We start from the raw sequence: 72,089 nt of genomic DNA, 5'->3' as shown, positions 1-72,089 counted from the left end.
TCACAATTTGCGATCAAAATGTATTAATAAAATCTAATTTTCTAAGCTCGGAATCCACCCGAAAACCTGATTTGAATTTGATTCAAATTAGAAAGACTTGAATGTCAGGAAGGCTGCAAATATCACCAAATTGATCCCTGGACCTCTCCCATTGACATACAGTAATTCGTCAGGTTTTTGGTTGTGAATAGTCAAATTCAAGTTCTTAAAGGGCCAGAGTAGGATAAATCTTGGAATTCTAATTTGAATTAAAACTGGAATTGAGTTTGGATAATTCACAATTCGAATTTGAGAGTTTTGACAAAAAAAAAAATTCATAGACACTCATAGATCAAATGACCTTTATATTTTCACGGGGACATGCAATAGCCAGCCAGATAAGGCTCAAGATAATGTGGATCAAAATGGCTGAATATAAATTAGGGCTAAAGTAATGGAGTGTTTCTGACTTTATGGCTAACATAATTAGCCATAAACCAAGGCCCAGGTTCAGTCCCTTCAGAGAGTTGAAAGTTTTCATTAATTTGTATGCCAATACTTTCCTTTCATTTTCTGTTTCAAAATTCCCCTTAAGAACCAAGATTCTTAAAAATTTCTGGAGTGGTGAGGGCTGTTGAAATTGCTTCATATTAGTGTGTACAGTTTTGTATAGGTTATGGTGAAGCTGCACTGTGTATTTCTGTTTCTCAGACTTTGGCCAGTTTCCCCTATATACAGTCCTCATGTTTGGCATCTGGTGCATTGTAAGTACACCACATTGGAAGAACAGTTTTGCTGGCCATGGATGCTGTATTCTTCTAATGTGCCTGGAATCTGTATTCTGTCTGAGATCATGTTTTACATTGTTTTTTGCCACATGGGTATGTTTCCTTTTTGGTGGGTTGTGATAGGGCACTTCTTGTTAATAGTTTCTTTAGGTTTGGAGGCTGTCTAAATGCTAGAAGTGGTGGATCTTGGAATGTGATTTTGAGCCTCTAATCCTTATGAAGTGTACCCTGTAGATCCCTGGCTATTTTTCTAAGGATCTTTAGTTGTGGCTTGTATGTGTTTACTAGAGGCATCCATTTATTTCAGTTTTTTCTTTTTATTGTAGAAGTTGACTCCTGGGAAACCTGGTGGCTCTAAGAATTGATCCAAAATCCTTAGGTTGTAGCCCCTGTCAATAAAGTCTGCTTTGATTGTTTTGAGGTGGTGATTCCTTTCAGTGGTGTCAGAGTCTATACTATTAGATCATAAAGCCTGGCTGTAGATGATTTAGAGTGTTTCCTGGGGTCAGGGTGAGCTGTCATACATTAGATATGATGGTTCATTTGTAGGCTTTCAATATATGGCTTTTTGTATAGTATTTACCCAGATATCAATGGGTGTGTTCAGAAAGTGAATATGAGTGGGGGAGAAACTTAGTTTCAAATTTATAGTTGAATGAAAGTCATGAAATTGTTGGTGGAACTGATTTAGTTCTTGTTCCATACCTGTCCAGATTATGAATGTCATCTATATAGCAGAGGTCTCCAAATGTCTATTATACTATAAAAGTAGCTATGTATTTACAGTTGGACAAAGAGTTAGAGATGTACCAGGATTCAGGAAAATCAAATCTTGAAGTCTGAAATACTGAATTCTCTGCAGAATATTCAGCTAATACAGAACCAATTCAGAGCACACAAATGAATATCCCTATTGAAAAATGATCATCACATCACATTAAAGCAGTTCCTGCAAGACCTTTTCAGTTTCAGAGTCCTGCTTGGAGTTCCAAATTTGGTCAGGACCCTTCAACAAGTTTATAGATATGGGAAACAATTGGTATATCAGTCATTGTAAGAGAAGTCAATAACATCTTGCACAGCAAATGCATTTGTTAAATATAAGTGACCTTCAAGCTGAGCATTTACTATAGGTGGGTCTAGAAGAACAAATAAATATTCGCCCCAGTTCTCACTGGCCTTCAGGCCTCACTGCATTAAAGGGATAGTATCAACAACATAAAAGCCATCATAATATAGTAGTACAATAAAGATGCAAAAAAAAATTCTTGTAGTTGAAGTTTTCTGTTTGCATGTGTCACACTACACATGGGCCTATGTCTGTATGTACTAAATTAGTAAGTAGAAAGAGAACCACTGGGTTTGCCTAATCTTCTGCCATACAAAAAGCTGAAATTGTAACTAGAAGAGGTAGAGTGAAATATATTCCGTTATATAACTAGAAAAATAATACTAATTATTTTCACGGCCTCCCTAATTAACAAAACATTTCAAATTGTTTTGAGGTATAAAAACATATTTTTCAGTGTTATTGCCAATTTAAGGGCTTGGATTTATTTCTACCAAGGATTTATCTTATTTGTCAGATTTTAATTCTGGCAAAAAAGTGCTGAAACTAGGTTGACTCCTAAAAGCCATTACTGTGATCACTGCATCCTTTTACAGAGCATAAATCAGAAAGGAGCAGTAATTTCTTTTCATTCTCAGCGACTTGTTTTCCCGTTGGGTTGATAGTAATAATGTAGTTTGTAATAAATAACTGTATAGCGGATCTTCCTGGAGCTATATAAATAAATGAACATGATGATGTGAAAAAGCTATTTAGCATTTATTGTATTTTTGAAATTTATTTTAGCGTATAAGACATTGTATTAGTTAACCACTAGATGTCAGTGTTATATTTGGCTCCACTTGTCATAACCACCTATTGGCCTGTAGAGGGCACACTTTTATATACATATGTTTTTCTCACATAAGAATCACTGATAGCATACCTTTAAATCAAATTATGAATCAATGATCTGCAGTGTATGTTAATCAGCTACACAATGTGCATTGATATAGGAAGCAAAAGACTTCCCTATACAGAAATCATGCTTTAAATGATTACCATTTTATTTCTATTGAAATCAAGCAAACCCTATCCTGAGAAGAACCTCCATGATGGCATTAAAGTTTTGCAGCTGGACATATTTATGAATATATGACCCTCTTATAAATGATGGCTACTATCTAACTGTGTCGCCTTATAGATTTGAGTGCATTCATCTCAGCTTGCTCTTCTCTTCAGAAATGTTATTCTTCACAAACAGTTTCTCTTCTTTCTGGATAAAATCTGCTCACATTCTCTGTTGCCAGTGTGGACTTTCATAATTTCCTGGTTATATTTGTCATTTTTCTACCTTTGCTCCATACTGTGCTTCATCACTTTGGCATCAGTCTGTTTCAGGCTTAGTTGATTGCTTTTTTTTCCTTAAGGCTTTTGCCCACTCTTTTAGTTATATCTTATGAAATGTGGTATGGGGTGGGATCATTATGGGTAGAAGCAGTGCTATTGTTGAAAGCAATACTTGTATTGTGGTACAGAGTGCCAACATAGCTCCCCTACTATATTCAAGCTCCACCCCAACTCTGCTGCCCCACCCTGGCTTAGGTGCCCCTCACCTAACCTGCCTCCTGCTATACTGAGCCACACTCCTCCCTCTCACAGTCCCCATCGCCTTCTCTAGGCCCTGTGGTGCCGTACAGATTGTAAAGCATGTCAAATATATGGATACTATTCATTTAATTCATATCATTTTAAGCTATTATATTATTATTATTATTAATAAAAAAACATTTACCAGCATATTCCGCTGCACTGTAGAACAGAAAGGTGCATACATGAAATATACAGATTATATAGAAAAAGTGGCAGTTAAAGGAGGTAAAGAGAAATCTGCTATAACAACCTAAAGGAGATGGGTTATGAGACAGAAAGTAAAGTGTTATTCAGTGTCTCCAGGTTTGGACTGGGCCTGCGGACACCAGGAAAAAACTTCCTCGGTCCTCATGGGGCACTGCCAGCCCAGACCTGCTCCCTGTGCAAAGACGCTGATACGGATTCCGACCACCCTCCTTGGCCCTCTGCAAGAGAGAAGGTAGGCACGGGAGGTGCCAGTCTGTCTAAGGCTAGGCAAGGGGGGCCGTCGGGCTTTGTGGCTGGGGGCCCTCGAGGCAGCAGCCTTGGTTGTCCAATGCTGAGTGTCTCTGAACAGATCTACAAATACAAATGTAAAACATAAAAACATGTAGAACATAAGAATATGTAGAACATAAGAACATGTAGGCTGTTTTCATTCTCAGGAGAATCAACCTATATAAGTAGGTTCAGCATCTACGAAAAGTGGCTTTTTTGTTATCATTTTTTGTTCTCGTAAAATATACTAATGTTTGCGTTAATTTAGTTTTTCAATTTTAGTAGCTGGTATATATGCAGCCAGCTGAATCCATCGAATGACTGTAAAGTGACCATGAATGCTGAGACTGTTTAAAAAGCAGTTAAAGAAAGGTTGTTAAGGATCTCAGTAAAGTTAATTTAGTAACCTAGTAACTTACCACTAATGGTACTTTCAAACCTTTTACTTGAAGGGTGCTATATTTTATATTTAAGCAAAATCAGTTCAAGGCATGTTGGTCTTATAAAAGTGTGTGCCTCATAAATACAAATGGAGAAAAATTATGCCTAAATTTGGTTACATTTTGCATCACAAAACTATTGCAAATGCATATAATAAGAAGTAAATTTTATACATTTAATGTCATAAAAGTGTGAGTGAGTGTCGTTAGCTCCACACTAACCCTACCTAAATGAGCCCCAGTTTTTAAGAAGGCCCTGTCACTTTTCGCTTTAAATTTGAACAAAATATACCTTGCTTGCTTGTATCTTTTGGCAGGTGGCAGAGATCCAATATTTTATACTGATGTTCATCCGCATAAAGCATCATATTTTACAGAAATTAAACATTATAAAAAAACTACCCTGTAGAATCCAAAAATTTGCCTTATCAGGGGAGCTTAATGTACAGATATATGAGCGCAGCGCTCTGCAGACCCACTCTTCAACTTTGGAATATGGGGATATCATTAAGAGGCAGCAGTGATCTGCATGAAATAAATAACAACCACACTGCTGTTTAAACAAACATTAGAACTTTCATAGAGTGAATTATTTCATTAAGTGATTCAAATTTATTGTCCCTTCAATAACCTTGGATGGGGGGTACTGTTGATTTAATGATTTAATAGTGCAGGGATCCTGGGAGAGTTAACCCATTCCAACAAAAATACATTTTGATCCCTGCAAAGAAATAATTTGTGTTACCATGTTTCTGCTCTTGAACATCTGGCGTTCTGCCAGGAGAGAGCCTGAACTGGGAAATACCTTTAACAAAACACGCCTGGCCTAAGAAAAAGGAAACCTGCTCTGTTAGCTCCACTCACTGCCAAAAGAGATCCCAGTGCAGATAAGGATATAAGCGAGGCATTCTACCTGTAGAGACATTCACTGAATCTTCCAAATAAACTCCTCACAACAAACATTCAACTGTATAAAAATATATCAGCATTCCTCGACTGTGTGCAGCTCTGCATTGCAAAGGAACTGTATATATCAGAATGACTACACAATGCACACAACATGTCTATAAAAGATATATACATATCTAGCGGCATAGTAACTGGAAAAACCCTAGAGGATAGGTATGTCTCCCCCAGAATGCTGTATAAGACAGAGCAGATGTGGAGAATAACGGGGGCTGTGTTCACTCAGGCTGACAGGCCAGTGAACTCTCTGTCTAAAAAGTAGAAATCAAAATGTGTTCCTGATCGTGCCAGGGCAGTATTGCTCTGGCATCATAAGAGTTAACATGGGAAATATTTGGTCTCAGGCACGCAAAGAGGCCCTTGTTTGGATATCCCACCAGGGGGCTGTGGAAAGGTGTTATCCATATCTGCCTTCTGAGACAATTTGGAGTCATACCATTTGGGCAAGGAAGCTGGGCCAGTCAGTTCTTTCATCAGTTGATCAAAGAACAGAGCTGTGGACCTAGAGCAGCAGGGGGGTTAGTTAGGGTTAGGGACTATTGGAAAGGATCCATATCTCCTGTGTCATAGGATTCACATCCTCATAACTTACATATTGGTTATGAGGAGGTCACATGCTTCCTAAAGGTACCAAACAGGGCCAGTCTCTACCCACCAGTTAGGAGGGATGGTTCCTGGGGGACTGGAACAAGAGAAATGCTTCATGTTTGGTACCATTCAACCGCCCACATTTGGATCACAGCCTGCCTATGTTTTTTATTATAATATTGGGCACTGGCAAATACCCATATTATATTGGGGAATCTTGCCTGAAAACACAACCCCCTGCAGAGGGTCGTAAATGACAAGTTCCTGGGCACTCCAACCTAATGCATAAGGTAATGAGGGGAATATCCCAGCAGGCAATAAAAACGTGATACCCAATGACATGCAAGGAGGCTCCATATCTGTGGATTGTATGCCCAGTGTTTCCCAACTCTTGCCTCAGAGGACACAACAGGAAATTCTAAACTTGGCAAAGTACATAGGGGTTTCTTAGTGTTTTTACTCCCTTTTATTTTATTTACTGATTTTGCAATTCTTTTTTAATGTATGTCTTCTTTGCAATATACTTTTTATACACATGCACTGTTACTGCGGTAATATTAAAAATCACATTTATGCTCTAACAAACTCATTGCCAATATTAAAGCTTGTGCCTTGGGGGCACATTTATCAAGGGTCGAATTTCAAAGTTAAAAAACTTTGAAATTCGACCATCGAATTGGCCAAATTCGATAGTCGAACTTTTCTTTTTTACAATTTTTTGGTAATTTTCTGTCGAATTAAAATCATTCGATGATTCAAACGATTTAATCATTGAAAAACGATTTTCAAAAATAATACTTTGACTTTTTAGAACTTAGCCAAATTTTAACTATAGGTTCTAGGAGGTCCCCATAGGCTAACATAGCAATTCGGTGGTTTTAAGGTGGTGAAGTGTCAAGTCGAAGTTTTTTAAAGAGACAGTACTTCGATTTTCTAATGGTTGAATATTTGAACTATTCAATGGTCGAAGTACCCAAAAAATACTTTGAAATTCGAAGTTTTTTATTCTTAAAATTCACTTCGACCCTTAGTAAATGTGCCCCTAAGTGTATGAACTCTTTGTATGCGTAGAAAAGGGAAATTGCCTTTTTATGTTGAATAACTAGTACGGCTAGCAGGGAAGTGTGTTTGAATGTAAATTAACCGTTTGGCTGCAGGAGTGCTTGTTGAACTAGTAGGATCTTACCCTTACTATCTACCATAGGAGAGAGTGTTTGATGCATTGTTGTAGTGTGAGTTATTACCTGTTATAGAGCGCAGGGGAATAGTCACATTAGGCCTGTTAATGATAGATGGTGGCAGCAAATGAATTTTGTGGGTGTTGGTGTGTTTTGGGGTGTCTGATGTTAGTCTAACCTGTGTGTAAGGTGATTGACTTCTACATTTTGTCCACAGGTTTCAGCTGGAGTATTTTCGTATTCAGAATTGTTGCAGGTGTAGGGACCCTTTAGGATCTGTTAGGCTCCTATAGAGTTAAATCCCTACCCTTTCTTTACTCCTTTGTTATTGGGCATACGCCTTTGTAACAGTTCATTTAGTACACCATTAGTTATTGGTCAAAAGGTGTAATACCATTTCCTACCACAAAGGCTTCTTTGTTTGCCTTTAGTGCAGGGACTCAGTGGATAGGGTGTTGGGCTTTAGACTTTCTTCTTCCTAACTACTCCACTGGTGATCCCGATCCCCACAAAGGTATATCTGTCTTCTGGGAATTGATATACACTTGAATATTATGCCTTATGGGAGTGACAGTCTTCATTGTGTTGTATCATCCTCCCTCCTCTGTTATATGCTACACATGCATCATCTCCTGCGTGAGTAAACCTGTGGTCAGTTGCACCAAAGAACCTCCTGGCGTCCAATCAATCTATTTTCGTATACAGTAGCCTGTGTTTTGTAGTTATACTACATCTTAAAGGGATAGCTTCCACTTGGCGAAGGCCCTGATCCTGTTGTGTAAGTCGCATGTAACCAATGCTCTATCATACTAGTGGGTATTTCTCTAAATACAGCCAAAAAGGTGCTACATTTTGGCGCCCAACGTGGGGCTCACTTCCCTTAAAAATCGGCTGGTGCTACTGTGCCTTTAAATTTTGCTGACAGGCTGCCGGACCCGATAGGCAAAAGGCAGTCCTGCACGCAGTTTCTATTTTTTAGTGTGAGCGCATATAAGGCTGTGGGTTCGGGCTTGGAGGTTTTCCAGATTACCCTTTTTCACCTGTGCCACTGTCATCCTCGCCAGGTGAAACTTCGCTGGCGTTTTTGTTTTTCCGAACTGTTAACTTTCGCTGGCACCCATAGTACCCTTGTGAGATTTCGCAGGCGCCATTTTGTCTTTGCGCAAGAACTGTTTAGCGTGCTTAAGGGAAAAGGCGGTCCCTGATGTCACATCACCGCCACCATTTTATGCAGAGATTCTTAGGAGACAGACGCATCTTTCACAGCTCCTTCTTCTTGCCTGGGCAACACCCTTAGTGGCTGCTAAGGGACTCCAGCCTGTGTCCTCCACTCTTCAGCGGTACCCAGTACAAGCATACCGCCTCACACTGCAGACGTCGGCTTGCCTAAACACCAGTCCTGTTCTTCAGTGCCCGCAATCCTGCCGGTCCATGGCTGTGGCCAGACCCTGTGCGGCTTTCACTAAAGCTTGTCCACTCTACCCTGCAGGCAGCAGGTATAAGTTTTACTGTTTTTGGAGAAAAGAAGGGAACCCCTCTCAACACTCGCATGGCTGATAAAGGTTGGGACAGATGGCCGGATCCTGAAACGGGCCCTTCTGCTGACCAAACTTCATGCCAAGATCCTGTGCCAGCTCCTTGCCATAACAGGTACTTTTGGATGGGGACATTTGGGGAACAATATTTAACCCCTAACAAACGTGTCATGGTGCCATACTGTGGGAAGTGTGGGGCAGAACTTGAGGCGGCATTCAAGAGGCTTGTTAACTGCTGTCCTCTGCGCGGGCATTGTTCCTGGGTGGGGCCTTTCACCTCCATAAGGGAATCCCTAGGGCCCATTGTCTTGCCCTCAGCACCTCCAGCCAGTCTCTCATCTCCCCTTCCAGTACCTGATGTTGCGGCTGCGACTGTAACCATTTGCACACCCACTGCAGGCACATCATCAAAGCAGCCACCGGTTACCAGCTGCGCCTCAACCTCAAGGCAGGATGAGTCAAGAGGTGACTTCCATTCCAAAGAAGGGCGTGGCTGTAACCCCTTCTGTTCAGAAGTCACCTGCTGCACGTGGTAGGGGCCGCGGATGCGTCCATGCCACCATCTTTACATCCAACACACCTTCACACATTATGGGTGCTGTTGCCTCCGCGTCCTGCTCCTCTGAGGGCGGTAGTTTTGAGTCACTCCAGTTCCCTGATTGGGCAGAGATGGACTTTGGCCCTTTACCTACTCCAGCATTGTCCTCAATGGAGGAAAATAGGAACTTCTCAACATCACCACCTCCATCCATGGGCCCCTGTGCCGACACCTCATTCTGGGTATCCCCAAGCTGTGCAGATCCTAAAAAGCTGAGCACAGTGTCCTGAATCCATCGCATCATCAATATTAAAGTCTATGACCATGCCGTATGGGGCTACTTCATGCCGTATGCCGTACGCTCCAGAGTGGATCTATGATGAAATGGAGAAACATCTAGATGAATGGATTTACGGGAGCTGATCCGCAAGGAGGGCTGTGATGCTGCTAAGAGGGAGCGTGATCTATCGTTTCTCAGCAATGTTGTCCACGAGTGGTGGTACGGCCGTACCATCCTGAAACACTCGGTCAAGAGCTGTGGGAAATGTCAAGAGGAGAAACACTTCAGTCTAAGTGAGCTCATCTCCAATGGGGGCAGCGTGGAAAAGACACACCCCAACTACTATTTGTCCTATGGGTACACCAAATCTAAGTTATGCCTAGGGAGGGAAATACATCCAGTATCCTGAAAAGGTGATGCATCAACCGTTTTTCCCCCGTGTGTGTGTCAGGACTTCTTCAGTTTAACAAGGGATCCAAGGTTTTCAAAGGACTCCAGCCAGAGAGCCTGACTGCCTGCCTTGTCCTGATGCTTAAATGTAAATGTAAATGATGCTTAATTTGCATCCAGGCCCCTTGTTCTTCAATTTGATGCCCCATTGTTTGGGCCTTCTTCAAGTTTGTTTTCATCATTTTTTTCCCCATTTTCTGGACTTATGGACATTGTCAGGAGTTTTGTTCTGTAAATAGTTGGGTTCATGAGAAAAGCACTGCTAAGCCCCCACCACAACCCTTCTACCTCCAACTACTCACTGAGTAGCAACTTTATCATCTGCATTTCTACCCCCAAGTGACTGTCATATCTTTGGACATTTGGGTAGGGGGGGGGATGTGAGGCTGAATAAAGTTTTGGGTTTGGTGGGATATTCTGAACAAACTATGGGAAAATGTGTGATGTCTATTGTGCCTTCAAAAAGTGATAACATTTTTATTTTCAGAGAGAAGCCAATGCCTGGACCTCCTGATATACTAAGGATGGTTCAAGTATCATAATCTCAATAATTTCTCCAAAACATGCTATTCAATAAAAAAATATTTTATTCACATCAGTAGTTAAAAAACATGTATAGTAATCCCTCTAACGCCTGACGCGTTTCATGCTTACCCAGCACTTAGTCATAGGCAGAATCACAAGTCAGGTACCCGAGTGATCTACTACAGACACTCATGAAAATGTATTATAAGTTTATAAGTAACTGAAACCATTTTTTTGCACTTAGCTTATCCTTACAGTATTGCATTTTGCTCTAACTGTTTTCCCTTCCACAGTGTCCATTGTCACCCAGGTATTCCTTAGGAGAGGATACCCGAAGCTGATGTGATATGGTACTGTCTTTTGCACTAATTTTCAAAAATGTTTTTGATATTTTGCACCATTGTTGGGACAAAATGGGTTTTCCCCTGGGTGTATGTAGGGACCTATAGGATCTGTTAGGCTCCTATAGAGTTAAATCCCTACCCTTTCTTTACTCCTTTGTTATGGGGCATAAGCCTTTGTAACAGTTCATTTAGTACACCATTAGTTATTGGTTGTACGGATCTTTAATAAACTCTCTAGGACAGTGAGAGAGACAGCTTTATATAGCATGAGCAGCTGTGTGCTCCATCAAGGATAGTAGCAGGGTGTAGCTTCCCAAAGGCTTCTTTGTTTGCCTTTAGTACAGGGTGTTGGGCTTTAGACTTTGTCTCCCTAACTACTCCACTGGTGATCCCGATCCCCACAAAGGTATATCTGTCTTCTGGGAATTGATGTACACTTGACTACTATGCCTTATGGGAGGGACAGTCTTCATTATGCTATATCATCTTCTGCTATCCTCCCTCCTCTGTTATATGCTACACCTGCATCATCTCCTGCATGAGTAAACCTGTGGTCACTTGCATTTTTGTTACAATAAACCATCTACTTTATTTGCACCAAAGAACCTCCTGGCGTCCAATCAATCTATTTTTGTATACAGTAGCCTGTATTTTGTAGTTGTACTACAAAGGGATAGCTTCCACTTGGCGAAGGCCCTGACCCTGTTGTGTAAGTCGCATGTAGCCAATGCTCTATCATACTAGTGGGTATTTCTCTAAATACAGCCAAAAAGGTGCTACACAGGTTTGATCCCGAAAAAGTTGCACTTTTTAGCGTGAAGTTGCGACCCTTAGAATAAACCTGAACTACTTTTATTTTAAAGTTTCCATGGAACTATGAGGTTCTAGTAAGTAGTTATAATGATAGACTGGGTACATCTGTAAAAGCTTTAGTTGATGAATGTTGGTTCCATATCTCAACAGCACTTTGACGGTAATACAGAGTTTAAAACCAATAGGATCTATTGCATGAAACATTTAAAAATATTTAGACAGGCTAATTATGCGGGCTAAATTATTTCTTATATTGCATACATGTTCATAACATGTTATTCTTGTTTTTCTTTGTAGAGACATTCTGTATAATAAACTGTAAAAAACGCCACAGCTCATAAACAATCATTCTTCAACCTCTGCTTTAAGTGGTGTCTCTCAATATGTTCTCTCCCTATATAACTTTTCCTTAAAACAATTTTAAATACTGTCAGCCTGTACTAAAAATGCACTCTTCCGTTCCTTTTCTCTTGATCCTTAATAGTTGGCTCTACAGTGCATTCCATAACCAAAGGGGGGGTTAATGATAGTAATTTAAAAGGAACATAATTATTTTTGCCTACTGACTTCAAATGCCTGCATGTTGCTACCTATGGGCATTGGTATATAGGTCCAAAAAAAGCTATATAATTAGAAATAAAAGATAGAAATTAAATAGTTTGAGTTACAGTAATATTTTAGTCATTATAAAGTTAATTAAATTAAGGTTCTGTAGGGGGTGCAGAGATCTGCTAAAACATATCGTAGGTGGAACTGTAGGGGTTTTTGTGAACACACGCCTCTGGAGGCTGAGGGAGCATGGATCTGGGGGGGGGGGACAGGGTCCCAAGTGTACAACCTGCACCTACGCCCAGCCACCTCTTGTTACACTGCTGTATGTGATTTTACATGACTTTATGTGCTGTTAAAAAAAGCATGTGAACTATGTGCCCCTGTGTGTATATGCAGAAAACCTGCCATAAGAAAACCATCATCCATATGTGTATCAATAAATACACAGGCTTTTATGCATTTATTCTTAGATAGCCATGCAAGAAATGGCTATGCCATTTTCAGAAATAAAATAAATTAAAGACTATTTTCCACAAAAGCTACACTAAATAACATACTGTTTTGCTTCAAACTGTTTTATTTTGACTACAGTATCTATTTAATCAGCTTTTATTAGAGTTGTACAAATTACATGTTTTCAGGGAAAAAAAAGTCTCTTTTCATAAGGTGAAAAGCCAGCTTAAGAAAAATCCCCAGACCTTTACAGCCTTCTTATATAAATATAATAGTATCTGAAAAATATGATGTGGCAACAACAAGCCAAGTTCACACCCAATGGGCCAGACAAAATCCTGTTTTCACTTGCCTAAAAGCAAATGTGGAAAATTGACACCAAATCTGTTTTTTTTACCATTGGCTTTTAAAGAAACTTTTTTTGTGACTTACAAAAAATGTTGCAGTAAATTAATTGTTATATAGTTGTAAAAGGGATAAAGGGAAGGCCACAGAAAGCATGACGATATATATAGTGGGGAGCGTCCAAAAAGGTCTTGCTAGAAAGAAAGAGATGGATGAAAACCTGTGTAGAGAGCAGGCTCGTGCTGGCACTTATCCAGTTTTTGCAGACGTTATGTGTATCTGTCTCTTATTTGTTATTCTAAACAAACTTATTTGACACACAAAGGTATTTTTCCATTTTCAGTTCTTGACAGATTTTATAGGAAACAATGCTCATGTTAATTAGAGAGTACCAAGCTCCAGTTCTAATTTTCTACTACTTTGCTAAACCCAGTTACACAGACACAAGTAATATTTCCTCATTACCAAATATTTTAAGGAAACAATAGGTCGCAATTTTCAGGCAGTCAAGTGGATGTGATGATTAATCCCTTCCTTTTCCAGATCAATTTTCCAAAGATGGGACACTTCAGAAAAGATGAGGCGGAACAGGAACAATTGATAAGGTTTAGACGTTGCATTCTTTTTTCAAATGCCCATAGGGGTAGGATTATTGCCGTGATGAAAAGCATGTGGATAAACACAAAGAACAGATGTGTTGCATATCTAGCAAGCCTAAGATTATGATTGAGACAAGAATGCTTTAAACCTGGCTATAACCCCTAAAAAATTACCTGTGTGGGAGTGAAATTTTCACAGATTTTAACTTCAATTCCAATTTAGAGTTTAAATGTAATGTTTCTATCTTATTTATTTAACACTAGTTGTTACATAGCAATGACCTTGAGCTTATTTGTCCTGGACCACTCTGAAATCCCCCTGAGCCCATATCAGCAGTAAGTTGCAAATTATTCTTGGATCTCTATCAGCAGCAGAACAACTATTGGTGGAACAGGACACTGCCACCTTTCCATTCTAAAATTAGAAATATGAGCAAATATATTACATAACCTATTGGTAATGCCAGTGACAGGCAAGTGATAAATTGTGGCAATTTAAAACCGAAATACACTTTGTTCATGCAGTGAAAAAAGTACTTTCTAAATATTTGAACTATTCTTAAACACTTAAAAATTTTTCAGCCTGTTCAAATGATTTAGAAGGTTCTGTTGAGTGCTGTTTCTTGTCCCATTAAAAGGTGTTTCCCTAATATCTTATCAACCAGACTTGTACTCATTTCTGCTGTTAATAAAGTAATTAGCCAGATCTTGTTTCACTTCTGATTTATTATTTCCAATCTTAAGCAAACAGCGAAAAAGAAAGACTGGGGTTTATCAATCATCATTTTTAAACACAAGGAACATTTTTTTGCAATTAAAGACGAACTTCCAAGAATAGTATGTGTCATCAAGGTGCAGTTAGAATAATGAATTAACTGTCTGCCTTTGAAGAAGAGGAAAGAACAGAGAGTTAAATATGTCAGGTGATACTGCTCCAGCCATATAGTTTCCTTGTCCCCAAGGAAAGTCACACCATAATTGTTTTTCTAGGATGTGATATGACCTCTGCAAGGTACTTAGAATGTAGCCTGTGGAATAGGCATATGCTTCTTTATGAAAATGGAACATGTATGAGAAAGAAAACGTGATATGCTTTATATAACTGTGAAGGAAAGTATGGTATTATTGCCAGCAAGGTATAAAACATAATATAAATTCTGTTAAATGTTATCTATATGAGGCTTCCTAGTGCCTTCTTGGTCCAGCGTTAAGTGGGCAGGTTCTCTGCTGATGGTCCTATTCTGTATGTTAACACTTGTCCTTTTATTTTTCTCCATGCAACTTGAGCTTTTATAAAATAGCTATTTATATGTTCACAATTAAGTTATTTAGCATTATAGGAATATAATACTACAACAAGGAACCAAAGACTCCCAGAAGGACTGGCTCTGGAATTCCCCACCTTTTAATTAAAATCCTCCAGCTGCAAGTTGAGAAGAAACCAAAGCATCTATGTTATATGAGAATTTAAAATTATTTATCTGTCTGTCCATCAGAACCAAATTCCATGTTGGTCAGACCAGGAAAAAGCTCCAAAAATAGGGGAGAAGATCATCTAGGTGATTAGCTGTGCCCAACAAATGTCTGTTTCATTTGTGGGGAATTTCATATTTTTATTCTAATATTTCTTTATTTTTTATAATTATCCATGTCATGTATTAGATAGAACCTATAGCTATACAGTGATGTCATAGAGTGATAAAGGAACAATTAAGGATACATTTCTCTTGATGATGCAGTGTACCATCAAGATACACAGTCTTGCGACATAAAAAACAGTGATGACCATATCCTTTGCATACTGTATATGCTCCTATGAAACACTGAAACACATTTTTTATATGTAATCCTTCCACATTCCATATTTTAACTGTTCATTGGTATTGACAGCTTGCACTTCCATACACTTTGCACAGTCCAGCCAATGGCTTTCACATGTCATGCTCACCATCAGGTGACTCTGATTTGCCTTCTTTAATAAAAAATTATTATTTCGACTGCCGAATCGAAATCCTTCGACTTGGAATATCGAAGTCGAAGGATGTAGCGAAATTCCTTCGATCGAACGATCAAAGGAATAATCGTACGATCGAACGGTTCGAAGGATTTTAATCCATCGATCGAAGGATTATCCTTCGATCAGAAAAACCTTGGAAAGCCTATGGGGACCTTCCCCATAGGCTAACATTGGCCTTGGTAGGTTTTAGGTGGCGAGCAAGGGGGTCGAAGTTTTTTTTAAAGAGACAGTACTTTGATTATCGAATGGTCGAATATTGGAACGATTTTTAGTTCGAATCGTTCGATTCGAAGTCGAAGGTCAAAGTAGCCAATTCGATGGTCGAAGTAGCCAAAAAAAAACATTCGAAAATCGAAGTTATTTTCCTCTATTCCTTCACTCAAGCTTAGTGAATGGGCCCCCTAGATTAGGATGAGATGTGCTAAAAAGCTTACAATGTACATTAAATACAGTGAAAACCTTCTTAAAAACAAGGCATTCACAGCCTTATACTGCTTTGCTGTAAAGTAATAGATTTTAACCCACATTTAGGGGCAGATTTATTAAAGGTTGAGTTGTTTTTTCCATGAAGAATTTGAAATTCAAGTTTTCGGGGTTATTTTTGAGTCAAAAATCTTTTTTTTGCGGGTAAAAAAACCTTGAATTTATCTAGGTCACGTAGAAGTCAATGGCAGAGGTCCCTTGAACCATTTAAAAATGTTAATAGCCTTCACGATGTTCAAGGTTTTTCCAGTGGGTTTCACTCGAAAACTCAATTATTTCGATCGATTCAAGTTTGTTTCTGCCGAAAACCCAGAATCCACTGATTCCAGTTTTTTACGTTTAAGTTTTAAATTAGAAACCATTAGAGGTCATAAAAGCTCTAAAATTCGACCTTTGATAAATAACCCCCTTAATGAGCTAGGGGCAAACCAATTTCCCATTTATGTTCCTTCAACCAAATATGTGTCCAAAATAAAGCCTTAAATTCAGAGCCATATTAACATTTAAACAATTAAAACTTTCACCCAACTATTTCATCTTGATCTATAGCTTATCATTGCAAAACATGGAAACAAAAGAGAAAACACTGGGGAAATGCTATTCACTGTACATTAAAAAGCACAGAATATTTAATGAAAATCCAGAGAAGGTGTTAGTGCTAACCCTTTGCTTAGCGATTATATGCAATGTAATATTTGCTAGCAAATGATTTTACATTGAGGGCAGTACTAAATATTCACAAAGACACTATTTTATATAATGCTTCCGACTTTTAATTACACCCTCCCTTAATTGTTATGTTTTAATGCAGTGGTATGTGTGTAGTCTGAAGTATATAAATACCATCTGTTTTAAGAACTGTTTAATTTGGAAAAAAAATATTCAAAATTGAAATTTTTTATAAATATGCTTCCCCCTGTTGTTGTTAAGAAGTGTATTTTTGGAAAATGAATAGAAATGCTCCAAACTCAAGAATATTTGTAAGGCAATTTTATAATGACCTTACAGACCCATGATTGCAGAGTAGAGTTTAAGTCACATAATGCCTGCATCAAAATTAATAAATTGATTGATTTTTCTTTGCACAGGTACTTTCTAGTATGATGACATTTTTGTTATTAAGAAGAAAAAAAATAAAGTGTCCTTTCCTCTAGATTTGGTAGAATTTTCTCTTTTATTCTCGGTCTTTTGGTTGGTTTTATTCCTATGTGCAATGATATGAGCCTGCTACATTTTCTCAGATGTTTTTTATTTGCTCAGCTTAAAGTTGGATTAGAACCAATACTTGGAGGTGAAAGGGCGATGTGTAATGTACTGAGACACAAAGATCAACACATGAAATAAAATAATGTAATGTTTTGAATACTTAAGAAGAAAAAGGCAGCCATAAAACATTGTAGGAGGAGAAAAAAACATGAGTGCCTATATATTTTAATTTTAAATGCCTGCAGATGTTGAATTTTAATCACAAAAGCCATAATCGAAAGGAAACCCAGGCAACAATGAGGATCTTGGTTCAAATGTTGACTTTTTATATTCCTGTTTTCTGAAGCTTCTGAAAAGTTTTCATTGACCCACACAAAAAAGAATTACTGCTTCTGCTAATGCTTGTATCACATTTAATTACTGCTAATCTATTTCCCCAGACCTTCGAAGCAATGGTTTTTAGGCTTCTAGTAGGTATTTACATCCTTTGGTGCTACAGGCTTTTTTAAATTTGACTGATGAATTGGGTTATGTGATATGAAATCAGGAGCCTGACCTAAATAGCATGCTCATTTGCCACAAGAGGGCACAGCAGCTGCCTTCTTCATGAGGCTTTTGTCATCCAAGTTTATAAGTGCTTCCTGCTCTTGGTTCTCCAGCCGGACAGCACATATTTATATAACAGAGTATTAATAGAGATGTCATAGATTCTTTCTGAAACCCCTTTTTTTCAACCAGTACAGGGCCAATGGAAAATGGGTCATCGATTTGGAAAAAGCTTGAACTGCAGAGTTATGAAATAATTGGCAGGTGGGTGCTTGTCAGTAGATAAGCTGATATTACTGATTACATGATGCATTACAAAGTATGTTTTGTCGCAAATACTCAGCTGGACCCATGTGCAATCCTTGATAAAGTCAACAACACACAGAGGGAACTTTATATTTTTTCCACATGACAACGCCCCTGTACAGTACTTTCTAGCTGTGTATAAAAGCTACAGGAGAGTCTTGGTCCTGTCCTGTATTAGCACCCTTTTGGGGGATCATTTCATTTGTCATTTTATCCCATAGAATCAGAGTAAGGTGCCAGAATATAACATCACTCTCTTACTTTTAGCCATCAGTACAATTAGTTCTCCCACTTGTGTGGCAATATTGAATGCAATGTAATTGCTGATTCCATAGAAAGAGTGCAGTAGAATTTGCCTGTGCTACTAGTTGTGTTTAACTACAGTACCAACCCTAACTTTAGGAGGCATATCCCAGGACATCCTCTTCCCAAGGCAACTTTTGTTCATATTGTGCCAGACCAGACAAAGAGGATTTTCTTTCCCATACCTACCTTATAAGCGCATACATCACTAGCCTCATTTCCTGTCGTAAGAGACATACAGAGGAAAAGTATAGCTGGGATCATTTTACTACGGTGAATACTCTATGTAGCAAATTTATCACAATTCAACCTTGTGTTTTTTCTTGATTCAAGAAAAAAATGTGTGAAAATATTGAGACTTATCTTGATCTATCAATGAAAAAAGGCAAACAGTTGCATGAAACGTAGCAAGTGAAAGCTGGCAAGCTTCCATAAAAGGCAATTAAAAAATGTAGATGCATAAGCAATGCATGTGCTTTTTGACATTTTTTTAAATATGAGTTAAATTTACAAGTATAGAGTAAATAATTGAATCAGTCAGATGACGACCACTGAGGTTTAACTGTAATTTAATTAGTGCTTAGATTATTGTAATTATTGTAACTACAACTGTTGCTCAAAAATATAATTTCCATTTACTTAGATTTGGTAGAAATGAATGTACCAAACTGCAAATTAAATAAATATATAGCACATTGCCAGCACCCAGAGTTTATGTTACTGCCAACACTTCTGAACATTTGTCGGACTCCTGAATAAGCAGAATTAATAGAAGCTGGTAAAGATGTCTGGCAAACACACACACATTAGGAATATTATTTTTTTTGATGTCTGCATTAGGTTTAAGAACTGTATGTCCTGACAAATTGTGGCTTCAAAGGCATTGTGTTGTATTTATTTATGTAGCACCACATGTGTCCAAATTGCTTTACAAGGGATAAACACAAACAAGGATACAGTTAATATTAAACAACGAGAGTAATTAAATGCATAAGTGCTAGCATTTTCTATATACAGTTTAAATGAGGTCTTGCTTCAAAAAATTAAAGAGAGAATCCCAATTATTATCTCACCAGTAGTATGTGGGGTCTGGGTGCTCTTGCCCCAGACCTACAGCTCGAGGTGGAGGTATCCAAACAAAGGAGAAAAATGGCAGGCACTCACAGATCCCACAAACAGGCTTGTAAAAGAACTGAAAACTTTATTTAGGCCACAAAAAAGGACAATTACATAGCCTTACACGTTTCATGCAAATAGGCACTTAATCATAGGCTGTTGCTTCAAAAAGGTTCCTATTTTAAGGTGGACAGTGCACGGATATCATACAGCTTTTGACTGCAAAAGACCTTTTACTTACTTACTTACTTAGCACCAGGTTAAAGGCAGGGGTAATGTATACTATAGCTGCAGTTGAACATCCTATACTCTCCTACTGCCTCCCCTACATAAAGGTTATCATGCAAATTCTATTCCCATTGCTGAATTGATGCTACGGTTTGTGTTTCTTCTTCGAGCTACAGGATTTTTGGGGGTTGGTCCTTGGACATATGGTTCTGTTAAAACTAAAGAACCAAGGATTGGCTAGGTCCCATATAGAAATAGATAAACCACTTTTGAAGAATGTCACTGTCATTTAGAAAAAAAGACTTTCCAAAACAGAAAAAATATGCTTTCATACAAATAAAATTTCATATAAGTAATAATATATACATTTTTGTGGCTTTGACGATGCCTGTCAACTCTGCAAGGAACATGTATCATCAGATCTATTTTTTTTCCATTAAGTGCATTACACACACCCAAAATGCTTTACAATGTTCCTCCTACAGATCATCTGTACAAAATGCAGAGCTCCCCAAATTGCCTTCCCCAATATATCTGGGGAATACAAGATCAGTAAATCTTGGTCTCAAGTCCTGACTTTGCAAATGCTTCACTGAGCCTCCCACACACTCAGGACCATAAACTGTTTTGTATTTCTCAAGATAAAACACAATTAAAAGCTGTGGTTCAGTCCCAAGCTGAATTTTGTTCTTTATCTCCAATGGCTTAGCTAAGGAAGAGAAATGCTGTTTAGGGAATTCTCCCTGATACCTTCATGCTGCTCATGTTATAAAATCACATATATTTAAAAGTTTTGTTATAATTTCAAAGCAGAGTGTTAGCTTAAAAGAAGGTGTGGAAAAGTTTCCTCTGCTTGAAATAAACCTTGATTTGCCACTTCTTTGCCACCTGAATTGTCCCTATCTAATTTAACTGGTTAAGCCAGCGCTAGAATATTGTCAGATAATGGTGTAATTGTTAGGGGCACATTTACTTAGCTCGAGTGAAGCAATAGAATAAAAAATACTTCGAATTTTGAAGTATTTTTTTGGCTACTTCGACCATCAAATTGGCTACTTCAACCTTCGACTTCGAATCGAGCGATTTCGACCCTAAGTAAATGTGCCCCTTAGTGTTGTCTTGTAAAAATATAAATAAAGATCTTATAAATACTTGGGTTGGTATTTTTTCATGATTCCAACACATGGCATTAATTCACACGTAATAATAAATACATAATTTATTTTTCATCAACGTTACAAAGCTTTATTAATACACCTCAGGAAGAAGAATTGCAGCCCAGCCTCTGAGATCGGGGAATCAATGGCCATTTAAGATGTCAGAAATTCAGTAAATTCAATAGCTGAATTAGATTTATAAGTTTACTAGTGGAAAAGGAACCTGTTCAAACTCAAAAACTTAATTAAAGGGGACCTGTTACCCTAAGAAAAAAATCCAAATTATTTTCTATCATGTTAGTTGAGCAAAATAAGCTTTAATTACACTATATGTATATTAAATGTTGTTTCCTTCAGTCTTGTAATTATACAATCACAGCAAGCAGGCAGGTGTCATTTTGTGAACACTGTTATAAAGAAATCTTGTGTATGCACCAGAATGGGGGACCTAATGCCCATGCACAGTGCCCTACACAATTATAGAGCACAAGGAAGGAAGGAAGGAAGGAAGGAAGGAAGGAAGGAAGGAAGGAAGGAAGGAAGGAAGGAAGGAAGGAAGGAAGGAAGGGAGAATGTGGGGAGTGCAGTGACATCTTGCAATTGCTGAATGGAAAGTGAAAGTAATTGACTGCTCCACCTCTATGCCTCAGGCATAGGGGTGGGGCAGGTAATATTTGATTGACAGCTCATATATTTAAACACCTTTATAACAGGAATGGATGTTTTAATGAAGAAAATAATTTAGGCTTGATGTTTAATTTGCAAAGGACTTTCATTAAACAGCTTTTTATGTGTAGGTGACAGGTCCACTTTAAGGGAGAGAAAGTGAGATACTGAAAATGCTGAATCTGACAAGATATCAACATTTAGAAAGAACTATTTATGAATATAAGAGAAAACAATGTCATGTTTATTAGCTGTGGATGTGTATTTAATATTCAGTTTCATGAAATGATGAACAGCTTACTTCTATTATGCGCCATAAGTTTTTTTTTTATTTGTTTGGAGAACTGAGCCTTTTACCTTTTTGCAGAATCTCATTCCTATAAAATGTTTCTGCATTTGTCCAACAGAGACTTTGTGTGTCGTCACTCTGAGTATAACATAAGGTAATGGATTGTCAGGAGACCTGTTCTCACTCTCCTGACACCCGACACACAACACACATGTTTAGGACTGACCCAGGGTTTATTCTCTGACTCACCCTTAATCATTATGAGAAATAGGCTTAACCAGTTCATAAATCCAAGGTAAATTATATTTCCCACGTATTCTGTCACATGTATATCAGCGACCTGTTTTCAATTGATTCATATAGTGTGGAATATTTTTCAATATTCTGCATAAAGGATGGACAGATGATACATTTCAGATACACAGATGAATGCAGGCACATACAGTTACCTTTAAGCATAGGTTGTTCTTATGCAGTAAACTGTGAAAAATGTTCATGTTCACTTTTCAAAGATACCCCACAGTCCGGGTTTAAGGTAGGGGGCATGTGCCGCATGTCCCTTAAGGACCATTTTCAGAGGGATTAAAATACCAATAAACATAAAAGGCCATATTTTAGCAATAGTTATTTTTTTAGTATTTAAACCCCACATGTCCAATCCTGGAGCCCAGATTCAGAACAGCAGGAGTGGAAGGTACCACTCGGAAATTTTATTTTCTTTTTAAATGGATCTCACCTTTAGAACTGCACCAGTGGGCATGTGCCTACTCTGACTAGTACCTGTTTCTGGCCCTGCTAGTAGTGTTCGAATCGTGGGCACAAAGTTTCAATAGTATTGAACATAAAAATAAAGAAGACTTTTGTGACTTTGTGCATGCCTATCACCTCTGCAAGGAACATGTATCTTCAGATTCAGCTTTTTTTCCATTAAGTATATTACACAAACCCAAAATGCATTATGAAATGGGTTCCTCTCACAGATCACTTGTACAAAATTCAGAGCTCCCAAAATTGCCTTTCCCAATATTTCTGGGGAATGCAAGATCAGTAAATCGTGGGCTCAATGGAATGCAAGATCTTGGTCTCAAGTCCTGACTTTGTGAATGCTCTGAGCCTCCCTAAGCCTCCCATACATGCAAGGCCATAAACTGAAGCCCACAGAAATAATACCCGGACAAATGATGTGGTATCAGGAGGGATAAGCAGAGTTGTAGACAAAGTTCAGGCACATGTCATGGGAGGCATCCAGAAGAAGGGTAAAGAGACAGTAAAGAAGCTTGTGACCAGGATGCCTTAATGACAATGGCTGCTAAGGCTTAGAAGTTGGGTGGCAAACCAAAGGGTTTTTTATATATCTGCTGCAAAAATACAAAAAAGAAATAAAAAATGAAGTTATGGTAGTTGCCCAAGGACCACAGCTAAAAGTAACTAGTTAGGTTCTCAGTAACTGGATAAAGGCAGAAATGCATTACTGGAGTTAGAATGAGAGGCTAAATATATTGACATTCCAGACAATGAACACCCAATTATGTATAACCTTATAAGTAATAGACTCACTGTATAAAGGAGAATGCAGATCTGTACAGAAAGCAGAAAAAAAGTAGACTGAAAAAAATATTATGTTTTTAATTATTACTTTGCTCTGCTAAACAAATATTTGAAGAATAACTAAAATCATGCTTTCCTGGTAGTTTCATTTAAGTCATTATTTAAATAATGATGTTTAACATATTATGTAATATTTAATACTTAGTAGTTCATTAAATTCTAGTTTGGGTTGCAATTTACGAATTAACTTAATAAATGCCATTATTCTTTAGTTGGCCAGACCCACGTCGTAAATGACAATTTTGTGTGGAAGCATGTGGAACTATTTAAAACCAAAAAGAATGAGTTATATGGAGTTTCCCATTTTTGGTATTATTAAAGTTAGAAAAACAAATACAGTGGCAAGAAAACTGAACCTTAACACTTCATATAATGCATTTAAGCATACAAATATTCTACAGTTTTTGGAGAAGCATCAAATCATATTTTTTGCAATTTGTTTTATGCTGGGCAATGGAAATATATTGCAAGCACAGAAAATAAATGGGAAATCAGATACACATGATATTGTATTGTATTTCTCAAACAGTAGAGGAAAGCACAAGCCTGCATGCGACATGGATGCAACATTTGCACCAGTATTGGCACAAAGATAAAGCTAATATTGAATTGTTTGCAATGAGGCTGGATTTAAGGAAACGCTGTATTGTGGGTAACAATCAAAGGGAAATTAGCTTTTCACTGTTTGTGAATGAGGCCCTTGAGTCCTTAAAGGAGAAGGAAAGCTACGGAAACATTTTATTTTCAATAGATTAGCTGCAATAGTGCAAGCTAGAATGTTATATTTTTTCTGTAGAATGTTTTATCATACCTGAGTAAAAAGCTCTAGAAACTCTCTGTTTGTTTAGGATAGCAGCTGCCATATTTGCTTGGTGTGACGTCACTTTCTGCCTGAGTCTCTCCCTGCTCTGGGCTCAGATTACAGTAGAGAAGGGAGGGGGGGGGAGAGGAGCAAACCGAGCATGCTCTTGCCCAGGGCAATGAGGTTTAAGCTGAAGGCAGGAAGTCTGATACAGAAGCCCATGAGTACACAATAGAAGGAAAGAAATGCTGTGTTTCTTTTGACAGGGGACTCAGAGCAGCACTACTTTGGGGGTTTACTGGTATATTTATATAGACCTTTCTGATAAGGCTTACTTAGTTTTAACCTTTCCTTCTCCTTTAAGAATAACACAAATGAAGAGCAGGAATTGGTTACATGTGGAATTTTAAAATGCAGTTTTCACTAAAAATATACAATTGTTATAGGTATGGGATCTAATATCCAGAATACTTACGAACTGTGGTTTTCCAGATAAGGGATCTTTCCATAATTGGATCTCCATACCTCATACCCTAAGTCTGCTAAAAATCATTTAAACATTAAATAAACCCAACAGGGTTGTTTTGCCATCAATAAGGATTAAATATATCTTAGTTGGAAACAAGTACAAGGTATTATTACAGAGAAAAGGGGAATCATATTTAAAAATGTAAATTATTAGATTAAAATGCAGTCTATGGAAAATGACCTGCCCCTAATAATGAACTCTTGGATAACAGGCTTCCGAATAATGGATCCTATACCTGTACTTGAGTCCCCATAACTTGTGGTTCTCATCATCTATGGCTCGGTTGCCAAAGTCACAGAAATAATCAACTCAATTAAAAATTGTATGGGAAGCGAGAATATATTTTTATTGTTTATTCCTTTCATTGCTCTCTGTATATTTTCTGGTGTGCTTGTTTATATATTATGCATTCACAGAATCACTGGAAACAAGATAAATTACTCAGGGTCCTTTTGTGTAGGAAATAAAGAAAGAAGTATCGAGCATGATATGTACGCCTTTTTTCCTGGAACACACAGAGACAGGAAATGGATTTAGTTAAAAATGACAACCTTTATGCCAAATACAGCCCAGACTGTCATATAAATACTGAGTGTGCTTATCCAGTTATCTAGTGGGAGGAGAGGCTTTAATTAGAAGTTACATTAAAGTTATGTGAGATCATTGCCGGCTGACAACCACCTCAGCTTAACCACAGTCCTCAGGTTCATATTTATGCTTAAAGGCAAACTATGTCAGGAACTGTCTCAGGGAAAGAAATGCTTTCTTTTCACCTTAAAATCATTAATAAGAATAAATGTAGAAATGCAATTTCTTTACATTACATTCCAAACCACTTACCATTTATTCCCATCATGGGAGCTTGGAGACACCAATCAAGGAAGGATTTAATGATATCCCGGTTTGTCCTTTAGGAAGTGGTGTTGTGAGGCCTGCTAAAAAACGTCTTTCTTTTTATGAAAATGACTGGACTGGAGTCCACTCCATACACAACAATGTTTTTATGTGGTCGAAACAGATATTGCAAGACTAAACACAAAATCCTACTTCAGAGGGATCTTTGGATATGAGAAGAGGCAAACTGTTTATGACGACCCCTGATATTGGTTCAGGAATGTTGATTTAGGAGCCTGAATATAAGGCTGCAAGAAGTAACCTCAGGTATTTAAATTTGAATGCAATGTTTGAGTGCACATTTGCGTGCTGCAATAGTAAATGATGTGTGTGCTGCTCCTGTATTCTCTATATATGTATTGCATGCTCCAATCAACTTTTAAGTAAAAACATAGGCATATTTATTGTGCCTATTTTTAGATAAAGCTTTTTCTGTATAATACCCTTTAAGAGTCCCATAGAGATATAACTGATGTCAAAACATGGAAACAAGCAGTAACCACAGATTAGTCGTTTGGGTATATCATAGAAGGTATTACTCTTTTAATTGGGGGGGGTTCCATGGATGTGCCTGTACTTTATGACCCTTGACAATCCAATTTAGGTAAAATGTACAGTACAGTGGTAACTATGTACTGTAACTGAGAAATTGCTTAAAACTGAACCATTGTTAAATGTGATGTTCACGTGGGTGCAAGTGCATAATTGTGTGTAATACTGTGCTGCAGCAATGCTACTTTTTAAGGCACAAGAGCTTGTTAGCATCCAATAAGTTGGCAATGACCTGAAGTTCCGGTTAAACACTTCTGGTTTGCTGCTTCAGACGTGCGCCAAGTAAAAGCCGCGAGTTTGTTTGGCATTATAAAATTGGCAGAATTTTGACTTTATCTTGGCTTTGAGGCATAAGCATTTAAAGCGTTAGAGTTACAAAGAGATGTGAAAAGAGCAGTGGCGGTTTAAAAATGAGCAAATGTGTACTTCATTGGTACAAATAAAGGATAAGTGCGATATAGCGTTTGCACTGGTTTTTGCCAACTCAAATGTTAACTGTGTGTGTGTGGCACTAACATAACATCTTTTGGAAGTGATGGAAACATTATGTACAAATTATATAAAAGTCATGTTTTACCCATTAAAAAGTGTATTCAGTAATCAGAGGATAATGGTTACTAATAGACAACATGGTCAACAGAACAGGTGTTCCGCATCATATTTATTACATTTTGCACTTTGCCCTCCTTAATTCACTCCCAGCACCCATAGATGCAGCTAACAAAAATGTTGCAAAATGCTGAAAAAAAGAATTTTGATTCTCTGCTGCATTTGCAGTACTGCATACAGGTTGGGCCAGACATGTGCTGGGATATACAATGTCCTGTACAATGCCCCCTTGCTCCTCTTAATGCTGCACTTGCCTGAAAGCTTTGGATTAGCGACGGGCGAATAAATTTGGCAGGAGCGAATTAGCAACGAATTTCTGTGTTTCGCCACTGGCGAATAAATGTGTGCGTGTCAGAATAGTTGAACGCATAAAAATTGTCACGCGTCAAAATTATTTGGACGCCCATTGACTTCAATGTATTTGGACAAAATAGGTGTGCGTATAAAAATTGTCACAGGCGTTGAAATTGACGTGCATCAAAATAATTTTGACCCCCATTGACTTCAATGCATTTCGTGACTCTTTCGCAAATTTTGCGGGAACAAAGATGGGACAAATTCACTACTTTGGCTACACCCACCCTAACTTCTGTGAAATTGGTAGGGTTTAGGTGCCACTGTTTTTCATTTGGTTTTTACATTAATACATCTTGAAAATTTGAGTGTTTAAAACTTTATTGAAGATTCCATTATTCCTGGAATCTCAGAAGAAAATGCCATCTCAAATTATAAAGAATTTGCCCCTTAGAAGTTGTTTTATAAAGCTGTAAAGTGAATATGTAGTCAAATATTCAACTTTTGTCTGATAGAGCTATACCATCTTCTGCCCTAAAATTGCTTTAAAACCTCAACAAACATGCTCAGAATCACTTATTTTAAAAATTATTTTTATGTTGTCACAATGAGAAACCTTGAGAAAGTACAAGACAGTTGGAGTATTAATGTGGTAGGCAGTAAGTAAAGTACATTAATCCCTCTTTTTAAGGTTAGTGTAAAAATTCAGATGACTTCATATGGTGTGCAGAGTCTGTTGTATTCTGTGTTTTAGCCTAACTAGCCAGCTTCTGTATATCATATTGCTGCTGCTGTATTGTCAAAATCTTCTGATTTTAAGTTCTAATGAATACAACATACACATAACTGTGCACTGTTATTATGTATGGCAAAGGTACCCAAAGTACAAGTGTCCTCTTGTTCCATGCTCTTCCACTATCAAGACAGGGCAAGCCACAAAGGATTGGACCTTGATGGTTACCATAAAATGCAGTTATGTTTGACCTCATGTGCCTGATGATATTTTCAAAGCTCTATTTTTCCAATAAGACTGCACATTCTTTTCTCTCCATTACTGCATTTTCCTGGTAGTGTAAAAAAGGATTGTATAGAATATTTATAGACTAAGAGCAGTTACTTGGAAAGAATAGCTTGAGTTGCATATGGAATCTTGTGTAATAAAATACTGTATAAGTTTGTGTGCTTCTCTGGAACATCAGCGAAACAGAACACCCACCTGTGACCGCCCACACACCATGCTCACAGACTGTTTTGTCTGAGACATAATCTTTCCTGCAAGCAGGAGATTTGAAAATTGATATAAAGAACATTTTTCCCCCAGCTCGACACTTTGGAAGTAATGTTTTCAAAAATATTAATTTTTGTATATTGTTCTCATTTATACTGTAATGGCTGAGAGCTTTAAACCATATACAGCAGTGCTGTATAATTGGCAGGAATGATACAGGGAGGGGAACCAAAACTTTTTCTATATTTATATTCCATGCAGTGTTTCTCTCTATATGAATAAGCATACATATGTAATTAGGAGTTTAGTTAAAGGGTGATTCACCTTTAAGGTAACGTTTAGCATGTTATAAAATGGCAAAGTCTGAGCAACTTTATTTATGTTTTATAGTTTATAGTTTATAGTATAGTTATAGTTTTTCTTCTTTCTGGGATTCGCTGACCCCTTCTAAAAAAAAATGCTCTGTAAGGCTCAAAATGTATTGTTATTGCTACTTTTAATTACTAATCTTTCTATTCAGGCCTCTCCTATTCATCCAGTCTCTTATTCAAATCAATGCATGGTTACTAGGGTAATTTGTACCTTAGATAATAAGAATATCACTCTCTACGGGGCAGATTTATCAAGGGTCGAATTTCGAAGTACAAAAAACTTCTAAATTCAACCATTGAATTAAAAATTCAAATATCGAATTCAAAGTTTTTTCGAAAAATTTGGCAATCCAGCGGTCGAATAAAAATCGTTCGATGGAACGATTTTAGCGATCGATCAAAGGATTTTTATTCGACCAAAAAAAAACTTTGAAAAGTACTCTGGAAGGTCCCCATAGGCTAACATTGCACTTCGGTAGCTTTAATTTGGCGAAGTATGAAGTCGAAGTTTTTTTTTAAAGAGACAGTACTTCGATTATCGAATGGTGGAATATTCAAACAATTTTTACTTCGAATCGAAGTTGAAGTAAATTCGAAGTCGTAGTATCCTATTCGATGGTCGAAGTATCCAAAAAATACTTGGATACTTCGAAATTTTAACTTTTTGGACTTCGAAAATTCACTCGAGTTTACTAAATCTGCCACTACATCATACTAAAAGTTATTGCAAAGGTGAACAACCCCTTTAAGAAAAGATATTCCTGAGGTGCTCCAACATGTTGTTTTACTCCAGCAACTACAGTCATTCAGCCATCTGATATGTTTGCATTTAAATGAATCACTGCAAAAATCAGGCACAAACCACCTATTATTATACTTTATAACCCAAAGTGCAGACCTCAACAAGACAGGAGACTAGGGTCATGGTAAATCACTCATATCATGATTATGATATTCAAAGCAATCTTTTACTGGGCAATGAACATCATAATAAAATAATGTAATTTGGAAATGAATATTCGTTATGTTTGTCCATAGTAGCATGCACATTTCCACTCAAGAGGCCTAACGTTTAGACACCACAATGCTATTCTTATATAATCATTCAAGTACTACCTGGGCAGACACAATTGAATAATAGATTATTATGCAGTGTTTTTCCTTTTTAACCAGAGGGTCAGATTTTGGTTAGGCCTACCTGGTTACACACACTGTATGGTTTATCTACTGTACATCTCCAAACATATGTAGGCCAGGAAATTCATCACATCTCAACCTTACATGCTGTAAGGCTAGGCATCCAGGAATATCTAGCAGAGCAAATGTGCATACAACTTAAAACTAATCTTATTTGGCTATTCTAGGTATATTGAAAATGACAACTACACACCAGAAACAACATTTTGACAGGACCCCTTATCTATGTCTGTGGCTATCAAGCTAACAGTATGTTAAAAGTTTTCTTAGAGATATTGTTTACAGTACAGTGGGTTGGAGGAGAGTGTATAAGGTATAAGGTGCAACTGATAACTAAGTCAGGGAAGCTGAGCTTGTAAGTGAGAACTAGAAAATGTTAGGGCTAATGATCTTATTTTGAGGTTCTCTAGCAGCACAACATTGTGTAGACAGGCAGCCTAAGCTTCTACTAGGAGGCCTTCCATTTGTACCAATAAATGCATGGTACTATTTCATATTTTTATATATTCCCATTTTACACAAAATCACTGCAGGTTCCTAAGGGGTAATTTATAATAAAAAGTGCAAAGTTTGCAACATGTCTAGCAACCCATAGCAACCAATCAGGAGGTAACATTTACTGATCACCTGTTTGAAATCAAATTTCTGGTTGCTGTAGGTCATTCCACGAGGGCAAACCTGCATCCTTGAATTATAATGTATTTACAAAATATGATTTAACACAGCAACTTGGGGAAACACTGACCGTACATCCCAGTACTGCCCTCCATCTCCATTCTCCATCTTCCCAGCTTTAGCCAATTGGTATGGAAGAACAAAGCAGTTACGTATCAAGATGCAGCAAATACCCAGCCCCAACTTTTATCATCCACTTGGCAGATGAATATTATTGCTCAGCTTAAGCTTTATCCATATGATATTGGTATCATCAGACCCTTACAAGGTGCTGAAAGGCATAAAGAAATCTTGTTCAAAGGACTTGAATATGGGCTGCTTATAAGATCCCTAAATATATACCTTCATTGTGCTGTCTCAGTTTTTCAGACAGTTTCCAGCTGTTGTTCATACAGTCTCTGAGGGGTTGGGCACTGTGTTGATAGTGTGTGTTCTTAAGATGAAAATGATTAACAGGAGATCTAAAAGTATTGTTTTAAGCTTTCCTGCCAGACCATTCTCTTACTATGCCATTCTGGTTTACAATGCCTAAATATAATGTTCTGTATCTCCTCTGGTTGGTCACTACCTTGTCAAAACTGCAGTCAAAGTTCATAATGTTTGCAAGGAAACCAGAGGAAAACTAAACACTCACTTGAAGGGTTCACATTCATATAGCTTCAGGAATATGCATATTTTCCATGAAGTTGCTTGGTTTACACTGTAGACAGGTTGTTAAATAGCCCAGTGGTGTGTTTATGAAGTATAGACAGCAAATGCATCATTTTAGACATTGCTTTAACCTTAAATACCAAAGGAGCTTCTGCAAACTGTATTAATCTGTTTGCTGTAAAATTAGAATTCAAGATTTCCACGAAGTCCATTAAGGTCACTTATTTTATTATGGCTGTGTTATGTGCATCTTTCCCCTTGAGCTGCATTCCATATTTTTATTACTGGAAATGTGCTTTCTTAACTGATCAGATTTAGAGATTGCACTCTGTGAGGCTTTGGGGAGATTTAGGGCAGATTAATTTTGGATGCTGTAGTTTCATGGTGTTCAGTAGGGATGAGAGAACAGTTTTGCTGCAAAATTTGCAGTTTCAACAGCGGCAAACTTTTGTTGAATCCATGCTAGAGATTTGCAATGCGTCATACAATTTTAAAGTTGTACAATTTAGAGTCATCATCATTTATTTATTAAAATATGGTCTTGCCCTCAATCAGGCCATGTAATTTGCTGGTTTGTTGTAAGAGAACAATAGCACTTGAGCAGGGCTACTGGAAAAGATAAGGAAGGTTGCAGTCAAACAGGGGTGTTCCCAACATGCGTTAGGCATCCATTCCACAGCTTTAAATGTTATCATAAACAGTGATTTTTGTTTTATCAGGCAGCGTGCCCTTAATTTTTTCTTGTCTTAAACAAAAGAGAGCAGTACCATTTTATACAAGGCTGAAACTGGAAACTGAATTAGTAACACCTTCAAAGACATAGAAACTACAAAGTGTGGCATCATTTTATATGTACCTCTTCAAGGTTAAATTATGCCCATAACAAAGTTAGCTTCCTTTTACTCATCTTATATCATATGGCTGGTATATCAAAAGAGAATGCGTATGGTGTCTAAATACTCAGGGCGATAAATAATGTGGTCATAGCAAGGTGCAGAGGAAGCTTATGAAGATGAATGAAACATTCTCGAGTCTTTAGTTGATCTAATAGCTAAATACAAGGGAATCATTAAATGCTGGCCTTTTAATAAAAACAAAGTTGTACTAAATGTGTTATATAGCGTTAATAACTATGCCATATGCTTACAAACCCAAATGCCTTCATCTTTTTTTCTACCTAACAATGTAGAGGTTGCACAAACATATAATAATACACATTTACTTGAGTCCTCTACAAGGAATTGTACGGTTTGTTATAGCACTCCATTTTTAACTTAAGCCATCCTTAATGTCCCTCTCTGGCTACTCAATTGATCATTTAATTCTAAGTATGGCCAGAAGACAAAATCTGCTTTTGGGAAACATTTCAGTGGTCACTTTTGGTTCCCAAGCACACTAATGAATATCATGGTATTTGCCTTTTCAATCAGCTGCATACATTAACACGCATTATGGGTTTATCTTTCTTCTTTGCTTCTTCTACCTGGGAGGCATTTTCCTTGAAAGCATAGACCAGGAGGGTCTTATCTCATTGAAAGATTATGTCCTTAACTTCTTGACCTCTTTAAGGTTCCAAAATAAACTGCTGCAAATAAACTATGTATCTCATGTGCCCATAATCAGTTTAATATTTTCCTAATGTTTTACTTTTCTACTTTGACGGCAGCTTGCTCTTACAAAAACTATTGTCTCATTCATTTTCATGGACAATGTTGTAAGATAATTTGGTACAAGTGCAGGCAAATTTCTTATTTAAGATCACTGAATTAAAAAGAAGTCCATATTCCTTACAAAAGCACAGTAAAAAAAATCATGATTAAAATTATTGCAATGCATTCTATGATATGTTTACATTACAATGCCAAATAAACTGGTTTTGTATGTATCTAAAAATCATATACAAATCAACATATACAGGTTATTTAGGCCCTATTCGTATCCTCTTGGTGATGCGGTATAAAGTATCAGTAAACGTATATATTTTCCAATGCTAAAGAATCATTAACTGTTTAAGAGAAATGGCAAATTTAATAAGAAGAACCACTACTACACTGCCTCAAAACGAAAAGAATCTGTTCTGCCTCTTTCTCTAAAAAGGTCTTATGGATAAGAGACTCTAAGATAGATATCAATATGAGTCATTTGTTTCTTTGGCTAGTCTCTTTAAGTATGCCTTAAAGGGAACAAGACCTTGTTAGCTAGTACTGCTCTGCCTGTGTCCTGCATACCACAGTATAAAACTCAAGTTTTAGCAAATAAAGACCCAGATTCAATTAGATGAGAAAAGCATCTCCTATTTTAATATCAGATTTTTCCATAGAGCCATACACAATTCAATGAGAAAAACTTATCACACTGCTTATCAAATAACAATTCTATATTTCTATGAAAAAAACTGGAACCAAATTAAAAGATTCAATTCCAATATAAAATTTTATTTTTTGGTTTATCATGTGAAAACTTAAGGTCAAGATTTAAGAGAAAAAAAACTTTTTTCCTAATTAAGTTCCAGTTTTATCCCATAAACTTCAATAGGGTTTCCATGTGATTAAGTGAGAAGTTTTTTCATTGAATCTATAGGAAAATCTGGAATTGAATTAGAAGGTAAGCTTTTCCAGTCAAATCTGGCCCAGGTTTAATTCCATTAGAAAAACTCATGATGTAGCTCATGAAAACTCAATAGAAGCCTATGGAGAAATTTGGATTTGAATTCCTGCAGACTGGATTTAATCAAATTAAATCTGGCCTAAAAAATCTGACTCAATCCATCAAGAAAAAACGATCACCTAATTAAGTTCCTGATTATCACATGAAGGGCCAGATTCAATTCAGTGAGAAAAAGTTATCTCATGGTTTATCACATGAAAACTTGTGAATGAGATTCAATTAGATTAGCAAAAACATTTCACATATTTCACCTTCATATTTCACTTTCTGAATTGAATTGCATCTCAAAATTGAATCTCCTGCATGAGTTTTCACGTGATAACATTTTTCTCACTGTTTTGAATATGGCCCAAAAACTTTAAAGTCTGTCTAAAAAAATGGAATTAGGAGAAAAACTGAGTTAGGAGAAAAGTTTTATTCCCCTCAAACTGAATCTTGCCCATACGTGATAAACCAAAAAATACATATTCTTATGAATTGGAATCTGGTCCAAAACATAAAACTTCTTTTGTTTTTTTGTTAAAGGAACAGTTCAGTGTAAAAATAAAAACTGGGTAAAATAGATAGTTTGTGCAAAATAAAAAAATATTTCTGGTATAGTTAGTTAGCCAAAAATGTAATCTATAAAGGTGGATATCTAACATAACAGAACAGCTTCCTTATTTTTAGCTCTCTAGTCAGGGACTTTAAGGGGAGCCACATGGGACATAACTGTTCAGTGAATTTGCAATTGAACCTTAAAATGCATGACATATTCAAAATCAAACACTTATGACCCCCTTCAAGTCACTGATTGGTTACTGCTTGGAAACCAATCAGTGGAAACCAAGAGAGCTGAAAAGTAGTAAGTAGTGTTCTGGCTATTATGTTAGACATCCAGTCACACCAGCCTTTATATATTACATTTTTGGCTAACTAACTATATTGAAACCTTTTTAGATTTTGCACAGCCTATCTATTTACCCAGTTTTTCTTTTTATACTGAACAATTCCTTTAATTACAATTTATGTAATTGAATTTAGCCAAAAATTCGTATTTAGTGTGATACTAATCTTGTGTATCTAACACTGGATACACGCAAGCAGAGAAAGTTAGCCATTTTTGGCACATTTTCCTCTAATCTGTCCAGCTCTTGAACATGTGCTTCAAACTATTTTATTTCCAATCATAATCTCTTGACCCAATAAATCTGGTGATTGGTAAATGATTGGCCAGTTTTGCTTCCTGTATGTTAACAAATTGTGGCCAATTCTGCTGTCAGGTTGAACAGGCAGATTCATGCATGTGGATGAAATGTTGCCAAAATTACATCCAATGTGCAAGTCTTAACATTTTATGGAATATTCTTCTGTTAAACATTACTATGTGACTTCACATCTCTTCATTTCTTCATCCAATGTAGGTGCAGCTGGAAAAAAATGATTATTTTGTTCAGAATCACATTTGCACATCTCCATTGCAGGAAATTAATAGTTTTCTGTGTTTTTATATCTAATTTCATAGCACCTTTTAAATCTGAAAGCACTTACTTGAAAGTGCACAAACATTCCAGTGATGTGGAATCCTTGACATGCCGTTCACACGAGTCTAATCTTCTCAATGATTTATGGTCATTTTAAAGTTGTAATTCTCTGTCTGTCATGGGCTTTCCTCAATAGCCAGCTGACAGCTTCGATAGTGTTTAGACATTCCTTCCATAATGTCAGCTTTTGTTTTGTCTCTGTCCTGTCTTGGAATGCCTTCCATTGTATCTTAACTGAGTCATAGCAATAAATGAATGCTTTCCTCTTTAGTTCCTAATCAGAATTGAATGGAATAAGCCATGTCATGTTTGTAAAAGAGCACTTTTAATTAGCTTTCAGCAGTAGCAAGAGGGGCTTGTCTTGCGTTATCAACATATAACAGCAGGAAGGGATGCACATATGTCAACTCATGATACATATAGGGGCCGATTCACTAAATTCGAGTGAAGGATTCGAAGTAAAAAAACTTCGAATTTCGAAGTATTTTTTGGGCTACTTCGACCTTCGAATGGGCTACTTCAACCTTCGACTATGACTACGACTTCGAATCGAAGGATTCGAACTAAAAATCATTCGACTATTTGACCATTCGATAGTCGAAGTACTGTCTCTTTAAAAAAAACTTCGACCCCCTACTTCGGCAGCTAAAAGCTACCGAAGTCAATGTTAGCCTATGGGGAAGGTCCCCATAGGCTTGCCTAACTTTTTTTGATCGAAGGATATTCCTTCGATCGTTGGATTTAAATCCTTCGAATCGTTCGATTCGAAGGATTTAATCGTTCGATCGAAGGAATAATCCTTCGATCGTACGATCGTAGCATTTGCGCTAAATCCTTCGACTTCGATATTCGAAGTCGAAGGATTTCAATTCCTAGCCAATATCGAGGGTTAATTAACCCTCGATATTCGACCCATAGTGAATCGACCCCATAATGTTGCCCTACTGCACTTTAAGTTGCATTGATAACTAACATAATGTGCACACTATATTCTCATTTTATATGATCAAACCATTTAGGCCTATAGCGCATTTGTAACATATGTGAGAATCCTCACTTAATCAATAATCACCTGCATGTACCATAACCATGCCACTTCTCAGAGAATTTCTTGGATAAGTGTTTTGTCTTAAATTTGATACAATCCCTAGTGTTTTGTCAAGACTTATCTTTTATTCTTATATTAAAAACAGGGTTTCTCAACCCACTAAAATTTTATTTTTTATTAGCCTGTTTTTGACCAACTATACCATTTACCATGCAATATAATATACTCTTGTCCTGTCTGTTTTGGTTGATATTTACTCTATTCTGGACACTGCAGTTGGGACTAGTGCTCAAATTCTTATAATGTATGCTAGCTCCTGCAATAAGAGATTGGTGGATAATGGTTATGTGGTACAATTTATTTGGTCACAGCCCTTTAAAAAAGGAAATGTACTGGGCTGTGTCATGTGCCCCACCAGCCATGAAATGCATTAGGTCATCATTATGCCCCAATACAGGTTGTTGAGGTGAGGACTGCATCAACAAGCCAACAAGCCATCAACAAGTCCTTGCCTGTCGGAGGTCAGGGCAGATATGCTGCCCACTTAGTCTGAATGGGCTGAACTGGAAGCTGAAATCTGCTTGTGTATGGGCACCTATACAGGTATGGAACCTGTTACCCAGAATACTCAGCACCTTAGGTTTTCCAGATTAGGAATCTTTCTGAATTTGGATATTTCAAGTCTACTAAAAAAATAATTTAAACATTAAGGAGTAGATTGATCAAAATGTTTAGTTTATAGCTTAATAAATAAAAACTCACCCACATTCTATTCATTCCTATGGGATTTTTAGAACCATATTTATCATATGATGAGGACTAATTTTCACCCATTGATGAATACAATTCTAAAAATCACAAAGGAATGAACAGAATGTGGGTGAGTTCTAATTCATTGAGCTATAAACTCACATTTTGATAAATCTGCCTCCAAAAAAATCAATAGAATTGTTTTGCCTTCAGTTAGGATTAATTATATCTAGGTTAGATTCAAGTACAAGGTACTGTTTTGGTTTAACAGAGAAAAGGGGATCATTTAAAATCATTTTAAGCATTGTTTCTGTTATTGGTGCCCTGTGCTATGTAAACCACTAATGGCCAAATACAGTGTTTTTCCAAGCAATGTTAAAAGTTTTGGTAACTTGACCCTCAAAACAAAACCTTTTTAAAGGGATTTAATTAATGTGTAATATACAGCAAGATCCCAGGAATTTATCTGCCCTAAGAGACTAGTAAAAATGTATAGTTAAAATATCATTAGCAAAATATGATTGTGAATGCAGTTTCAGCATCACACTTCATAGTGCTAGAAGTTATTTAATATTGCAGAACAGTAGAGGTGCAACCAAATCGTAACTGTTTATGGATCATATTCCATCTACTTATTTATAATAAAAATGGATAGACTAAAGTCAAATCCCCTGTGCCATAAATAAAACTGTTTAACAAAATGTAACAAGTCTCCTGAGAATTCTTACTGTATTTTACAAGTGTTTCTCAGGATTAACTGTTTAAGAAACAAAGTAAACTTTATGCAGGCGTTTTTAAAACATTTATCAAAATAATCTTGAATTCTTATATTCATTGCTTGATCACTGTAGTGTTCACATGTAGTATAGTGATGCACATGCTGGATCGATAGTAACTGCTGTTTGTTGTTCCCAATGGGCTACAAATGCAGTGCCATATCACTCCATGGTTTAACTTCCATTTGAAACCATACATTCCTGTTATAAATGTATATAAAAATGTCTATCATAGATTACCTGGCCTGGCGGGGCAGGAGATTACGTTCACTTTCCATTCAGCACTTCCTTGATCCATTACTCTTCACATTCCCCCACCCTCCTCACAATCTATAACTGTGTAGCCTGTGCATAGGCCTAGGCATTAGGCCCCACATTGTGATGCATACAAAACATTTTGGGATGATGCAAAGCTTGTTTTTGTAACAGAGTTGACCTGCCTGGTTCCTGCCTGCTTGCTATGATTGTGAATTCCAAGACTGAAGAAAAAAAGATTTAAATAATTTATATATAGTGTACTTAAGGATTATTTTAACATGATAGAAAATCATTTTTAATTATTTCTAAGGGTGGCAGGTCCCCTTTAAATACTGAATAGATGGCGTACACATTGCATTCAGTTACAGAAATAGCAAAATTATTTCAAGAGGAACAAGATAAACAGCATCAGAAAAGATCAAAAGTTGCCCCCATTAGAACTTCCCCCGTAGAGATGTAAACTGAACAAGATAAATATCACACACACAAATCGTCATTAATTGTCCAAAACTGCCAGTCAGATACAAAATGAGCCAGATTAGTCAGAGGTTCCCAAAAGTGGAAGCTTGATCCTCCAATGCAGTGTTTGTTGATCTGTCTTGTGGGACCCCACCACTTCGATGTCCAACATTTATTCGGACATCAAGGTGAACTTTCGAATGAAATATATTCGAATTTTGAGCTATTTTTTGTCTACCTCGACTAAGGAATAGTCCAAATTCAATTTGAATTTGTAAACATTAGAATATCGAAATTTATCATGTACTGTCTCTTTAACAATTCAACTTCGACCATTCACCATCTAAAACCTGCCGAATTGCTGTTTTAGCCTATGGGGGACCTCCTAGAACCAATTTGGAGTCAATTGGTGAACTTTGAAAAATCAAATTTTTTGGGGGGAAAAACTTCTAATTGAATTTGATTGAATGTGCTATTACTTCAATTAGTACGATTCGAATTCGGACAAATACGGACCTATTCGAAAAAACTTTGTCTTAATTTCGGTTGGTCTTTTTGAATTCGAATTTCGAAGTTTTTTTCAATTCGAAATTTGACCCTTGATAAATATGCCCCTTGTGTTGGGTTGACAACATGAGAAATCTAATTAAAAGTATATTTCTATTAATACTTTTATTAGTCCCTAACCCAGAGGAGCTTGCATTCTAAGGTCCCTATCACATTCACACACAATTTATAAAGAGTCAGTGAACCCGCCTTTATGTTTTTGGAATGTGAAAGGGAACTGGAGTACCCAAATGAACCACATTGGAGACATGAGGATGATAAATAAACTCCTAGCAGAAAGTGCCCAAGATGGTATTTAAACCCCAACACTGCAAGGCAGCCTGCGAGTCTGATATATTGTTTTTTAAAAATGTAATTGTGTTTGAAGTAATCATAAAACAGGTAATTTGCTCTGTTGTATCAATTACAAAACAAGATCCTTTCTTTTTTTCATATTCAAAACTTGTTTATTGAAATAAAATTGTCGACATAGTTGCATAAAAGCATTTGTTACATGTATCACATTGCAACAATAAACAATATTTCAATAAATGCAATAATTCTCGACGTTATACACTTCAAGATAAAGAAATAAAATACAAGAAAAAGAAAAAATAAATAAACAAAAAAAACTAAATAAGTAAGGCAAGGCAATATGTCCATATAAAATAGTCTAAAATATACAGTAAAACTCTCAAGCTACAGCATGTCATTGAGCACTTGTTTCTCCTTTATTTTCTATAAATTGCATCCACAAGAACCATGTAGCCGCAAATTTCTCATGGGTATCACTTATATATGCCGTCAACTCTTCCATTCGATAAATCTCACTCACCACTTTATACCACCTCTCTAGTAGGTGGCTCTAGGCTCCTCCAATGTATTAGAATTAATGACTTTGCTGCCATCAGGAGCTGTATCAATAATCTTGTCCTTGAAGGGTTAAAAGACCCAATCTGATGCAACAATAGTAGGGCCGATGGGGATTTAGGTAGTTGAACTCCAGTTATACTTTTACAGTCTGACAATATATGTAACCAAAAAGATTTTAACACCGAGCAATTAAGCCAAATATGTGATAAAGTTCCTCTTTCCATCCTACAAACAAGATCCTTTCTTATCCCAACCTACACCTAAACTAGTGATTTCTTACTGATTTCACCATTTTCCAACAGTTGTTGGAAAGAAAGGGATCTTTCTGTAATTTGGATAGCTATACTATAAATTTACTTTAAACATCTAAATAATAAAAGGATTCTGTCATAATTTTTATGGTGTCGTTTTTATTTCTAAATTACACTTATTACACGGCAAATTGTATTTTTTGTAGTTAGTTGTAATATTGGTGTTTAGGCAGCCATTTCTGGTCATTGTGCCTGATCCTGTGCTTTCAGATAAGCAATTTTTTCTCCAACTCAATGAAAGGAGTCACAATGGGACTATTCTCATATCTACCAGGGAGCTGTTATCTTGTGTCAGTGAGCTGCTATCTGGTTACCTTTCCATTGTTCTGCTTATGGGCTGCTGGGTGGAATGGGTGAGGGTGATATCACTCAAACTTGTCGTGCAGCAGTAAAAAATAACTGAAGTTTATCGGAGTTGCATGACTCAGGGCACCTGGGAAACTAACAACATGTCTAGCTCCATGTCAGGTTTGCTCTTTTGAAAAATGGATTTCAGTGCAGAAGTCATAGAATGATTTGCTTAACCTGAACTCTATGGGGGAAATTTACTTACCTCCGAAAATCCACAGTGCATCCATAGTACAATCAGCCGTTCATAGTTACGCTAGCGAAGGCTAATTTCCATACGGCGCCAAATTTAAAAATGAATTACATCAATCAATTACACTACACAATCCCAGCGAAAGTTAATACAAGTATATAGGGGTGTTCTAATACCCTACACATGTGCCCACAGTATAGTTAAGGTACCATATGTTATAAATTGTAGGGGGGAAGTTGGGCACCCTAAAAAAAAAATTCTATCTTTTTTAGCCTATCACCCTATAAAAAGTAAAACACACCAGCGTTTTTAGGGACTTTTCAACTTTTTTTTTCAAACTCCTATCTACTTTATTGCACTTCGCCTGGTCTAACCTGACGAATTCAACTCTGGCGAAAGAGGTAACGTTCATAAAATAAAAAAAAAAACGTAGTAAATTTTGCAAATTTTGCCCCTTCACCAGAGTGCAACTTCGCCAGGCATTAGGCTGCAAAGTTACGCTACTCTATCTAATTCACTGGCGAATTTTCGCCAGGGCCACTGTTAGTAAATTGTCGAAGTGGCAAAATTACATCACACTGGCAAATTTTCTCCAGCGTTAGCCACTTTGCCGTTTAGTAAATTTGCCCCTATGATAGCAGGCAATTTCATAATTCAGTGCTTTCTGGATAAGGTATCCCATACCTGTACCATAAAAAATATCTGCAGTATATATGCTAAGGTACTAGATTATAGAGATACAATACCATTTTTGGTAATGAGCCTCGATTAGTGATGGGCGAATTTGCGCGTTTCGCTTAGCCGGAAAATTCGCGAATTTCGCGCGAAATTCGCGAAACGGCGAAAAATTTGCGAAACTGCGTTTTTGACGCCGGCGTCCGTTTTTCGGAAAAATTTTTTTGACGCCAGCGAATTTTTTTCCGCGAATTTTCGCGGGAGTTTCGCAAATTTATTCGCTGGCGGCGAATCGCGCAAATTCGCCACGAATTCGCGCCTGGCGAATAAATTCGCCCATCACTAGCCTCGATATGATTTCCACAATATCTCGAAGTTGTATTTATAAGGGATCATAACAGCACATCCTTTGTCATGTTTAATGTCCCTGGAAGAGACTAAGCTCCTAAAAACTTGCATGAGAAATGACATGGCTTGCAACATTTGTAAATGTCCTCTGTAATCATTCCAACAGATGTTGGAGGTCTGTTTGGGTTTTAGTTACTGGGTTGTTTCAGATCCTATTAGACTCACCATTTTAGCTTATGATTGTTAGATAAGCTGTTGCTTTAGGGACAAGCAGAAAAGGTTTAGCTCTCTAAGTTAAACAGCTGCAAGATGTTTTATTGCCAGACGGTGTGCAACACAATTAAAATGTTTTACAAAGAAAAATACAGCCGACGGCTTTTGAAAGCATGCTAATTGACCCATTTAGCATTCTTTTGTCTTTAGCACACATCTTAGTGAAATGATTAGATTGAATTAAAGTATTAAATGAATCTCTGCCAAAGAATTTAGACATTTCAATGTTTCCTCATGGGAATGAAAGGCCTGCCGGTGGCTAGTCTGAAAACAAGACAATAGACCAGAAGAGAAAAAAACTTGGCAGTTAAAGTTCTTTCGACGGGAATAGATTCCAATGTTACAGAAAAGGAAATGTACTACTTGGATAGATATGTCAATGTAAGTTACACCAAACTTGGAGCCAAGTCGGCAATACATCACTTGTAAGTCAAGTGACCCTGTTATTGATCGACGTGACAATAAAAGATCCAAAGAAAAAAAATGACTTGTGTTGTATGTTGCCAAAGGCATCAATATAAAATATAAAAGTAGCAGAAGTTATCATAAGAACTTGGGAAGATTTTGATTTTTGCAGTTTGATGGACAGGTTAATGGTCGGAAGGGAATTCTATCACCTCCTGACATGTTTTTTGGGCTACTTCGACCATCGAATGGGCTACTTCGACCTTCGACTATGACTTCGAATCGAAGGATTCAAACTAAAAATCGTTCGACTATTCGACCAGTCGAAGTACTGTCTCTTTAAGAAAAAACTTCGACCCCCTAGTTCGCCATCTAAAACCTACCGAACTCAATGTTAGCCTATGGGGAAGGTCCCCATAGGCTTGCCTAAGTTTTTTTGGTCGAAGGATAATCCTTCGATCGTTGGATTAAAATCCTTCGAATCGTTCGATCAAACTATTTGCGCTAAAATCCTTCGACTTCGATATTCGAAGTCGAATAGGCACTGAAGAATATAAAAGGGAGGAGATGAGTTACAATGAGGGGAATATAGTCCATGAGCCCTTGGCAGGAGGGCTCAGTGGTGACCAATTTGGGCAGTGTCGGACTGGCCCACCGGGATACCAGGAAAATTCCAGGTGGGCCCAGGTGTCTGTGGGCCCTTGTGCTGCTAAACATTTGGCCTCTTTATGAATAAAGAGGCTAAATAAATGGAATAATAGATTATAGCATGTAAAGAAATAAAGACTAGGAGAATAGAGGTTGAGTGAGGAGAAGAATAATAGTACTGAGAGTGGGTCCCTGGTCTAAGGTTTTTGGATGGGCCCCATGTGTCCCAGTCCAAGACTGAATTTGGGACAAGGTTCATTTTACTTTTAAACAAACAGAACACTGGCAACTCCTACTCCCTGACTTGTCAATATACTACACATGGAGCAAATTCTGCAACTGTTAATATGTTACCCCCATAGCAAAAATCTATATTTGCTGTAGTTATTGAAAACAGATAGAAAGAGGGTTTGATGGCTTCTCTGGACCCCTCTGCTTAACAGGTGCTACCCTGCTCAATGTTACATTTTAGCTTGCCTTTTACTATTTAAAGGAGGTGTAAACATGGCAGTCATTAGTACATGGAATGGGTGAAATCTATACATTCCTTATTCCATTATTGTTTCAAAAACTGCAAAGAAGTGAAAATATATAAAAATCCTTCCTGCAATAATTTATACCAGTCAGGCTCCTTTTAACAAGGCAGTACAAAGTAAAACAAAAAATAAACAAAATAAAAACAGTGAGAATCTATCAAACTATAACATGCAAATGATTAATGTGAAGAAAAACAGTTATTTTAGGTTAGGGGCATTGCGTAAAGAATACCATTAATCTTGGCTCTTTGCGGCACAGCCCTTGATTTTCTGTTCCTTAGGGAATGTGTGTTTATGCAAATGCTGTATCAAATGAAGCAGAAAATAAACATTATTTAGACATTCTATAAAACTACAGCTGTATCTTGACTGGCTCCTATATACATAGTAAAAAAGCAAATGGGATCACTCACTCCACTTAAAGGGCACCATCACCTCCAGTCAAAAATTCAGCATTTAGTAGACATCTGTTATCCAGAATGCTCGGGACCTGGGGTTTTCCCAATAATAGATCTTTCCATAATTTGGGTCTTCATTCCTTAAATCTACTAGAAAATCATGTAAACATTAAATAAAACCAATATTTTGGGTTTACTTTCAATAAGGATTCATAATATCTTAGTTTGGATCAAGTACAAAGTTCTATTTTATTATTACAGAGAAAAAGGAAATTATTTTTTAAAATTTGGATTATTTGGATAAACTGGAGTCAATGGGAGAAGGCCTTTCCATAATTCTGAGCTTTCTGGAAAACGGGTTTCCAAATAATAGATCCCATACCTGTACTTACATTTGGTTTTATGTATAATTAGCAGTGTACCACAGTTAAATAAGCACTGTGTTTTCTCCAAGAAAAATCAGTTTGCCATTGGCCTCACAGTAGGATTATACAAATATAAAAGTGCACTTTTCCCCTGACTCTCGGTCTGAATTAAAAATCTGTCATTCTTTAATGATCTGTACAGTCAATATTGACTGCAACCATTGCAAATAATTATTCTTTTTCAAATGTCGTACAAATTATATTTAGCAGTTGGATTAATCAAGCATATCATTTCCTTTCTCAATGGCCTCACCTCTACAAAATTCTCAGAACTGAAATAACCCCGCATTTAACACAGGCACTTAAAACCATGCTCCACACCAGACATGCCCAAAGACTTTACAATGGCCGGAATAATACTACTACCAAAACCAGGCAGAGATCTCACCAATGTAGCATCCTATAGGCCCATCTCGCTGTTAAATACAGACTACAAGATCCTGAGCAAAGTGTTCGCAGAGAGACTCAATTTGATCCTACCTAAAATCATCTCGCCTGAACAAACCGGTTTCATTCAGGGCAGATACTCTGTTCAAAACATCACAAAGCTCATAGCAGCAGTGTTAAAATACAGAGACTTCCCACGCCACACTGCTGCAGCAACCAGTCTAGACACGGAGAAGGCTTTTGACTGAGTCACTTGGCCACACTTGCTTTCAGCCCCGGCTTCACCAATTTCAATTGAACAATATATAAGGCCCCACAAGCCATTATCTCAAAACAAGGGATACATTCTAAACTGTTCATTCTACATAAAAGAACGAAACAAGGCTGCCCCAATCCTCACTGCTTTTCAATCTGGCAATAGACCCCAGCTACAAATTTTAATCAATTACGAACTTTCAGTGGTGGTAAAATTGGCAACACAGAAATGAAACTATCTGCAATTGACATAATGCTATTTGTTGCCAACCCAGCCACAGCAATCCCACACATAATAGATACAATACATGACTTTGGGGCTATCTCAGGCTTTCAACCCAATTTAGACAAATCAGAACTGCTCTGGCTAAAAACCCTCCCTGACAACAATACAAAAGTAGCAACTACTATGTTTCAGTAGACATCCTCCTATTTAAAATATCTGGGAGTAAAGACACCAGCAGATATAACACAACTATACAATCTAAATAACAGAAACCATAGAAAAACCACTACAGTACCTTAAGAGCTGGGAAGATCTACCCATTTATTATATAGGCAGACTTAACCTCTATAAAATGATCACCTTCTCAAGCCTTTATTATAAAGTACAAGTACTACCATTTATAATAAAGACCACAGATATAACTAAACTCAACAAAAAACTACAAGCCTTCATATGGAAGCGTAAAAAGCCAGGATATCATTATTAAAACTAGCGGACTTAATCTACCACTATTAAAATACTACAATTAGGCTAGTCTTGGCCTAACACAGACATCTAAATGTGCAAAGTGCAATCACCCTGATGCCACATTAGAACATGTACTGTGGTCATGTACTAAATTAAATGCTTGATGGAACACAGTCCTATCACCACCACAAGCTGGTCTGATATTACAATAACTTGGACAAACCCACAAATACTGTTGGGATTATACCCCACACCCATTGACAATACCATCAAATGTAACATCAGACTGGCAGACATAATGGTATTAACCACAGTTAAGACCATCTTGGAAATTTGGACTAACACACAGCCACCTCCAAAACAATTATAGGAGCGCAAATTATTGTACACGATGCAACTCCAATGGGTCTTTGGCATTGCAAGGAATTTGCAAGACAAGGGGGCCCATTTGACGATATGTTTTTGCATGTTATCGATGCGAATGTTTTTCCGCCAAAATATTCACAGCGACTAAGTTTACTAAACAGCGATGCACTCAGAAGTCATTGCGATCACTTGCAGTAACTACTTTAACAAACCAGCTTACGTTATCGGAAGTTTCTGGCAACAAATTACGTTTGCAAATATTTATCTTGTTTTATGGCGTTTATTATGGCATGATTTATGGCCAGATATGAATCTTCAAAACTGCTAAACTTTATAGATATTATCAACAACACAGTAATTAAACATGAATGCATCATATAAATCCACATTTCAATACATGCAGTCACAAGACTTACCCCCTGCCAATAGAATCATATAAAAAAAATTCTTAAACAACAGTGGAGTAACTACCAGGGGAGCAGGGGGTGCGATTAGGCCAGGGCCCGCACCCCCTCGGGCGTACGGAGGGGGGCGGGGGCCCGGCTGCACGTCCCACACCAGGGCCCGCCCCCCTCTAGTTACGTTACTGTTAAACAAGTTTTACCAATCAATCTGCATGCATCATATAAATGTAGTTTAATCTAGGCTGACAAAGCCTTTGGTCCCTCCTAGCCATAATAAATTGTCTTTCAGCAGAAAAAGCTGCTGTAACAGCAGACAAAAGAATAATCCAAAACATCTTTGATTATCCTGTCACTTCTCTCTTCTCCTGTCAGGAATGGCAACAGGAATAGAATGATGGGTAAAACTTGCGCAAGGAAATTAGTAAATTTATTTTTACCGCAGGTTAGTAAAACATATTCGGCGATAAATTTGTCTGTATTTTGTGCGCATAGTTTTACCGCGCTTTAGTAAATGGACCCTAAAGAATTTAAAGGCTCACTTTTCTTTTGCAGCAAATACCTAGACATATTGGAAGGACAGAAACAACAAAAACTACTAGCCCCCTTCAGATATACTAAATGGTGGCCAGAAGTCTCTCTCAGAGGAGAACTTACCTAAAAACCCAAGAACAAGAGCTCTAAAAGAGACTCGAGACATGACAAGGAAGCTCTCTCTCCCTCCCTACTTTCCCTTCTCAAACACTTCTTTACTCTCTCCCCTTTCCCTCCTTCCCTCTGTTACAGTTTTATTGTGCTGTATTGACTTATAATGAATTTGTGTTAAAAATGGCTGATGTTGTATATACATACCCATTATGCCTTAACAAACACCCAATGTACGGTTTTACTATTTTATATTTTATTTCATTTTATTTACTTTTGGAAATACAATAAAAAAAGTTTTGAAAAAGTTTGGAAAAGCATATAATGTCCTTGACATGTATAACCTGATTGAGCATTTCTCTGCTGCATTGGTGCTGGCTTCTACTGAAGATAATGCAAAAACCTCCATCTACCACAATGAAATAGAACATGACCAGAAATATATCATATATTTGCTATAATTTTCATTGATGAATATCTCTCCTGTAGCATCACATTTGATTAATCACACTATTCATACAAATTCTAATATACAGAAAAATGATATGTTCTGTACTACAAACTACGCTTAAGCTTGTAAGGGGGCAGCCTATTCAGCAATTCCCATAAATAAAATAGTATTTTCACTGGAAGTAATGCTTAGAAGTTAATTCATAGCCATCTATGTCCTACAAAAGTGAGCAGGTTGCATGCTGCATACATTTCCATCTAAAACCCTATTACAGAAACAAAGTATAAAGTTCCATAAACATTCAAAGCTACAGTACACAGACCTTGCCATAGTATAAAAGGATATGTTCAGTCTCTGTGTCAAGTATTCCTACTAATGAATTGCCTTACCTTGGTTCATTCCAAAATGCATCTATTTTCAGAAACCAAATTAAAAAAAAAACATATAGATGTGCTTTAAAATAAAAGTCTACTTCATTTGGCACACAAACTTCTGTTTTGCTTTTATTAGTTTTCCAATGCCCGCGTTTAACAGTTGCTATTAATCTTAGTAATTAAAGTATTTTGAAAGGTTTCCTAGGTAACCAGCCGCATGGACAGTAAATCAGTAGTTAAACACAAACTTTAAGCATCAGTGGTTACATAAGGCATATTTCTGTGTCACGTGATGGCCACCCACAGTTGCCTTTTGGTAGTATGTTTGCCTAATAGAAAATAAAGTGATGTTTCCTGCTCAACAGGAACTAGCTCAGATTTGAAAAAATATGCAGAGATCATTAACAAAATTTAAACATAACACTGACCCATTTACTGCCAGACATTTTAACAAGTGTTAAATGTGTTTCACTACCTTAACCATTCCATGTGTCTGGCATCTTCTTCTTCACTTTTTTCAAGCCATTGTTTAATATTTAACCACATAGGCTCCAGCATCTGCCCATGTTTTCTACAACCTACAGCAGCCCAAGTTAATTAGTTAGTGCAAAGAAATCCCAGATTCCATACTGTTAAAATAAACATATAAGATACATACTAATTTTGTATGCTATAATGAATACTTAATGGGTCTGGTTTTACGTTAAAAAAATGTATATTATCTTTAAAAATGGCCCATTTATTGGAGATCTGCTGTGGTTCCTGTCCATGTTTCAAATGAGGGGTGGTCATGTCCAAATGGTCCCTGCTGGAAGCACAATAGGCAGAGGATAGCCAATCCCAGCCCTGCATTCACACAAGCAAAGGTAGGTCAGCCTAGCTGCTGATTGGTTCCTATCTTAGAGTGCTGAGTGCCACTGGCTCCCTTGCACAGCCTGGGAAAGGAGAGAGCAGGAAGTGGAACAGATTGTTAGGGTTTTTTGGAGAAATTTTCAAAAAAGTAAAACAAAATCACTACTTCTATATTCCTTTTATATTTTAAAGAGTATAATGACAGGCACATTCCTGTTTTAAACACAATACATCTCCTTTAACTCTTTGTCAAGCTTTTAAATGCCGTGATGCTTCTTTCCTCTTAGACCTCACCGCTGGTCTTCAATGTAATCATATATTCAAGACAATGAGGAGAGCAATCTGAAAGGAGATAATCTGCTACAAAGTGATTTATTTCAGACTACCAAACACAACATGTTTCGGGCCTCACACGCCCTTTATCAAGTGTAACAAAAAAGGAAACAGTTTGACCTTTTAAACACACCCTGCTTGAGTCCCACCCCTTAATGTCCAGGTGAAAGATCAAAAAGGTTTATGTTATACAGTTTTAGTGCATCCAACAGTGCTCAGAACAAAATATGCAGTAATATAAAAATGCAATAGTATAGAAAGACAGTTGAATTCCAATGCAGGGCTGGAACTAGGGGTAGGTAGAGTAAGCACGTGCCAAGGGCGCAAAGCTGGGGGGGCACCAGGCACGTACCTGCATTGTCACCTATCCCATTGTCCGGTCTCTCCCTGACTGTCGATGATTTTTTTCCGTATTTGCGTGAACTTTGCGCAAATAAATAATTAGGTATCTTACCCTTACATTCAACTCGACTAAGTTGCTGGTGTTTTCTATTTTCAGGACCTGCAATAATGAAGTGGTTAGGTTAACATCAAAGATATGGTTTAAGAATCCAATAATCATTTAGTCCATCAGGGGTTAAAGTATTCAACTTTTTCATCCATTTACCTTCAAGTTGGAGTAATTTTTTCAACCTATTTCTACCTCTCTTGTCTAGTGGTGCATCTCATAGGACGCACCATTTTAATTTCATAGGGTTATGTTTATGCTCTAAAAAATGCCTAGGCACCAGTGTATCTACATGCATTTTAGTAGGTATACTACATGGGTTGTATCACAGGCGGCACATGTTTTTATTTTAACCTCAACCATTTGTTGGGTGGTTAATCTTATGGATGAGCAACAGTTACACCCTAGGCACGGGAATGTCCCAAATTTAGGTTTCCCAAGAAACTTAGGCTTCTGTAGCCTTGTATCAGAGGGGCAAAGTATATCTTTAAAGTGGACCTGTCACCCAGACACACAAATCTGTATAATAAAAGTCCTTTTCAAATTAAACATGAAATCCAATTTCTATTTTTTATTGAAGCATTCATAGCTGTTGTAAGCTCATTTAAAAATCTCAGCTGCCAATCAAATATTGTCTGCCCCTCCTATATGCCCTGGAAACAGTCTAAAGTATATTTATTTTTACACGTGCGATCCATATAGATAGATGTGCTTTGTAGATAAAAGTCTTTAATACTTGTTTAAGATTAAATTAGGTTAAGTGGCTCAGATGAGATGGCTAGTAATATACATTACTGTCATTATATAATACATTTCCATAGTTTAGTTGTTGAATCTGAATGTTTTATATTCTGTGGCAAAAGGCTATGGGCATTTAATTGCCAGGATGTATTTTCTTTTCACTGTATTCTAGTTTCAGAAGTCATTCTCCAATGCAAATACATTGGGTTGATCCATCTCTAATTAAAACCATTTGGTATGACTCATCTGGTATTTCCCTGAAAATCATAATGTGTTGTAGGTGTTAAAAGTGGTATTTCACTGGTATTTCTTATTTTGAGAACAAAATGTTCAATTATTAAGCAGGGGTTGCCTCATTTTCCCATAATCATAACTGGATTTATATATATTTGTAAATACAATTTGGCCTCAGGCTCGCTCAGTTCAACATTTCATTCTCTTTGTACTCTATTTACAACCACAATAGTCCACAAATACTGCAACATCCTTGAGCTGGTATGCCTTCTAGCTTGTCCATTGCCCTTATATATAGTTCAAGACTAATGTTTCAGTTTAAATTATCTACTCTCTCACCCCAATGCTTTGTGGAAAGAAGTTTCTTTAATTGCTGGCTTGACCCTCTGAGTTTCTTTTGAATCTTGACCTTGCCCTGATCTTTAGATTCTAAACTTGTGTTGTCTACCTCAGCCTCTGCTGCCAACATTGCTTATTCAACTCAGACTTTCAATTCCAGTTTTCAGTTTAAGTCTTGTTTAAGCTTCTACCACTGCTTTCTCAATGGAGTGCTGTCCTGTGCTCATTGTATGTATGGTTCCTCTCATGGGAACTGTTCCAACTCGCTACCTGATTATTACTTTACAATTATTGAACCTTCTGATGAAGCTCCTCCTATGGACACTCTGACTCTAGTCTAACCCAAGCTGCATATCAACTGTAGCTAGCTTTAGCTAGCTATCAGCAAATGCAGACATGATCCTGCACCAGTCCTGTATCAGTTTCTGAATTGCTTCCTGCTATTCCTGTGCAGCCTTCCCTTATCAATTTGAGCCAAAAGTGCTAATACCAGTAAAGTGGATCATTGCTTCCTAGAATAAGCTACTTTTATGTTCAAGCCCCACATCTATTTATGTGAGCTAAATAAGAATAATGCAGTTGTTTCCTTTTTGTTCTTGAAGTCTTTATTAAATGGTACTTCACAATGATGATAGTGATGGGGAATTTGTCCCATTTCGCTTCACCTTCGAAGCGGGCGAAAAATTCACAAAATGCTAATTTTGCTGCCGGCGTCAATTCGTGGGCATCAAAAAATTATGTTGGAATTGTCGTCAACGTCGGAATTGTCGCCAGCGTCAAAAAAACTTTTTTTGTTTTTGTGGAAATTTCGCAAATTTATTTGCCATCAGCTAAACACGGAAATTCACATCTAATTCATGCCTGGTGAATAAATTCACCCATCACTAAATGATGATCATAAAAGTGCAGGTGCTTTTAAAGACTTCATAACGCTGGTGATTCAAATTGAACACCTGAAAGAATGACATCAGGAAAAGGTCCCAGTCAACATGGGTTTTCACTGAACTGACCTTTTTCTCTGTATCTCTGCTGTTAAAGCTACTGATGACCTACCTTTACATTCTCAGGAGGGCAGAATTCAAAGTTGTTGAACATATGCTGGTCCATCTCTTTTTTTTCTCTTGCATTAGGGTTCCCAGGAGGAACCCTAAAGACTAAAGCCTTAGTTGATCATGGACATATGGCTCCCAGGCCTTTTTTGCTGCATGTGAGAAATGTTCACTCTATTTAAGTACTGTAGCTAGTTCCACTGACATTGGAAAGCTGCATATTATTAATTTACTAAGTATTCTGAAAAAGCCACTTGGATCAGTGGTGAAACATTTTCAAGAATACTCAGTGGAGTTGCTCTCTAAACCTGTTTAGATATTTTAATGTTTTTCTTAATTCTACAATCAGCTGATCAATAAAACCACCAATTCATGTCAATACTGATTATCACATATTGGGCCAGATTCAGTTTCATAGTTACTGTATATAGTTACATAGTTAAATCGGGTTGAAAAAAGACAAAGTCCATCAACCCCTCCAAATGAAAACCCAGCATCCATACACACACCCCTCCATACTTTTACATAAATTATATATACCCATATCTATACTAACTATAGAGTTTAGTATCACAATAGCCTTTGATATTATGTCTGTCCAAAAAATCATCCGAACCATTCTTAAAGGTATTAACTGAATCAGCCATCACATCACCCAGAAGTGCATAAGAAAAAGGGTTTATAAGGAAAGTCTATGAGGAAATTCATTAGGAGATAATATGGCCCTTTGTAGGCACCTTTACAAATTATTTTCTTAACCTCTTATTTCTATAATTCTTTATCACTCTGCTTGTGAACATAATAAGCTTAGAATAGGGCCATAATTCTCAGATGTGTTTTTGATCATTTTAGATATTGAATTTTGGATACATGGATATGGCTTAGAATGTTTTTCACTCGTTACGCATCCTGTCAAAACGACAAATATATTGTGTGTATATAGAATTTCATGCTGACCATGTCTACAAAATCAGTTTAATATTTTTCTTCTCATTTGGCATATTACCATATTAGTATAAATTAAAGAGCTGGTCTACTAGTCTACTGCCTCATGGTTAGGGTTTACACATGTATCTTTTGGGATGTTTTGTAATAAGTAGAATTTTAGATTCATTTTCAATAAAGCGATGCTTTAATTAACTTATTCCAAGGTCAGGTGGATTCCAGTATTCTAGTATTATATTGTTCTTGTTGTAGTGTTGTTGAGTTCACTCACTGATATCTGAGAGAGAAAAGGGAGGAGCTCACACTGACCCACCCATACTATGATAGTTCAGAGTAACAAGTGATATTTTAAGTAACACAAAATAATAAATAAGCATTGCTAGGTCATAATAAAAACTGGTTGATATACTCAGCAAGAACTAGACCATGAATATGCAATAATTTCCAACATATACTGTATAAATTGACAATTTAGCACCCTTCTAATGGTGCATCCCTATTCCTTTGTATAATATATGAGAGGATATTGAATATGTTTTATACACAAGGAGTAAAACATTAATTAGCACAGGTCTGACAAAATAATGACTAGACATGACATTCATCCTTCTTAGCTATCCCCCAGGAAGGAAGACTCTTTTTTTATTTCTGATCCACCTAAAAAAACCACAATGACCACAGCTGCAGTTATAAAAAAAAAAGCACATTGGCAGTCTTGTTGCATTCTTTAGAAAATTTCTTTGCTGTGTTTATAATAACAAATGATTTAAACAAGAAACATGAAAAGGCTTTGCTACATAGATTATATTAACCTTGATAACATGGTCGATGTGGCTGGGATATGATGCTAAACACGAACGTTGCGTAAAATATATATATATATGTAACGCTTTCTTGGGCTCTTCAGCACATAGAGAGTTAAAGGTGTCCAGCTAGTGTATGAGCATGGGTTACACTGCAAATCTACACTCAGGGCAGAGCCTTCGATAAATGGAAGCTTCCCCTTTAAGATGTTATAAAACTACAACCCACAAGCTAATTAGTATAAAAATAGATGAATTGGACGCCAGGAGGTTCTTTATGCAAACAAGAGAGTTGGTTTATTATGCCAGAGGCAAATGACATCAGGTTTACTCACGCAGGAGTTGTTGGATACAGCAGATGGAAATCACAGCGGACATAGTAAGGATCACAGTCAGACAGAAGCAACTCCTTTAAGTATTTGCAGATAGGTGTACATCAATTCCCAGTTAACCGATGTTGCCAGTGAGGGGATCGGGATCGATCAGGTAGGGTACAGGTAGTCCTTTGCTAACCTAGATGCCTCTCAACTGAGTTCCCTGCTCTAAAGGCAAACAGGCCTTGTGGGAAAGCTACTTCCTTCTACAAATCCTTGTTGGAGCGACAACTGCTCTTTCTGCTACACCTCTCTGTCTTACTCTACTAGAGAGTCTATTACAGGAGCTTACTATGCTAGCTGTTCCTCGTTCATGGGGTTACCTGGTCCCCGACTTAAGCACCAAAAGTGTTAGGTCCCTTTGGGGTAAATGACTTACTGGGGCCTATGGTGATCCCAAGCTCAATGGAGATCACTTAGCAGCAGCACCAGGAGCCAAAGAGGAAGAGGCCACTCCCTGCACAACACTATATAGCAGTGTGGCAGGGGAGTGTCATTACAATCTTTGCCCAATAGGTGAGGTGTTTACACTTAAACTGTTTCAAGGGCTTTGCCCAATAACAAAGGATAAGAGAAACTACAAGGAAAGGTAGGGGATTAACTCTATAGGGATAGGATATCCTCTAGGTCCCTATCACCCCACTGAAGACGGCCTCAGTTGGAGCGCCGAAACGTTGAGCAAGAATAAACCTTCACTTGGCTTTTGAGACACGAAGTCCTTGGAGTGCGGTTTGTTTGTTTCTGCTATACTAATGTGTTTTTGAGGACAGTTTAGAGTGCACCAGTTGTATGGGATTTATATATATATATATATATATATATATATATATATATATATATATATATATATATATATATATATATATATATATATATATATATAGTGATTAGGAAGATAAGCACTCCAATATTACTGGTCAATAATCATTTATTCCACTGTGCATACCAACGTTTCGGTCCACGTTTGGACCTTTATCATATTTTGATATAGCACCCACTTGGATATATATATATATATATATATATATATATAGATATAGATATAGATATATATAGATATATATATATATATATATATATATATATATATATATATTTACATATACCTTTTTTTCAGGCAGTCGCCTAAGGTTTTGGCCAGTGTGGTCCTAATTTATAGTTGGGAGGGGGAGCAATTTCCCTATCCTGGGTTAAAGTAGTCTACTGGTAGTTCAGTACTAGACAGGAGGCGTCAAGTGTTCAAGCCAACATTTGCTCGGCCTCTTTGGATCCCACCTGTTGAAGAAGAAGATGTTCCTTTTTGCATAATAAAACTTTTAATTTGCATCTATTTTGGAGTGAAGTACAGTTTTTGTGCTAGCTGAATTCTACATGTCTGATACTACCTCCCCAAGCTGAAGGTCTGGGGCTTGAGCACCTGAACCCCCTGTCAGTATTGGTAAGTTTACCTTACTATTCACCAGCTTTGCAACATTGGATCTTTTTTCCTTATCCCCCATCCCATGTTAACCCTGCACAAACTTTCCACTTGAAGGACCTGAAACTTGGGATTGGATACTTCTAAGTTCAATCAAACTGGCTGTGTTCTTTGTATGTGAATAAAAGCTGAGTATTTGTACTGTGGACTATACTCCTAGACGTTGTTCTGTGTTCCTGTAAATAAAAAGTTATCATTTGTGTTAAAAACCACTAGCATCAAATTTATTTAATCAACCTGAGAGGTATACTAGTTTAGCAACACCCTTCCTTCACTAAGTCCATGAGGGTCCATCAAGGGGCAGATTTATCAAAGTGTGAAATTAGAGCTCATCACAGAAAATATGATATCCCATAAGAATTAATAATTTGATAAATCTTCCATCATATTTATCACATTTTCTGTGATGAGCTCTAATTTCACTTTGATAAATCTGCCCCTTGATGGGCCCTCATGGACTTAGTGGAAAAAGAGTGTTGCTAAATTACTACCTGAATGGGTTGAATGTATGAAACATGAAATGAGTAGGATGTTTTTGTGAACTATTTGCAGTGGAAATAATAATAGAGGCTGTCCTCAGCATTGTTTTTGGCTATGAATAAAGAAAGGAAGATTCTGAAATGCTATCTCAATGAAACATATTGCCATTTATTTTATGCCTCAGCATTTTTTTGGTTGTTTGCACCAAAAGGAATGTTCACAGGAACACAAAATGTTTTGTCAGATTAAGACGATGAGTGGTTATAATAATGGTACATGTTTTAAAACATAACTTGTATCCTCTTCCAAGTATTACTGCAATTTAATTTCCTGGAAGCTACAGGACAGTTAAAAATAAGACAAAGAATGGTATCTATGATCCTGTGACTACTATTACTTTAAAAATGTGATAGCAAACACATTTTTTTAAACAAACATTTAAAAATGTATGGCAACTTTAACACTGAAATCCAAATGTAAGTGATGCAGGCATAGATCCAATATAATTAATAAAGCTGCCAAGAAGAATAGGATTGAGATAATGTACCTAATAATAACATTCTGGGTCAATTCTGATTTTTTTTTTCTTTTATAGCAAATGGTCAGCATAAACTCTTTAACAGTGATGCAGATCTTTAAAAATTAAAATGGTTTTGAATGTGTAAATTATATTTGCTTGTTAGATGAAATTCAATCAAGAGAAAATTACAGGGGCAGAGATGGTTTTAGGGGTAATCCAGACTGAGCCTCCTTACATCAATAGCATTTAGGTTTAATAAAAGGGTGAAACTGTATTTTGTAACATATTTTTAGATATTCATACCTAAAAGACCTGCAGATGTGGCTCAACTGCAACACAAAGAAACTCCCCCACAAAAGCCAACAATCTACAATCTTGAAAGTCGGAAATTCATATTTTTACCCCTTTCTGTTTGTACCTTGCCATCATGAAGCATCCAATACCTCATTTCCATTTCTGATAGTGGTCATTATTAGTGATGAGTGAATCTATCTGCTTCACTAAACAATTTGCAAAACCGCAGGAAAATTCACAAAACAGAAAAAGCCTTGAAACAAAAAATTTCACAAAGCACATTGAAGTCAATGGTCGTTTTTCCCATTCAAAATTCATTGAAGTCAATGGACATTTGTTTACATCAACTTTTTCATGCAAAATACATTGGAGTCAATGCTATGTGGTCCTTCAAAAGAATTAGTTGATGGCAAAATGTGGAGTTTTGCAGTGATGCTACTGTATATGCAATATCAATCATGCATCACATCAATTTTTACTACTAATATTAGCAAGTGGTTTAAACTATCACTAGCATTGAATCATGGATTTTAAACACAGTCTTGAAGAGTTGGGAACTATGAAAGCCAATTCAAAACTAAAAACAGCTCAAAGTTAAACCACAGATTCCTTAATTTAACTGTAGACCTTTGGATGTTATGTTAGCAGTGTGCTCTTCCACCTGTTCCATCCACATGAGCTTTATTTGGTTCCTTGTCTTTGTACCTCTTCACACTGCAGTCATATACTGACCTTTGGGACCAACCTCTTCCTTTTTAGACAACTTGGTTTGCATACTTCCTTTCCTCTCCTCTAACACGTTTCATTCTTAATCACTCATACAGTATCTCTATTAACATTAGTCTCCCAGCTCCTTTCACGTGCATTCTGTTTTGGCTTATGCAAACACTTATTCCAATAGTAAATGATCTTATGTACTCTAAACTCTGCCCAACATCGCTAACTTCATTTTCTCATCACCAGGTTAGAGACTGCCTCTCTCTCTAACCGCCCATGCAACTCCACAGATATGTCCATACTGTGATCTGCTAAGTCTAGATATGTTGTATTCTCTTCTTCTTTGACCCACTGATTGAAGGCAAAACACAAATTTGTTTCCATCCTTCCCAAAGTTAGTGTGCACTGATACTCACATACAGAGAGAAAGCAGGCGTTTTTCTCCTGAAAACTTGGCTACACATGCACACATTTGCTAGAATTCTCTTTCATAGCCTATCAGACTTTTTACTACAGCTTTTAAATTATCAACAATATACAACACATTTCTGTAGAGAAGATTGGCCTCATTTAGTGTATCATTTCTATAAGCTCTTGCCACTTGCTAAATTCAATACTTAGTGCTACATCTCTCACAGCTTACTCAGTTTATATCTTCTTCTTCACTACATCTTATATGTTATACCCACTTCTGCTTTTAGTTTGTGACCTCTAAGGAGCAGAGATATTGCCTGGAAGTACCACTATGCAAAATCCCCTTAATGTCTATCCAACTTTCTACTTCCAAATAACCTCTAATAAGCTTATTAATATGGAATGTTGTTATTATTACATATATGTCACAGAGGAAACCTGTAGTTTACCCCTAGCCAGGGCTGGGCCAGACCGGCCGGGCGCCCCCAGGCAACCCGGCTGGCCGTGTTGCCCCCAACCACCATGCAGAGCACAAGAATGTGTGCTGACAGCCCGAGTCACCGAGCACGTCCCCCTCGCGTACACGCGTGCACATGCGCGCAAAGAGCATGCACTTCAGACCAGACTGGGGTAGGCAGCAGTTAAAGGTACGTGCCGGGCGCCCCCCAAACTTTGGGCCCTAGGCACATGCCTACTCTACTTACCTCTAGTTCTGGCCCTGCCCCTAGCTGATGTTTTTAAAAATTCATCCAGGTTCTCATCTATCTCATTCTTGTCAGCCTAATATGTTTTTTCTTTCTTGTGCTACAATGTTTTTCTTTGCTACTATTGTCCTATTTATCTCTGTGACTATTTTTGTCTTTTATCTCTTCCACTGCTTTCTGCTTTAATAAACTTCTACTGTTTGCTCTTATTTATTTCCCTATATTTTCTCTTTGTTACATATGACTACCTGCTTTAGGGGTCATTTACAAGCAATCAGCAATGTGCAAAGTGCACTTTTGGATGCAATTGTCATGTGTTGTTTACCTACCATACAGAATTTTTCCCAGATCTAAGGCAGTGTTCCCCAAGCAGTGGCTTGCGAGCAATATGTTGCTCACCAAAGCTGGATGTTATTCCCGGTAGCCTCAAAGTAGGTGCTTATTTTTTAATTCTTCACTTGGAGGCAAGTTTTTGTTGCATGAAGCCAGGAGTTCTGCCAAACAGAGCCTCTTGTAGGCTGCCAGTACACATAGAGTTACCAAATAGCCAACCCCAGTCTGTATTTGGCATCCCCTGGAACTATTTTCATGCTTGTGTTGCTCTCCAACTCTTTGAAAGTGGATCATAGGTAAAAAAGATTGGGGATCCCTGATCTAAGGCAAATCTGGATGGCATCACTTCTTATTCTTTTAATGCAATTCTTCTGTGTTGATTGACAAAGGCCACTTTGGAGGTGGTGGTAGCAACAGGGTTTATGTGCGCACTCTTCATTGAATAAATCGGATTTTAAAAGTTGGTTCCCCCACAATCTTTGGATTTTGAAGGTGTTGTAGTTTTGGAATAGTCACAAGCACCATAGACAGGCAGAAATATAAGATTGCTTTCTTTCAGTGCTGAATAATTTATTGCACAAACACATGTAAATGAAAAGCATGTTGTGTAATCATAGCACCAACTAAGCACAACAAATACCATTTTGCAGAATGAAAACAGGTGCAGAAAATGAATGCATTTAAAGTTTATAAGTCAAACCATCTTTGAAGAATTTTGACCAACCCTTTCACTGCTATTTTTACATACTAATAGTCAAACAGTTCATAAATAAAACTAGGTGGTCCTGGCAACTTCAATATGTTAAAACAAGAATCCTACTTTGACATATATTTACCTATCATTTTTTTGTTCCAAACATAATCTACTGCATAAATTTAGTATATGCTTCTGCTGTAGATCAGGGATGGGCACTTGTTTCTTTAGCCAAATGATTTTTCCATTCTCTTTCAATGATGCTTCAAAGCATTGCTGAAGGTTTATCTCTCCACACTTTAACACAGACAAGTGGGTGGCAAAACTCCAGTTCTAACCTGCTAGGGAGCATCGATAAGAGTCCACAACCTCCTGGTTTCATCTGCCTCTGAAAAACAAGAAAGAGGTCTGGCAGAAAACTAGATTTAGCATTGGCTTTTTACTGGAAAGAGATAGATGTCTCATGGCAAGAATCCAGTATGTAGTGGCAAGCTTTACTTTCCATCTTTATTTTTGCAGCCCACAATTTATTTGATCTAAATTGTACTAGCACTAGATCAAGCACAGGGAGAGTGTGTGGTAATTTTCTGAGGGTGGACAGAGAGGCAGAAATTGATGTAAATCAAGGTAGAAGGTATTTATATAAGAGATTAGATAAACTATTAGGGATTGCCCTTGTTAGTGTTATAGATGTCATAACACCCATGTTTAGCTGAGAGTGACTTTAAATGAAAGATTTACAGTATGCTGGTATAATTATTACATCTGTACCAAGAGATTCTTATTAACAGATCATTTTAACCTTTACAAAGCAATATACAACTGGTTTAAGTTGAACATTATGTTTATCACAACACCTAGCAATATCAATAAATAAAGCAAGGAAAACCAATGGATGGTGCAAAAGGGAGCTATGTGGATAAGAAAATTTGATTGTGTTTCACGTGATGTTATTAACAAACAATATGATTCCAACTGCTTTTAAACATTAGATTAGAGTATTAATATTCACTTTCTCTTTTCAGTTATTTATTTACTAGACAGAATAATGCACCAATGTGATGAAATATTATAATATGCTGATATGGGGAGGTAATATAAAGTTATAGTACACTGCTAGTTGACTGCTAGCTATTAGCGATTTAGATTCTAACCGGCAGGAAGGCTTTTCAGGGAGATTAGTCGCCCGAAGAAGAGGCGATTTATCGCCAGTCGATTAAATCTCCCCAATTTCCTAACATGGGCCCTTACCCTAAATCTGTTGCATTTTCAGCTAATTATTTATATATATGTTCAGGGTTTGAGCACTGGATGGCAGTATCATGATTTTACAAACATGCAGGTACTTCGTAATGAACGTTTGACGGACTACATGTACACTTGGTTTAATGTACTGACATTGATTCATTTATAATGAACAGACCAATAAGGAAACCCAAGATTGAAAGCTCCATTGAGAAGTGCCCTCTGTACCTTTTGTATTGCTTATAGGCTGTATTTTGTAAATTTGATGTATACAACCATTTATTGTACAGCTCTGTGCAATATGCTGGTACTTTATAAATACATATTAATAATAAACTTTATTACAGCTTTCACTCTTGGACAGACTGAGGCTAAGTGCCTTACCTAATACAATTATTTTGTGTTGGCATTAATACTGATGGTTTGTGGCATGAGCACAGTCTTAGAGCATATGTTCTTTTCTATTTATCTGAGTTTTACCAACTGTTGTATTTTCTTTGTTCTTAGTATTTTCATAAATATCTGAGATGAAGGCATGCTGAGCTTTTATGATCCAAATAATCTGAAATAAATTACATAAGGATATCAGTGTGCTTTCCATTTTGATTGAAAGTGTACATCAAACTTACACTGCTGCTATTTAGCAAATCTTTATTTAACTGACAGCAGTTCTATACATGGTGGTCTTGTATTTTATTAAGGAAGGTACGTACATATGTCATTTGTTACAAATTCAGTGATTGGCTTCTGTTTATTCTTAAAAAGCCTGACTTTCTGAAAACTTTAACATATTTTACCAAAACCACAAATAATTCTATGATTTCAGCTGTCCGGTTTAATCCAGTCCTCATTTGTTACTGTTAAAAACAAAATGTACAGGACATTGTTCAAGCAGCCAAGTGATATTTATATGTCCTACAGAAATGCTGTGTATGACTGATGACAAGATGTGTTAACTGAGTGAAGAATAAAGAGAGTTTCTAATTTCAGTTATTTAAATGAAGAATTCATTAAATTTATAGAGAATATTTGTGATACTTCATTAGCAGTGTCTTATTTCCTATTTATTCTATGTTTTAAACATTGTGACAATAAGTTGGTAAGGTCTCCTGTAATTGTGACCAACCTCTGAGGTTGAGGTATATTTTGTTAACTTTGTATAAATGTCTGATCATGATACTTGAACTTGATCGAGAATATACAAAACACTAATTAAAGGACCCTGGACACTAGAAAATGCATTGATTAGCGGTTATTACTATATAAAAAAATCTTTTCATTTGTGTTAGAATTACCTACTTGTCAAGGGTGAAAATAAAATTCTCAATTTAGTTATCAAAATTTATTTTAAAAATCTATGCAAGTGTAAAGGCCACAAAGACATCTGAATGAGGAGGTAAGAATCAGGGAGAATAAAGGTTTGTGTGGTCAGTAGGATGACCAAAAGAGAGGAGGGGGTGGAATGACAAGGTTATATAAGGTAAGCATATGTATACCTGGAGAACCAATGTAGAACAAAAATAACAGAGAACATAAAGAACTAATGGGGTATATAATTAAAGCCACTAAGTTTGCCCAAGAGCAGTTACCCATAACAGAAATCATCAGGTAACATTTTCGGGTCAACTGATTATAGGTAGCTATGGGTTTCTGCTACTTAGTGCATTTTATTACATAAGGGGATACTATTAATCAACCGTTGGCCAAATAGGCAAAGAAACAAAACCTATTAAAAAAAAATATATATATATATATATATATATATATATATGCAGTCCAAATACTGGTGCACTCAAAACAAGCGTTAATGCCTAGGTGCTGGTTATAACAGAACATGTATATAGCCAAAAAAACTCACACACAGGACTTTTGTTTTAGCCAGCCCCAGAATTGTTATACCCTAACTATTACACAAGAATTTACTGGCACAGGACTGGCTCTGAAATAAAGTTAGCCTATAACTAAATGCATTGAGCGTGAGACACACAAGGCTTTATTTGTAAATATGTTTTTATTTTTTTAAGGCCTGAGTTGGTTCTGTGAGTGCCTACCTACTTTCACCAGAACTGGCTTTCCCCCAGTGGAACATTTGTGCACCAGGACCTGTTGGATTTGTTTTTCATAGAGTCATTAAAGATAGGGGCAGATTTATCAAGGTCCGAATAGGAAATTCAAATTCGAATTTTAGAATTTTTTTTTTGGTCAAAACTCACACATTTGGATTGAGAAATTCGAAATGTCTAGATCTTTCAAACCTTTACCCTGGGAATAATTTGAATTTGACTATTCACCACCTACAACCTGCCAAATTCTTGACTTTCCACAACAAGAGTCTGTGATAAATGTTCTGCTATCAAAGGTTTTACATAAATTTGTCAGACTTGAAGGCCAGAAAAAGTCCAATACATTGCAATCCCTCCCATAAGTTATGATGTCCATGGGTATATTGTTTTACATATGCAGATTCACAACACTTCTTTTAATGTGAAAATCCATAGTAAAATTGTTCTTGTTATCCATGGTTATTTCCCTAAAAGAGATGTTTCTGAAAAGCAAACAGAGATTCTGCATCTGATCTTACATTTCCATCCTTATAGAAGTGTTCTCTGGTTATGGTCTGATTGTATTCTGCATGGTAATAAGCATGTCAGTTCCCTCACAGAAGAGTCACGTCTCTGCACATAAGCTCAACTAAAAATAATGATTTATAAATTATATATTATATGATTTATATATACTATATATATACTTTGATTTCAAGGGTTACTTATTTTATTTTTAATGTGGGATATTGTATAAGAAAAAAAAAGCACAGAGACTTAATACTTCAAAACGTTAAAATACTTCTGCAGATAGACTGCAATAATCACACCGGAGAAAGTTGTCACAAATGATTATTTTAAATAACTTGGTTGAGAACATTTTGTTTAAGCCCTTCTTAAACTAATTCTGTATGTGCGTAACAGTGGAGGGTCTAATACTATAGGTCACTTGCGGTAGCTGCTCGCTAAATTCCAGTCCTCTTACAGCATGAGGAAACTTCCTGTTTTGTCGTGATTTTTTGGTACAAAAGCTTTCATCATACATCACAATCTCCTTTGGTTTATGGCTTGTTTCCTTGCCTAGTGAAAAATACTTTCATCAAACAGTTCATGAGTTCCCTATTCATTGTTTTCCAAGCTTTCTGCCCTGAATTTAAGAATTATGACTAGGTGCAATAATAATCCTTTGAAACGCTAGCTCACCAACTGCAGGAACAGATTTGCTGATTATATTTAACATACTCAAGATTAGCTATGCTATGCAGAATGTATTTTTGGCAAGCAAATGCCTTTTAATTGTGAAAAGTATGTTCACGTGACTGGCTTCCAGTGTGCTTACTTGGAGAGTGTTAGAACAGGTCAATTGTTCCCTACTGTACTGTATGTACACAGTCCTCTGTCGTAGCTCATCCTGTTATCAAGCTTCTAAAATATGTGGTATGCATTTGTTATATGATACTATATCCAGCAATAATATTGTTGTTATTCATGAAGATTCTCCATTGTCCTCAGCATTGTAAAATGATTGTAAATAATTAGTAGCCTTACAAAATAATGGGTAAAAAATTGGGTAGGTAAGTTACTGTGCTGTAATACTACTGTATTGTAATAAGCAGAGATGTCATTATGTTGGTTCTAAGAGTGAACTCTTAGAACCACTCTAGGAGTGGGTAGTATTTTCTGTTCTCTGTGAATAATTCGTTTTTCATGTGCTAGGTAGGTAATATATTCAAGAAAGCTACCCTTGTTATTGATTTTAGCACAATAATTTTATTTTGGGACTTTCGAATGATATGTATATTATATTCATTGGTTAATATGGTAATTGGTTTATGTTCATTTTTTTTATTTGGAAGAATTTTGATTTTGGTCAAATGTACAGGGGCTACCACCAGTGTTTTGTTGCTCATGGGATTTTCAGCTTGGGTGGGGCCGGCAAAACACTGGTAATTGCTCCTCCATTGACTTGCATATTGCTGCCTGTGTGAAAGATGCTCTGGGTATTATCATATACCCATGCATATACTACATGTATAGGATCCATTATCCGGACACCTGTTATACAGAAAGCTCCGAATTATGGGAAGGCCTTCTCCCATAGACTCAAAATTTAAAAATGATTTCCTTTTTCTCTGTAGTAATAAAACAGTACCTTGGGCTTGATCCAAGCTAAGATATAATTAATCTTTATTGAAGACAAAACAATACTTTTGGGTTTATTGAACATTTAAATAACAAAATGTCATCTTTCCATAAGCTCTCTCTTATTATCTTGGAGGTTTTTTGACAGGTCTGTTTTAGATAAATGCTGTGCTGCCCCTAATTTTTTCCCTTTCAGAAATTTTGAGTTTGAAACAATAGAAGTTCTACTCTATATATTTATCTTGTTAGAATCAAGTTCAAAGGTTATCTACCCATGTGTGGACACATCTGGGGCAGGTATTATCCCAGCTAAGTACTTTGACACAGATATACCCCTTTTTCAATTTTAATGTTGGTTCTAATGTAAATGTGACACATCCATTCATTTCCTGTATTACTCTATGCCTGAAATATTCTTCCTGGAACAAAAGGCTGATTCTAAGATATATGCATATCTGTAAATTAGATGATTATTATTGTAATAGGGAGAATTTATTACAAGTCCAGTTTTTAACCCAGTAGTGATTTATTTTTTCAGATCTTATCTGTATGTTCATAAAAGAGAACACACAGTAAAAAGGAATCATACAGGTGAAGCCCTAAACTATTTTTCAAATTCCAACATAAATTTTTTCCACCACAATTGTTTGCCAAGTGCAAAATGGTAAAAATCAATATGTATGTAAGTATGAAAAGTGCTACAGTCTGCAGAGATAGAGTCATTTCATTTTGGCAAACATTTGTTTGTTTGTAGCATGGTGTTACACCCACAATTTAGAGAAATATGTTATCAATTCGTGTAATATGCAAGCCTTCCTTAGTGGAAGGATATACTGTAAATGTAACTCTTTAGGATTAGCTTGTCTGGGTGAACAGGGCCCTTCCTTCTGAGGTTCTTTTATCTCATGATGAAATGACCACAGTACTCTATAGTAGGAGAAGTGGTTTCTTGCATTCATATTTAAAAAGGTTTCCAGGCCACAAGCAAACAGAAGAACTAGAGATGTTAAGTCAAGGTTGGCTTAAAGAAGCCAGATTGGAGTACTTTGCATGTTTCTACCCATGTCTCCTACTCCTTTATTTTTTTAGGCTTGCATTGCCAAACTTTTACAGTGCTGTAAGAGTAGCATGAAGCATCTGAATACCTTCTGTTTTAAGAAAGCATTTCATGTATTACTAGCAACACCTGTCCAACAGATATCTGGCCCGAAAATGGATCTAAGTGGACCAGTCATCAACATCATTGTTTATTTTTATAGAATCAGCAAAGTTACTAAATGGCCAGTTCAAAAGCTAACATATGTCTCCACACATGTGCCGAATCAGGTCATTGTTTGGACCAGTTTCCGGTTTGTGCATACCCAACTTGATGTATTCCTACACGCACAAAAAATCATACGTATGAGATGAGAAATCCAGCAAAAGGCATGAATAATATGTGTGTGGCCTGACCAAACCTGCATTTTATTTGTTACAAAATATTTGTTGAGTTTTGGTGTTACTATCTAATAACTTTTATGTTTGCAAAGCCAAAAAGTGTAGAAAGAGCTTTAATGATCCTGCATAGTATAATAAAGGGAAAGGAATGCACGTTTTGTTACATTGCCTCAGATTTTGTAAACTGAGAAGATCCAGGAGGGAGAGAAAAATAGAGTGATCTCTCAGCAGCAGAGGCGGTATTTATTTATTTTCAGTTAAGTTACAGCAAACAATAAGCTTGTCTATTCTCTTTGGAATATATCTAAATGTAGCTTCCAGCTTAACTCACTTGTCAAGGAATCTATCACGGGAGTTTGTTTATAAGTAGGTACCTGATGACAGCCAGGAAACCATCTGCAGAGCAACTTCAGCTAATTATCTTGCCACCTAGAACACAAGTAAAGTACTCAAATTAATGATCTTCCCTTCGGTGGCAGAATCTGCTGCAAAGCAGACAGCAGTGGCCTCAAGCCAAGTACTAATGGTTAGTGTTGGCACAAAAAAACTAGCGCAGAATAATCTCTCTTTGGTGGAAAAAATATTTTAAGTATTCTAAGTATAAATCTTGCTAAGCACCTGCATCTAGAGAACTTCCAAGATATTTATCTTAGGAATTCTCTATTACCAGAGTACTGCTGATTATCTCCTTTTATTATTTTATTTTTATCTGGCATACCGATTACTTTATATAAATAAACTTGCTTTTATGCTAACGTGTTCTAGAGGGTGCTGATCAGATAAGGGAAAAGCATGGATGTACATTTTTAACTCTTTATTGTATTGCAGGAGTTCTATTAATTGTAAATGTATTTAGGGGCATAAACTGTTTTTCAAACTCTGTTGAAGTCTATGGTTACAACTGGAACCATTTTCACGTGATAAACCATAAAAATAATGTTTTCTCAGTGATTTTAATATGGCCAGTTAAAGGACAAGAAAAGGCTTTATTTCAAGAATGTATAGTTTAATTAGACAGTGCTTCCTCTCCCTGATCGCTAAGTTTAAATCCTGAAATACTGCTTGTTATACTCGCTGCTCCAATCTGTAAATCTGTGCTGGCATTGGCTGTGGGCGCCATCTTTACTGAGCCTACATCATGAAGAGTGACGAGATAGATGAACTGTGCATGTACACCTGCTCTCCTTGTGCATACCCTGTTTCTTGTACACAGGAGAAGGATTAAATGCACATACACCTGCTCTGAAGACTTTTCATTGCACATGGGTTTGGCCTTCGTCTTACTGATTGCCATTGCCATTGCATTGTTTTTTTTCCTGTACTTTTTCTAAAAACCATGGATTCTGATCTATTGAATGGCTTAGAGGTTGACAGAAACAGGAGCATTGTTACACAGTATTGAAATATGCCTTTCCATAGACCCTTTGTTGTGTTCAGCCTTTCCTTGTCCTTTAAAGGTTGAAAGACAAAAGTGAGGATTTGCATAGAAAAAATGAGTGTGTTGTAAACTGTAGTAGTCTTATCACAAGGGCTTTCAAATTATGTTTTTTATTGACTTTTTTTCTAAAGAGACCTTCTCCACTGCAATGTACCGTATAAACAAAAACAACTTGCTCTGGTCTTATGGTTTAAAATTGCTCTTATTAGGTTTTGATTAGGATCCTTTGATTGGTTGCTTGATCAGCATGTGCAAACAAAGGAAGATCATGGCCACATATGGTGTTATATGTTGTATGTTACCCAGAATAATCAATGGGAAGACTTTAAACATCAAGAAATCAGAACCAAGAAAAGTAAGTGGTGGTTTTTGGTACATTTGACAGCTTTTGTGAACCAAACAACAGTGACAAAATGGCATAACTTAGTGGGCTGGGAAATGAGTAGAAAAATATTTAGTTGAGAGCACATCATTTGGGCTGTGCCAAATTAGGTACCTACCCTGGCCCTACATGGTAACAACCTCACACATTTTGTTATGGTTCAGCTGGTCCCTTAATCTCTGTGTAAGTAATGGGCATGTGACTTAGTCAGTTTATGCTAATAGGAGTCTGGGATATAAAGTGAGGGACATCCAATCAAAAGGAAAGTATGAACATACCACTACATATGACGTAGTCCTTGCATTTGTTAGGTAATTAACTAGACACAGAGGATGGAATTATACAAACAATTTACAGTTTCCACCAAAAGATCATAAAAAGCTGCAGAGGGGTACATCCAGGTCACCATCTGTGGTGATATGGATTGGAGTGACTTTACAGGCATTAGTTCTAAGTGCTGCTTGAATATTGTTTTGCTGCAGCGGTTACAACACTAAGCTACAGATTGTGACTAAGAGAACCTGTATGTGACCCTCCAGACTTTGTTTAAAATATTTTCCAGAGTACAGCATCTGGGACCTGAAGCAAACAAACACTTTGGACGCAAGATTTATTTTTGGCTGGAGGTTTGGTCCACCTACAGGAGGTGGGTTAAAAGGGAGAGGTTTTGAAGCTGTCAGCAGCGATATTAAGAAGCCAAAGTGATCTGGCCAAATAGTGTGCAAAAGTCTTAGAGGTTCCAGAGAGACAGTTTTTCTTTATTGTGGACGGTTGAATTATAACAATACTTTAATTCAATTTAAGACTGTCAGCTTTCCCTGTTCTTTGCTGCCCCACTAACATCTGAAGCTGAGAAATGATCAAAATATGTAAGATGATTCCAAAAATAACATTTTCCCTATGCTGTTTTACTTTGTAAGCAAAAACAAAGTCAGATCCTGTGACAAAAATCTTGTAGTGAAATTTATTTTTAATTGGAAGCAGGTTCAGGGGCTATCTAAGAGGTCATTTTACTCTATATGGACTTCTTTATTTCTCACACATCCACTGTTTGGATAGGTAGGGTGGTGAAAATTAGTTTGTTAACTTGTCAAGAGATTCTGAGATGAAATGATCTCTGCTGAAAAACCTTGTGTAAGTTAGAGATGTCAACAGATGCTCTGCATTGTGGAATGTTACATATACTGTAATCAAAAGGTGGGTCTGTGATTAGTCTTATGGTATTTGCAAACCATGGAAGCTGTTTATTGTCTGTTTTGTGGACAAAATGTTGCACCCCACTCCCACTAAAAATCTCCATGAAACCCCAGACCTGGCATAATGCAACCTTTTCTTTCAGACTTTATGAATATGGGGTACAAGGATAGTAAAAAATGTATCTGGAGTCCCCCACACCTTCTAACATGAGAGTCATCCCTTTGATGTGATCTTTGTCTCCATTGTATGTAACTGGGTATCGTTTAAAAAAAGCTGCAACTGAGCAGAAGGGCTAAAAATCTAGTGTCCAAAAGACCCTAGCGCTTCATTAACAGGCACAATACCAGTCATTTTTAGTGGGGAAAATTGCATCTCTGTGCATCTCATGCAAAATACATGTCATTTTGAGTTCATTTTTTATAGAAGGCATTCTGCAACAAACCCTGGACACTTATTCACTGGTAGATCCCTTGACATTACAATAAAGGACATATCATTTGAAGGTGCGGAAAATCCTTTTTTTTTTTTTTGAGCTGTTAAATGTGTAAAATTCTCCCCCTGGGACACGTGATATGGCGATAAAAGGGCTATTTTCATTTATCACTCTGCAGCAAATTGAAAACGGTTTTTTTTTTTGTTTTGTGTTTTTATGGATCAGTTAAAAGCCTAGTTAGAATCCTTTTCTTAACCCTTATAAACTGCATTACACTGTGTTCAAGCTCACACACTTCCTGATGGAGTCTTTGTTCAATCTTTTTTTTTTTTTTTACACTCAGGTTATCATTGGTCCTGGAAGTACTTGTATACTTCCTAGTTACCAAGGCAACCAGATAATTTTAGTGCACTGTTTGATATATGAAGGATTTAAATGGTGTGTGTCCACTAGTTTTGCTCTTTTGCTTGACATCTTGATGAAGGTGACAATGGTGACCAAAATGTTTCATATGATGAAGCAGTGATACACTTTTATTTTGTTTTGTTTAAATTTTTACTTGTACATGCTGCCAAACACTGTAATCCATACGGTTACAGAAATGCTTCTCCTGACAGATGCATGACAGGTTTGCTTGGGACCTAGGGTTTTCCAGATAATGGACCTTTCCGTAATATGGAGCTCTGTACTTTAAAGAGCACATTTACTAAAACTCAAATTAATCAATTTTTTTTTTAAAACAAATCAAACTCCCATCCACAATTTTAACTCATTTATCAACAATGTTTCTAGAAAAAAAACAGAGCGAAAAAATGTCACGACAAAATCGTACGATTGACGCTCCAAAAACTCTATTTCATCAAGTTTTCACTGCAAAAACTTAACTTTTTCGGATTATCGGATGAAAACCCCGAATTTTTCAGGTTATTCAGTGCAAATAACAATGTCAAGAAACCACTTCAGCTACATGGCCTCAAAAGGTTTGAGATAGTATATTTTCAGATTCAGATTTTTAGCAGCTTTGGGGTATAATAAATCCACAAAAAATTTGAGTTTTACCCCTAAAAGACCAGAAAAAATCCAGGTTTAATAAATAGACCCCAAAGTCTTTTAATAATAATTTAAACATTAAATAACCCCAATAGGATTGTTTTGCCTCCAATAAGGATTAATTATATCCTGGTAGGGATCAAGTACAAAGTATTGTTTTATTATAACAGAGAAAAAGGATATCATATTAAAACATTTTGATTATTTGCATAAAATGGAGTCTATGGGAGATTATCTTCCTATTATTCAAAGCTTTCTGGGTATCGGTTCTCTAATATATATTAGTATTATTATATCATCAGCATGGATGTGAAATTTTATTTTTATAATTGCATTTCTCTACAAGTACATCAGTTATGTTTAATGTAAAACCATTTTTATACATTGTGCAAAATCCTTGTACTACATATTCAAGAACCTTAGATAATAAGTGAAATGGCATGACGCTACATGTACTTTTTATTTACCTGGTCTGCAAATTAATGACAAAGGCAAGTCTTTTGTACATTATATTATGTTAAATCATTTTCTAGGAAGGGATATTAGTCACTGCAGTGTGCCATTTCCCACTAAGGGTGTGACTTCAAGCAGAAAGCATGTAGGACTGCAATCATCTATAGGCTGATATCCTCTGCAAGTGGTTCAGTGTTTTTGTCAGTTT

Source organism: Xenopus laevis, chromosome 8L (assembly GCF_017654675.1).
Source record: "Xenopus laevis strain J_2021 chromosome 8L, Xenopus_laevis_v10.1, whole genome shotgun sequence".
In the NCBI taxonomy this organism is placed as follows: domain Eukaryota; kingdom Metazoa; phylum Chordata; class Amphibia; order Anura; family Pipidae; genus Xenopus; species Xenopus laevis.
Note: the sequence above shows the minus strand (reverse complement) of the source record.